Source organism: Pinus tabuliformis, chromosome 2_1 (genome assembly GCF_031772625.1).
Source record: "Pinus tabuliformis cultivar Carrire ecotype Pingquan chromosome 2_1, CPIR1, whole genome shotgun sequence".
Taxonomy (NCBI): Eukaryota; Viridiplantae; Streptophyta; class Pinopsida; order Pinales; family Pinaceae; genus Pinus; species Pinus tabuliformis.
The window spans coordinates 500755220-500827308 of NC_142299.1; positions in this window are offsets into that span (position 1 = coordinate 500755220).

The following is a 72089-nucleotide window of genomic DNA, read 5'->3' on the forward strand; positions in this document are numbered from 1 at the left end:
AAGATAATGACATTCAGACTTGCTCAAATTTATGAGTATGTTTTTCTTTATCCAATAGATGTGTGCCACACTTGGCGTAGTATTAAAAAAATCAAATATCCATCGCCATGATTAGAAAAAACAAGTGTCCTATAACATATATCTAGCTGTTGATCATTCAAATATTTTTGTTCTATATATTTATGTATTTGTCCTATTTACCAACATATTCATTTATCCATCTATATTTTTATATATTATGCTATACATCTATAATATAGCACCAAAAGTAGTGAAAATACACTCACCCAATTTGGAATCTATTAATGTTTGTCACTATCCTGGAATTAGCTTATGTTTGATCTAAAATAAAATGCATCAAAGAAAAATTTAATCATTTTTTTTATCATCTAATGATTAATACATAAGAAGAAATCAACTCTAACTTGCGATAGGAAAATATGTGCTGAGTAATAACTCTCCAATGTTGTTGATGAAAATTAAAACCATAAAAAACACATAGTAATCAATTAAATTCATATCTTTGTATCTAAATGGATTCACTATTTTTATGATTGAAAAATTATGGTTATTAGATACAAATGATTTGCATCTCCAAAGATGAAATCATAATTTTTACAATCCTCATGGTATATTAAATTCTCTTCCAAAGTAGAGGCTTAGGTTCGAAGTTATATTCGAATCCTTGTGAGCCCCCATGTGTCATATGCATTTCAATGAAACTATATAACAAAGAAGACAATGTTGGGTGTGCAGCCTTATTATCTTCCCAATTGTTGAGAGGCTTTTTGTTTCAACCGTGGTTGGATTCGAGTCCTTGATAGTTGGGTGTGGGGGGGCTTGCCCCCCCACCATTGTTGGTATGGGGGCCCACAATTATTTGCTCTCGAAGTGAAAATTAGATGAAAAATTTCCTTGTAAAATATTCTAATTTGGTAGTCAATCTAGGTCGTTCATTAGGTGAAATAGCTAACCGTAGCAGTTATGTTAATTTACAGTTTTTTCCCTAGAAGGAAACCATCAAATTATATGAGAGAGTTATATTACGTCTATGTATTATTATTATGTGCAAGAAAGAGAGAGGAGACCATGTGAGACTGAACAGGAAATTGCAACAGATTTGTTGTAGGTTGTATCTCTTTATTTTGTTGGATAATGTAAAAGGAAGGACTACCTATTTCTCTGTGGACATAGCCCAAATTGGGCGAATCACATATATCTATGTCTCTCTTGTTTTATGAATTTTTTGTGTTTGTTTTTATTGCAATATTATATTTGTTCCATTGCTTTGTTAATTAATTTCTAACAGGCATAACAATAATGATGTTAATTACAAAGGAGATGAACTCTTGAGTTTGATGTCGCTGGGTTCATTCACCATTGAAATTAGGAACTATGTGAGGTTGTATATAGTATCTCATGAGACATGTCTATTTATACTAATTTTACTTACTAATTCCAAGAATGTACATGTTAATTATAGACAATAATGCACACATATATCACAAACTTTGAAATTAATAAGATATTATATTCATTTTAGTAGTGCATAGAGTTCCATAAATAGTTTATGGAAATGGAAATTTATATACAAGAATTTCACAAAATAAAACAATGACATAATAAAATTAAGAGAGTTACTTATTCATGGAACCCTTTTATTTCTTCACTTGGAGTCTTATTTGACTATTTTGGTTCCTCTAATATGGAGTTTGATGTATTTGGGCTAGAAGGAAAAGGTGTTTCTACTTTCAAAAAATACATACATACATACATGCATGCATGCATGCATGCATGCATGCATACATACATACATACATACATACATACATACATACATACATACATACATACATACATACATACATACATACATACATACATATATATATATATATATATATATATATTGGGTGGGTGGAGGGGGGAGGGGGTGGGTGCTCTACTCCCTTTGAAATTGGTAAATATGCTATAGAGGAATTCTGAGAGGAGAGAATAGATGTGGGGCATGGGTGTATTTTGAAACCTAAATGAAAAAGTACATGTCATATTGTTTTCCACCATTGTTCAAATGTAATTCATGCAGGATTCAAGGATTGTATTTTCTTCTTTTTTTCATAAAAAATATTCACTCCCTCAAATTGTTCTATGCATTAAACACCTATCATTTTAGATAAAAAGAAAAAAAACTAAAAAAACTAAGACTTCAAGAAATTTGATTCAAAGAGAAATTTCTCTTAACCGCCATGAAATAATGTAAACCCATTCATAAGGGGTTTATATTCTTGTTTTGGTATACCCTAATCAAAATGGATCTTAAAAATAAAGAGAATGATGGTGACGTCAATTACTTGTCTTTTGAAGCAAAATAAATATTTCTCAAATATGGGACCTAAACCAAATAAAATCCATGTTACTCAATGCAAGTCACTATGTCTAGGTGTGTCTATGGTATCCACTTAATGGTAATGTGTTGTTCCCAAATGGAATAATGAAATAAATGATAAACCTTGGAATCAATGAAATTAATGCAAAAAAAAGTGAAGGGATTGATTATGAAGGATAAATAATACAATACATGCATGTTTTCTGCTATGATTATAGAACATGAGAACAAAGAATGTTAATTATAAGGTTTTACTATAAAGGGAGCCATGCTAGTTCTATGTTTAGCAAGAACCTGATCGTTCAATTTTCTCATCCTTTGAGTGTTGGACTACGTACAGAGTGCTCATCTAAACTTTCCTATATCCACCAGCACATCTTTGAATGTCAAAACCTCTAGTATCTTTCGCCCTTTGCCCCACCAATGATGGTAGAAACCATGCTCGACCTACATGGCAGTGAGGTTCTAAAAATTCTTACCTTCTATACTAGATGGTAATCGATAAAAGCTATCAATTTTGGGCACATTGTATTAACCATTTTAATTATGGCCATGAATTTCTTTCCATATTGGTGTAGTTTTGCAAGAACATGGCTATGGCTTGACCTTGTACCTCTCTACTAATGAAATTTGTTTTCCATAAGGAAATTAAATATCTTTCTCCAGCTTCAAATGGTGGTAAGGATCAAGGGAGATTATCTATGAAACATAGACCTTCGGTTTCATCTTCAATAGAGGAGTCAAGATAGGTAGAATCACAACTATGGTTGGTCGAGGATTATCATGATCGTCATTAAGAACCTCTTCAATCTGTAAAATTCAATCCCTATGAAACATCATATGTGTTTCCATTAGTATACTAATATACTCACCTCGAAAGATTAAGAAGTCCACTTCTTCCAATAGAGAGCAACAATATATGTTTGTGGGTGTTATAATATTTGTTTCGTTGTGTAGAATATGGGGCAATGTTGACACTTTTGTAGTTGCTGGAGGAGAATGACTATATATAGAATAGAGTTGGATCTACGAGAGGAAGGGAATTTATTAATGATCCTTATGTCTCTAAATGGTACATCTCCATTGAATTGCAATAATGTAGAGGGCCTAATATGAAACTGGGGCTTTCCTAATAAGATCACTGATAAACAAAGTACAACCAGTGGCTCAATGATTACTATGTTAGCATAATTTATCTAAACAGTGGAGGTAGCTTGAATCCTTGTTTCATGCCATCCTAACTTGCACTTGTTTCTCTTCATTGTTCATTACTTCTCCACTTTTGCAAATTTGAAAGTCAGAACCATGATAGAGTCACAACCAATATCTCTTCTACTCAGGTAACAACCCAAACTCATTGAGACAATGATGTAGAGATTTGTCTTGAGTGAGAGGCAGGAGGCATGTGGGCCTCACAAAAGGCCCTAGCCCACATGAGGTCTATGTGTGTACCCTCAATTGTTATTTTTATTATTTTTACTTTTTATTTTTAATTTAATTTTGTAATTCCTTTTTTATATAATTAGGTGTTCCTTTATGCATGTAAAACATTTTTATTTATTTAAAATTTTCTTACAATTAATGTTATATTACAATTTGAAGTGTGGGTGTGTATGTTAATTAATGTCTTATTTAATAAAATGATAATTAAATAAATTTATAAAAGTGGGGGGTTAATTAATTAATCAATCAAAAGAACTAATAAGGGTTAAGAATAATATTGTAGAGATCCTTAATTAATTAAATCTAGTAAGTAATTATATAATAATCAATTAAACGTTAATGATGGCTAAAAATGGTTAATGATCTATTTAATTAATTAAGGTGGTTAGAGGGGAGATATTTGATTCTAGGAATATGCTTGAGGGAGGATGGCAACATGTCATAATGCTTTCTTATTTAGAAATGGGAGAGAATTTAGTATATCCATGAGGATCTTCCCAGTATCAATAACAATTTTTTACAAGCATAATTAAAGGAAAATGTACACCTATCATTATGTATGCATGTGAGTCACAAAAGATTCATAATTTACCCAAGTTATGCTAATGAACCATGTGTTCCATGTAGTTATTTGAACCATTCATAATGGTAAGGACACAAGGAAATCAAGGTCAGGGAGGGTAATCAAAAGGACCACATCCACTATAACAACCATTTCAATCACCAAAGATAATGCTCATATTTTTCTCCCTAGAGGCAACTAATGAAAATTTAAGAGGGTGCTGAATAACTGAGGTGAGCTAGAGAACCTTACATAAGGGCTAGGAAACCCCAAAGGATTAAGAGACTTTGATAGAGGACATCCAATTAGGGACATTACTAGGGAACTCTAGAAGATTAAGATCCCTGAATTTCCTAGAGGTCATGCCAACGAATGAGAAGAAGATTGATTGGAAGGAATGACAAGATGTTCTTCATTAAGAGTATACATCCACATTGAAGGCTAATATAGTGATATTTCAGCTCAAATATAGTCACTTGAATTGGTGGGGTAACATAGATTGAGAAATTCACCTCACTCGTAACACGATCACCTGTGATTTATTTAAGGAAAGGTTTAGGAAGAAGTACCTTCCAAGTTATTGCAAAGAAAAACATGTAGGATCCCTCGATGCTTTAGTATAGGAAAACTGCACAATACAAGAATATGACATAAGATTCACGGAATTGGTTAATTATTTTTTCTACGTGGACACTAATCAATACCAGGAAAATAGTTACATCTATGTATTAAACCCTAATATTAGGAAATTGGTTTAAACACGGAAAACATCCTGATTTGTAGAAGATGTTGAAGATGATCACTATGTGGAAGAACTTGGACTTGAAAGGGGCAAATAGAGTTGTATTTCCATGACAACCAAGGTTTTTGGGAAGGCCCCTATGACCTTCTCTAGGGGAGGAAGTACGAGGCCACCACCATATGGAAACAAGTTTGTACGTAGAAAAGTGGCGACAAGGATTTCATTATCTGTAACTAAAACTTTAACAACAGCTTTAGGTACTTGTGGAAGTCGAGGATAGATGCATGGAGTTGAAAGAAAAGGCGGGGGCCCTAGGGAGAGGAGCTCATTTTAGAAGGCCCCACAACATCTGATTTAGAGTCAACCTCTCATCACTTGTTAGGGATGTAAGGAACCTCATTACTAACATCACTGCCATGATGTACAACTTGGTAACACTTGTAGAGAAAGAAAAACAGTAATGGGAGGAGAAATAAGCCACCATCATATTTATGTAGTGGTTTATAACCACCAAGTTGAACACCAATCTACCATGGTAGAAACCTCAATTATGATAAATCATGTAAATGTTAAATATTTGCTTCAATATTGGGCAATAGATAATTTCATTTCACTATTTGCATTGGAAAAATGAGGATTGGTAGCCTATGAGCATGATGAGTTTAAACAATTCAAAATGGCTTCTAGGGTAAAAATAAATAGTAGGACCCAACGTTGACCAATTTTGAGTAAACTTTGGGATATGTGCAACTAAGTTGAAGGCATATGTGACGTAATCATCAGAATGGACCAGATAGAATCTCATCAAGATTTTGTAGACTATTTGAAAAAGGTGATCTCTGTAGATGATGAAGGTAGATCAATTGATATTTGTGGTATCAATAGAGGAGTGTCTATTAGAAACGAGGACAATGCTGAGAGGGGGTGTGAATCAATATTGTAGGAATTAAATAAAAACTTCTTCTCACTTGTAACAATATTAGGACACCATAAAAATATTTAGTATATAATTCATATGAGAATGACATCAACCAACATGAACAACAAAAATAGCACACAAACATTCTTCAAACTTTACCTCAATTTCTTCACAAGGCAAACTAAAACTTGCTTTTACAAATTTCTCTCACTACAACTAGCAGGAAGCTACAACTCCCTCATTTATTAGCTACAACTAAATGGAGTTAGAACCCCAAAATTTACTAGCACCTATTGGAAGGAGCCATAATCCCTGATATGCAAGCTATAACTTGCTTGACACCAATGATTCATTTTTCATCCATTTTCACAATAGAACCATGAATGCCAAATCCTTTTACAAACTAAAACAATTTGTGTCTTCAAACACTCACCAAGGCATCAATTTGTGTCTTCAAACACTCACCAAGACATCAATTTGTGTCTTCAAACACTCACCAAGACATATTTGATTATTGAACACACTAGTAGCATCAATTCCCCTCTTCTCACACCCTGCTACAATGCATCCATACTCATTGGATTCCTCAATTAATTATGCCTATAAAGAAAAATGACTGATATTTTGAGCTTCTTTGCATTTTAGTTATCTTCACTTTAATACTTGCATAAATCTCTTATTTCTCGTTTTATCCTATTAAAAATATGTCTTCTGAATTTATCTTCAAGTCATAAAACTTCGTTTTATTGTTGTAAACTCAATCTCTAAGTTTTTCTGTTAATTTTTTCTATTCTAGAACTTTATAGGGTTTAACAAGAGTTTTAATTGCAAATCCAACTCTAACTATCTAGTAAATATAGAAAAGTTGTCGAATTTACTACTAATATCATCCATGCTTCCATATTTAGCCTTTAGTCCCTAGAGATTTATATTTTTTTCCCTATTTTCCTATAGAACCATGTGCTATGACCTCATCTTAGTCCCTATGTGCTTAAATATAATTTTCATGCGTTTTCTCATTAAGCTTTGTGCCCTCAGTCACTATGCTACCTAAAACCCTGCGTAGGCACTTGAACTTGGCCCCTGGCACCTTTTTCATGGTGCTATTAACATATACATCTAAATAATCCTCTGGGGTCTGCCTTATAGGATGACATGTTCTGTGGGGCCACCTTGCACCTCTTCCCATTGGACACTTGTTTCCTGACTATTCATGACAACATTTCCCGACGCTATCACCCTGATCGTTCTCCTTTGCACCTTAATAATTATTACTGGGTATTTGAGTCAAGATTGGGTGTCTCAGTGGGTCCTCCCACTCCATCTAAGAACCAATGAGGAATTGCCACGATTTCCACTGACATGTTAGCCTGACGCCCAGTCAGCCCGCTGGCTCCTCACATGCATTGCTTAGTCCTTCTAGGATCCTACCTATTGGATGTCATCACACCGTCATCATCAGTGCCACATGGAGCCTTTGGAGTGGTGACATATGTCACCCAAAAATGGCCCACTAGGGTACCTGAAAACCCCAAAAAAGCATGACACACGTCCCTTTCTCATTTTCCCCATGCCACCAAAGTTGACGTCATCTGTGACGAATAATATTTTACCACACAGCTTGTCTATTTTATCCCAACCCTTAACTTCTTTATGCGCCTTGGAATCTCTGGGGTTGGTTTTGTGGGATGAGTTGTCTTGTGAGCCAATAAATTACTGCCATGTGTCCATAGAGGATAGAGAAAGGTGTCTCGAGGCTTTTTTTCATTGTTTTCGTTTATAAAGATCTACAAGGGTCCTCACCATCTCTATAACATTGTTTTTCCTCGCCACGTTGCTCGACCTTACTCTAAAAACCATTTTTTATTTGTGTTTACAAAACCACTCATTTTGACACACGTGTTGGATGGTTTTTGGTATAGATAGGGGGTTTCAGAATGAACCTCCACCATTGATCTGATGATGGTTAGTATGGGAAAAAATTTCCATTTTCACACCCTCTTGCATGTCAATTCTTCTGCTAGATGACCCATTAGAACTACTCTCGATGTTCCTGTGGGACATGTGGTGCACGATTCGCCATTGGACATGCCCATCATTTAATTCTGGCCACCCATTGGGATTTCTTCAATCCATTCCCTCTTCTGTGTTCACTCTTTATAAACCTCCAAGGTACTCCTGTTGGGATGAGTTGTAAGGGGGCATTCACCAATGGAAAATATAACTCTTCCATTGCACTTTGTTATTTGCTCCACACCTACCTAGAAGTCTATTTGGTTGCTTCGTTATGTGCCCTACTAGATTTTGGTACACCACCAAACATAGTATGCTCCAATGAGTCCTCCAACAACACTTAGATCTACAAATTTTGAATTTTGGGGTTCTTGTCTTTGACTTTCCATATTTGTTGATCCAGGAGGTAATTTTCGATCTTCCACATACCACTCTAAAGTTCTTTCATATCTCTATTCATATACTTGGTTCCATCCGCTCTTGAAGTGGTATGTTGCACTAGAAATGCCTTCAAAGTATCTAGACCATTTCACCATGCTCTTCTCATATGTTATCACCTTGTGTAATCCTTTTCCGGCCTTTTCCATATTTTCCAGCCTTGCCATCTTTGCCATTAATGACAACATAGTTAAGTCATTCTCCCACTTTGGCATTGATGGAAACACCTTGATCAAACAAATAAAAAATCATCATGAAGACAAACCAAATATGATTGAGATCATAACTCTCATTTTATATGTTTCTCCCCCTATCAGGCACTTCTCTTGTGCTATGATGTTGTTGTGTATTTCTTATGCATCATGACTTCTCAATTTTTTCTCACTTTTGTTTGATCTCCAAGACATCTCCCCCTTTGACATCAATGGAAAATATACTATGGAATCCCCATGCAAGTTTACTCCCCTCGTCAATAATCCTCCCATATCTTGTTGATCCTATGAACCTAGTACTTCATCTTGATCTATAGAAGGTATACCAATTGGATTTATTGCTCTTGAAGGAAGATCTAGTGGAGGAAAGCAAGAGGAACAACTCTTATTCTCTACCTCAAATACTCAAATTGATCTCTAGGGAGTGGTTTGATGAAAATATCAGAAACATCTTCTCTTGTACGAACATACTCTAGCTTCACAATTTTATTTGCAACTTTCTCTTTCAAGATATGATACTTGATTGGAATATGATTTATCCTGTAGTGGAAAGCATGATTCTTTGACATGATGATGGCACTTATATTGTCACAAATAATAGGAAAAGACTTATCATAAAACACATGTACATATTGCAAGGTATTCTTCATCCACATTATTTGAGTGCAACAGGAAGCTATTGCAATATATTTTGCTTCAGTTGTAGATAAAGAAATTGAAGCTTGCTTCTTGCTCAACCATGAAACTAGACATTCTCCAAAAACAAAATGCACCACCACTAGTGCTCTTTTGATCATCTACATCACCTTCCCAATCGACATCAGTATAAATAGTCAAAGATTTTTTTTTTTACTGCTTAGGCACCACAGTTCATAATCCAATTTGGCTCTGAGATGTTTGATAATCCTCTTCGTTGCTAGAAGATGGCTCTATCTAGAGGCTTCTTGAAATATTCCAACAATAACAACAACCTGCATAATGTCTGATCTTGAATCTATCAAATATAATAGGATTCCAATAATGGATTTATATAAAGTCTGGTCCACTCCTAGGGATTCATCAGTCTTGCTAAGTTTGCAACCTGTAATCATTGGTGTGCTCACTAAAGAGCATTCCTCCATGCCAGATTTCTCAATACATTCTTAATATATTTACCTTGTGAGATGAAAATCCCTTTAGGATTTTGGGTAATCTATAATCCAAGGAAATAAGAAATCTCTTCAAGCAAAGATATATCAAACTCGACCTTCATCAAAATAAAAAACCACCACTATGAGTTTTCCATCTTTAGATTTAACATATAAATTTCTATCCTTTGTGCCTCTTTTGAATCCACACTTGAGCAGGTCGATGTCCAACTTGGATACCAAGACTAAGGTGCTTACTTGAGACCATGCAAGGCCTTATTAAGCTTGCAAACATAATCTAGTTTAATTTTTAATTGAGACCATCTGGTTGTTTTATGTAAACTTATTCATGTAACTCTCCATTTAGAAAGGCAAGTTTGAAATCCATTTGATATATTTTAAACTTCTTGAAATAGGAAAGTGCCAGAAACATTCAAATTTCCTCTAATCTAGCGACAGGAGCAAAAGTTTCATCAAAATCCAGACCTTCAATTTGAGCATAACCTTTGCACACCAATATTTCTTGATTTATCACTACTTCACCATGGTCATTCAACTTATTTCTGAAGACTGACTTTGTGCTAATAACATTGTTCTTTGATGGTTCTGGTAAAAGCTCCCGTGTTTGATTTTTCTCAAATTTTCCCAATTCTTCATGCATATATTTTAACCAATTTTCATCTTAACGGGCTTGTGCGACATCCTCTAGTTCCTCCATGGACAACAGTTCTACATGTGCTTAGATGTGGGGATTGAGCAACTTCCTTCTCGTCTGCACACATGTTTTTAAATCACCAACAATTTTTTCATCTAGGTGGTGATTTTTCACATGCCTTGAGGGATCTTTGGCTTGAGGAAAGGAAGGATATTCATTGTCTTCTGCTGAAGGTGGATCATGGTCCTCCTTATCATTGTTCACTGATTCAATAGAGCTGATATTTGCAGTTTGTTTGCCTTTAGATTCAACATATTCATCCACTTTGACATTAATACAATCAACAATCCTCTTGGTATTCTTATTATAACATCTATAGCCTTTGCTATTATGTGAATATCCCCGAAAAATTCCTTCATTTTCCCTTGCATCAAACTTACCAAGCCTTTCATCATTTCTCTTGATGTAACACTCGATATGTTTGAATTTTGCAGGTCTTATACACCAAATCTCATAGGGATTTTTGTCACTGTTGAGTCTAAAATTAGCTTTTTTGAGCATCACCATTGTTGTGTGAATGGCTTCATCCCAAAATCTTTGTTGAATGGTCCTTTCATCCATCATAACTCTGGAGAATTGTTGTACATATGAGTTTTCTCTCTCCCGTACACCATTATATTGTAGAGTTTTTACTATGGTGAACTGCCTCTAATGCCATGTTTCTTGCAAAATTCATCAAATTATTTTGAAGTAAATTCACCTCCATTATCAAATCTTATGCCCTTGATTTTGCAATCAGTTTCAATTTTAGCCATAGCTTTAAAATCTTTAAATTCTCAAAAGCTTCATATTTCTCTCTAAGAAAAGAAGCCCACATTATCCTGTTGAAATCATCAAGTATAAGCATGAAATACAATTTACTTGTGGGTGATTAGGTTCTTGTCAGTCCACATAAGACCATGTGTACTAGTTGAAGTGACTTTGGTGATGGTCTCTCCTTAGAATTGAATGGAACTCAAGTTTGATTACCCAACTAACAAGATTTGCAAATCATATTATTTGGTTTTGATAGTCTAGGTAAATCGTTGACAACGTTCTTCTTGCACAATTTAATTATCTGATCAAAATTTAGATGTTCAAGCCTCCTATGCCACAACCAACTCTCGTCAATATTTGATGAGAAACACCTATCTATTTTCTCTTTTAGAACATAAACATTATTTTATGTTCTCACAGCTTCAACCACTATTTCGCTTGTTCCTGTAGACTTGATTTGATAATTTTTAGCCTTCAAAATCACATTGTAGCCTTGACCACACATCTGAGACACACTAAGTAGATTGTGCTTCAACCCATCAACAAATAAAACATTCTTGGCATTACCTTTCCATTTAATAGACTGGCAACTGTTTTACCAACAATATTACCAGGTTTATTATTACCAAAGGTTAAATTTCCCTTTTCAACTAGTTTCCATGTCAATAATTTTCGTTTGTCTCCTGACATCTGCTTGACACAACCATTATCCACATAGTAGTGACTTCCTTCATTCTGAGCATACAAAATAATATCATATTGCCTTGTGTTCTTCTTATCTTTCCAAAAATTGGGCTCTTCATTAATCTACTAAATCACTCATTTAGGCCTATTTTCCTTAAGTTAACAATAAACTTCTCTATGCCCAAAACTTTGACATTTATAACATTGAATCAAAATTTTCAAAGGAGAAAAAGAATTATTGTACCTAGGTCTGCTATTTCTCTATCCAATCTATTGATGTCTTCTTGTTCTAAACTACTTGTAGGATAAATTAACTCTTAAATTCGCTGCTTTATGACCATAATTGGTATAGATAAAATAATAATTTGGAAAATATTAGCATACCTGGAGAATTGTATTCTATTTAATGGCTGGACTAATTTCTGAATTTTTCGATTTTCCTTTCCAATGTTTTTATTTGTAAAATTTCTCTCTTTAATTTATTGTTGTTGATCATTCTTTAACTGGTCATTGGGCTATGTGGTATCTTTTCCTTTTTCCTACTTCATAGTCTATCCTTTTGTTGCTAGTACAAAAGTGATTGATTTCTTACCCTTTGATTCTATTGTTGAGATAGATTTAGCCTCAAATCCATAACCAGTTCGATATTTGGAAATTATTGATGCTTTCAAAATTTCTTTTAAATTACCAGTCCCTATTCCAAATTTTTTATTAAAGATAAGTTGGGTTTTTTCCTTTTCTAATTATTTTCTCAGCAAATTAATTTCACCCTATTGGTTTTCAAAAGATTGATTCTTGTCATTCAATTGTTGATTTTAATATTCTTGAATATTCTTGCCTTCTTCAATTTGCAGGAGCAATGGTTCAACAACTTTAGCTTTTTCTTTAATTAGTGACTCCTTTTGAGATTTATTTTTCTTTCTTAGCCTTTCTATTTCTTCAAGTGCACTTACAAACTCTCCTTCTAGATCTACTTCAACATCTTTTTCATAAAAAATAATGGCTTCATCTTGCAGATTGTTTATAGCCATAAGCATGAATTCTCTTGGAATTTCATCCTCTCTATCCTCATCTGAGGATTGGCTGACTTCACTTTTAGAGGAGCTGGCTTCTTGGATATAGAGACTCCTCTTCTTAACCTTCTTTCCCTTTTTTGTACTTTCCTGAATTTTTCTCTTAGATCATAGTCCTTCTTCTTCTTTTTAGGACATTTTGAAGCACAGTGACCAACTATGCCATAATTAAAATACTTAAAAGGTAATTTACCTTTATATTTACCTAAGCCTCTCTTAAGCTTCCTCATAAACTTTGCTTCTTCTTCATCTGATTCATAACATGAATCATCATGCTCTTCCTTGGGATTCTTATTTTCTTTGAAGGCTGAATCTTTTATTACGGGCTTGCAATTTGATACTCTCATATCATAGGTAGTAAGGATGCCAAGTAATTGGTCTAGAGTGAGAGTGTTCAAAATGGTTATTTCTTCAATCGCCAAAACCTTGGGCTTAAATATTTCAGGAAGATATCTCAACACATTTTGAACTACTACACATTCTTCTAATTTCTCATCAAGTCATCTAATGGTATTCACAATCTCATCAACTCTTAAAAAATATTTTGCAATATCGTCATCATCATGCATCCTCAAAGACTCGAATTGCATTATAAAATTTTAAAGTTTAGCTTTATTTACCTTGTTGTCACCTTCATAGAAACTACTCATCTTGTCTCACAGAGCTTTGGTAGTTGTGTAGTCCATTACTTTGATAAGTTATGATTCAGGTTGGCCAGCAAGTAGTGAATTCACGACTTTAGCATTTCATGGGAACTCCATCATTTTATATTTAGTAATCACTATTGGATTCTTTTGATATTCTTCCTCCAAGTGATTGAATGTACATCTTCATCCTTACTTTCCAAAACATAGTTTGTTCCATTCAACATAGGTTCCCTATTGGTAAATCCTTCTTCCTAGTTTCTCATCATCCTTTATCATTCCTCCAGTTCTTAAACTAATATGAAGTAACCACAATTTGATACCTTGTTAGAAACTAGGACAATGCTGAGAAGGGGCGTGAATCAGTATTGTAGGAATTAAAAAATAACTCTCACTTGTAAAAATATTAGGAAACCATAAAAAGCTTCAACAATTAAGTCATATGAGAATGAAATGAACCAACGTGAACAAAACAAATATCACACAAAGATTCTTGAAACTTTACTTCAATTTCTTCACAAGGCAAGCTACAACTTCCTTTTCCAAATTTCTCTAGCTACAGCTAGCATGAAGCTACAACTTCTTGATTTAACAACTACAACTAAATGGTGCTACAACTCCAAATATTTACCAGCACCTACTCGAAGGAGATACAACCTCTGATATGCAAGCTACAACTTTCTTGACATCAATGATTCATTTTTCATCCATTTTCACACTAGAACCATGAATGAGAAATCTTTTTATAAAATAAAACAATTTCTCTCTTCATACAATCATGAATACACCTTCAACAATCTCTTATTACAGCAAACACCAGCAAAATACATTCACCTTTTCTCTCACCCTGCTATAATGCATCCATACTCATTGAATTTCTCAATCAATTATGCTTATAAAGAAAATTGACTCATATTTTAGCTTCTTTGCATTTTAGTTATCTTCACTTTAATTCTTGCATGAACCAATTATTTATTTTTTCTATTTTTCAAAATATATCTTCTGAACTGATCTTCAATTCATCAACCTCTGTTCTATTTTTCTGAGCTCAAACTCTGAGTTTTTCTGTTAATTTTTTATTTTATTTTGGAACTTTATAGGTTTAGCATGAGTTTTAGCGACAATTATGACTCTAGTTTTCTTCTAAATATAGAAAACCTATAGAATTTACTGCCAATATCATCCATGCCACAATATTTAGCCTCTATCCCATGGTGCTTATATTTTTGCCCTATTTTCCATATAGAACCATGTGTTTCTATCTCGTGTTAGTCCTGTGTGCTTAAATATAACATTTTTCCATTTTCGCCTTAATCTTGATGCCCTCGGTCACTGTGTTGCATAAAACCCTATGGAGGCAGTTGAACTTGTCCCATGGAGCCTTTATCCCAATACTATTAGCCTATGCCTCTTTATAATCCTCTGGGGTCTACCTTATGAGATGATGTGTCTTATGGGTCCACCTTGTACCTCTTCCCATTCGTCGCTTACTGCTTGACTATTCATGCCGACATGTACCGGTGTTATCACCCAAGTCGTTCTCCTCTACACCTTAAAAAATATTTTGGGATATTAGAGTTGGGATGAGGTGTCTCGACGGGTCCTCCTGCTCCACCTATGAACTAATGAGTAATTTCCACGATTTCCACTATCAAGTCAGCCTAACGCCCAGTCCAGTTGATAGTTCTTCGAATACACAGATTAGTGTTTCTAGGATCCTACCTACGGGATGTCATCATGTTGTCATCATTAGTGCTACATGGAACCTCCGGAGTGGTGACACATGTCACCAAGAAATGGCCCATTATGGTACCTAAAAATCCCAAAACTGCATGACATATGTCCCCTTCTCAATTTCCATACATAACTAGTGCCGACATCATCTATGATGAATAATATGTGGCCATGTAGCTCACCTATTTTATCTTGGCATTTAACTTATCATGGTGCCTTAGAACCTCTAGGGTTGGTCCTTTGGGATGAGCTAACATGTGAGCCAATAAATTGCTACCATGTGCCCTCTAGAGAGGGAGATAAAGGGGTCCTGAGGCCTTTTTTTTCACCGTTTTAATTTATAAAAAATATAAGGGTACCGACCATCTCTCTAACATTGTGTTGCCTCACCCATCTTCCAGCCTTGCTCTGGAAAACCATTTGTGGTTTTCACTGGCCAAACCAATCATTATAATACCCTTGTTGCATGGTTTGTGGTATAGGGAGGGGGATGTTGGAATGAACCTTCATCATTTATCTAAAAATCAGTGGTATAGGCAATATTTCACATCTTTAGATCCTCTTGCATGTTAATTCTTCCACTAGTTGACTCGTCAGAACTACTCTCGATGTGCTAGTGGGATGTGTGGGGCATAATCCACCACTAGACATGCCTTTCATTTAATTTTTGCCACCTCCTGAGATTGCGTGATACCAATTGCTTAATCCCTACCCTCTTATATTTGCACTCTTTGTAAACCTTTGGGGTACTCATGTAAGAATGAGTTGAAGAGGAGGCTCCAACAACAACCAATAGAACTCTTCCTACTACAATTTTCTATCTTCTCCACATTTGCCTAGAGGCCTATTTAGGCGCTACAGTATGTGTTCTTATAACTTTGGGTACACCACCAAACATAGTGTGCTCTAATGAGTCCTCCAATAATACTTAGTTCTGCAAGTTTTGAATTTTTGGGTCCCTGACTATAACTAACCATATTTGTTGATCCAGGAGGTTGTTTTCGATATTCCACATACAACTTGAAAGATCTTTTAGAGCTTTATCCATATTCTTGGGTTCCATTTTCTCTTTAAGTGATCAATTGCACTAGAAATTCTATCAAAATTGTTGAACGGTTTCACCATGCTTTGCTCATCTGTTGTCACCTTATTTCATCATTTCCCAACCTTTGCCATTTTTTCCAAATTTTCCAAATTTTCTAGCTTTTCCATATTTTCCATCAATGAAAACGTAGTTCTGATAGTGTCCATATGATTCATCTAAACCATGAAGGTAAAATGTTTCCTTAGGAAAGTTTGTAGAAATGGATCCTCCCTAGATCAACACCTAGTTTTGTCAAAGTTTGCAGATGTTTTCCCCACTGATTTTCCAAGATTATCCCTTGAGAGGAAGGTCAACTTCATAATCAAACTAAAACCTAGATCAAATTCAATATCCAAGGTACCCTATAGGATGACGACTCCATAAATTTGTGAGTTGTAGATGATGTTAAAAGAGATGTTACATTTGGGACTTATAAGACCTAATATTTCGCCTTGGGGTGTGCTAGTGATTTTGTCAAGAATAAATGTGGATCCTTAGTATTTTGAATATATTACATGGACTTGAATCAATTCATAGTAAAGAATAAGTACTTGATACCCAAAACAGATGATCCCCTCGACCAAATGAAGGGAGAAATGGTTTTATCGAAAATTGATTTGTGATTTGAATAACACTAGTTAATGATTAAGGAAGGTGACATCCTGAAAAATGTTGGAAATAATACTGATGGGGGGTGGGTGAATTAGTATTAGCAAGTTAACAATATTTCATTTCCATAAACAATTTATATATGCTACTTCTATTAATGCAACTTCTATATATACGCAACTATGTTTAGAGCAACCGGCGTATACCTTGTAAACTTATTATTTAGTCAGTTGATCTCTAATCTGTGTATCAGAACCATATAAGTAGTAACAGGTACAATAAAAATAGAGTAGACAATCACACACAAGAACACAAGATATAAGGTGGAAACCCAATGTGGGTGAAAACCACCTGCTGCAATTCATCTCTATCTTCTTTTTACAACATTTATGTATTGGTGCAGTATTATACCAGTACGCAAGCTTCTACTGACATAAGGCTACAACCTTCTCTCGTTCTCCAGCTTCTCCTGAAAGGGAGCTACAACCCCCTTAGCTCTTGTACTAGTTGATGTACTAGTACATAGGTGTTGACCTACAGAAGGCTACAACCTTCTCTTTTCTTCCAGGGACCACGTTTCATAAATTTTCAGACTCGATCCATCAATAGCATCAATCAAACATCAAAATATATATGCATCAATCAATCTCCCTTGCACTAACCAAAACCGAATCAAACAATTACTTCTCTGAATGCTGTAACCAGAATACAGTAACAGTACCAGAACCTAAACTAGAACCCAGAATACTATAATCAATAAATAGAAGTAGCTAAAACATATTTTATGAGACGTATGCTACTTCGATGTGTCAAACCTGTGTGCATACGCTGCTATATGAAGGCAAACCTACGTATACGCTGTTTTGACTTGCCGATCCAGCGTGTATATGCGTCTTTGCTATACTAAACTTGCATACATATCTGTAAAGGATGCTTTACCCTTTTTAATTATTCAGACATTAGTTATACCCAGATCATCAGATTTACAGATCAATACATGCGCCAATTATAAGAGATCAAAACCACACAAAGATACTTCTCTTTAATCCTTAAGATCTTGATCCATCAATAGAACTTATCCTTCTTCAAGTGCTCAGGTTCCCCCTTGATTCATATCCAGCTATGCTCCATAACCCAATGACCAGTATTCTAGATCTAGCTCTTCATAAGATATTCAATACTTGAGTGCTTTTGCCGAATGATCTCCTCCTCCTTTTATAGTCTTAGGCCTTACTCAATACCATGGTACAAAACCACTTAGAAGCAATACCTTGGACCAAATACATGGGGTCAATACTTCGGTCAAAATACCTTGGATCAATACCACAGGTCAAAATACCAGGGACCAAATACCATTGACCAAAACCAAGTTTTCAACATGTACGCGCCCTTCCTTGCGTGAAAGTGTGTGTATATGCATACGCGCCTTTTGGCCGGTGAACCTGCGTGTATATGCGGCTTGGTCAAGGGGAACCTGCATATATCTCTTTTTCATCCATTCTAAGAGCCTAAACTGTGATCTATCATCTGAGTGAGTTGCCATCAAGGACAACACCTGTGTCATAATGCCAAAAATCTCCCCCTTTGGACTTGATGGCAACCCTAAGTCACTCTCCCCCTTTGTCATCAAGGGCAACGAGTTATGCTCCCCTTGAGTACATGTTGAATTCTCTAATATGCTGAAGTGTTTTGTTCATGCTCCCCCTGACTGTAAGCAAGGTCTGAAAAAAGAGTTTCTACAAGAAGAACATCATCATAAATGACCTTCCTATCACCGATGACTCATACATACATCCATCTCCCAACCAAGTGGGGATATACCAAGATTGACTCATCTGCCCAACCAAGTGGGGATACATGATAGGAAAAGAAAATTACATCATCCATCCCAGGCATAGTAGGGAAACAAAATAGGTCATTACATGAAATTGATAATAAAATATATACATGACATAGAGACAAAATATCTAAAGCAAGATAGTTATCAACAACTATCATCAGCAACATCTGTTAATCACCATTAGCAACCATGATCTCCCTCTGCACCTGTTCCACCTGAAACAAAAACAACTGTGAAATTGTACCAAGATCTTCTAAGATAATGCCAACAATGCATTAGTAGAAGTATATGCTCCCCCTGAACCTGTTCTAGATGATCATTTTCAGACCCATATCAGACTCTTTTCATCCTGAGTCTGTCCCAATGATATTCTTTAAACCAACATATACGCGACTGTATCCACAACCACCGACGTATGTGCACAGATACGTTTCATTAAATTCACGTACAACCACTTTCCCCTGAAACAGATAAGTATCAATGGCAGGAAGATGCATCAACTACTCCCAGCTTCTATCTGAGGTATTTAAATGTCTCTCTAGGCAGTGGTTTGGTGAATATATTAGCAACCTATTCCTTGGAGGGAACATACTCCAATTTGACCTTTTGTCTAAGCACTTGTTCCTGGAGAAAATGATATTTGATAGGTATGTGCTTGGTCTTGGAATGCATGACAGGATTCTTTGAAATACTAATTGCACTTGTATTATCACATAGAATGGAGATGGGTGGAGTGCATGTGATTTGAAAGTCTTGCAATGTTTGCATCACCCAAAGAAGTTGTGTGTAGCAAGATGTAGCAGCCACATATTCTTCTTTAGCTGTAGATAATGCAATTGAACTTTGTTTCTTGTTGAACCAAGAAACCAATCTGGAACCCATAAAGAATGCACCACCACTAGTGCTTTCTTTGTCATCCATGCTTCCTGCCCAATCTGCATCTGTATATGCATCAAGTGTAATATCTGTATCTCTAGGATACCATAAACCAAAGTTTTGTGTTCCTTGAAGATATTTGAAAATCATTTTGACTACCTAGAGGTGTGCTTCCTTCGGATTTGCTTGGAATCTTCCAACTATTCCCACTGCATGCATGATGTCTCGTTGGGTACCTGTAAGATAGAGCAGACTAGAAATCATGGATCTGTAGGTTGGTTGATGCATTGATGTTGTTTCATCATTTGCATTGAGGCTGCATCCTGTTACCATAGGGGTACATACTGGTTTAGCATCTTCCATTCCATATTTATTCAAGATCTACTTGAGGTACTTGCTTTGTGATAGAAAAATACCATCTTTATTTTGTTGAACTTGTAAACCAAGAAAATATGTGAGTTCACCAAGGAGGGACATTTCAAATTCTTTCTGCATTACCAAAGCAAATTTTTGACTCATGGCTTCTTCATTACTACCAAAAATGATATCATCAACATACACAACAAGTATTAGCAATTTATCATTGTCAATTTATATATAAAGATTGCTATCAGCTGATCCTTTTGAAAAACCTTGTTGATGAAGGTATTTGTCAAGACGATAATACAAGGCCCTTGGAGCTTGTTTTAGACCATAGAGAGCCTTTCTGAGTCAGCATACAAGTTTTGGATCATTTCTAAGGATGAATATGGCTAGTTGCTCAATATATACTTCTTCTTCTAGATCTCCATTAAGAAAGGCAGATTTCACATCCATTTGATATACTTTGAACTTCTGAAAGCTAGAAAGAGCAAGGAACATTCTTATGGCTTCAATTCTAGCAACAGGCACAAAATTTTCTTCAAAGTCTATACCTTCTTGTTGAGAATATCCTTTACAAACAAGTCTAGCATTGTTTCTAACAACTTCCCCATTTTCATTCAACTTCTTTTTGAATATCCATTTGGTTCCAATGATATTCTTATCATGAGGTCTAGGAACTAATTCCCAAGTATTATTCTTTTCAATTTGCTCAAGCTCTTCATTTATGGCCTTGAACTAGCATTCATCTCTGCATGCTTCATGTACATTTTGCAGTTTGATTGAGGAAAGCAATGCTAGATAGCTTGAAGCTTCTATAATAGTTCGTCTTGTCTGTACACCTACCTCTTTCTGTCCCAAAATTTGAGTCTCTTGATAATTTTTTTGAACATATCTGGATGGAATATTTTCTTCTATCGTTATCTGCTCTTCTGGTGCATCATTGGTTTCTTCTTCTTCAGCATTAGTCTGATTTGATGTGGAAGGGTAATCCTCATCTTCTTCCCACTCTTTAGTTTTTACTTACTTTGAATTTTTGCTTGCTTTATCAACCACAACATCAATACTTTCAACAATTTTCCCTAGTCTTTTATTATAACACTTGTATCCTTTACTCTAGGAAGAGTAACCAAGGAGAATGCCTTCATCTGCTCTAGGTTCAAACTTTCCAAGTTTTTCATCAGTCCTTTTGATGTAACATTTACTTCCAAAAACTTTGAAGTATTTTACAGTAGGAGTCTTACCATACCAATTTTCATGGGGAGTTTGAGTGTTGTTTATCCGAACATTTGTTTTGTTGAGAATAGTGATGACAACAAATGCAGCTTCACCCCATAAGGTTGCAGTTGTTCCATACTCATCTAGCATGGAACGAGCCATTTGTTGAACAGTTCTGTTCATCCTTTCTACTACTCCATTTTACTGAGGAGTCCTTGCGGAAGATAATTCCCTTCTTATTCCATGTTATTCACAAAAATCGAAAAATTCATCCGTGGTAAATTCCCCTCCTCAATCAGACCTAACGCATTTGATTTTGCAATATGATTCATTCTCAACCAAAGCTTTGAAGGTTTTGAACTTTTCAAATGCTTCGTCTTTATGCTTTAGAAGTCTTATCCAACACATTCTTGAAAAGTCGTCAATGAACAATATAAAATATTCTTCTCCATGAGGTGACTTTTTCCTTGATGGACCAGTTCAAGCGGCTTGCTAGCTGATCTTTCCTTCTCAGGGAAATGTGTTATGGCTTGCTTACCAAATTGACATGATTTTCGTATTGTATTTTCTGGAATTCTGATGTCAGGAAGATCGCGAACAACCTGTAATTTGCATGACTTCCTTATCTGAGGGAAACTTAGATGCCAAAATCTTCTGTGCCGTCACCAGTGTTCATCATTTTTTCTTAGATAGCACTGTTGTTGTCCTCCTTTGAGTATGTATAAATTATTTGGAGTTCTTATGCCTTTGATCACTGTTTCTCCTGTATCAAGCTCACGAACAATACATCCATTTGATCGAAATACTACCTCATTTCCTTGATCACACATTTGACTAACACTCAATAGATTATGCTTTAAACCATCAACATAAATAACATTCCCAGCTTTGACCTTTTCTTTTAAGAGAACAGAGCCTTTACCTTTTATGACTGCAGGGGTGTCATTTCCAAATGAGACCTTCCATTCCTTTTCTAAGGCACTATATGGCTGAAGTTTTTCTATATCACCTGTCATGTGTTTTGAGCATCCACTATTAATGTACCATTGATTTTCTTGTCCTTCTCCATATAAGGCTATACCACATCTTTTGGTTTGTAGTTCTTTCTTTTTCCATGTTTTGGGAACCAATGAGGCTTGCTCCTTCTGAGGTGTTTGCCAAAATTTACTCCTGCATTCAGAGTCTTCATGACCAAAGTTGTTACAGATAGAGCATTCTATTTCATTTTCAAGAGCAGAAAAGTTATTGTAGGTCCTCTTTATGATCCCAGTCACATTCCTTTGATTTCATGCTTCTCTAGTCATGATGGTCTTGTAAGCAACACATTGAGCAACTTTGTGTCCAAAGTTATGACATGAAAAACATTGGCCATTAAAAAAATTATTGCGATTATCGAATCTATTGACTTGATGATTGTAGTTTCCATTGACATTCATTCTTGAAGCAAATTGAGAATGATTTACCTGAGGTTGGTTATGGCTTATGTTCATCCTTGAAGTAGATTGAACTCGATTTACCTAGTGATCTACATTAAACCTCTGCTGATGATTGTCAACCTATTCACTTCTCCTTGCTGCATCAAGATAGCTTTTGGAGGTTGATGGCTTCTGTGCTTGAAATGGTTCTTCAGTAAATCCAAAACCTGTCTTTATCAGAGGAGAATGCTGCACTTTGATAATTTCATCTAAATTTTCTGATCCTTTAGCAAGCCTAAGATTGAGAGCTTTTTTTTTCTCAATTTCATTTATCAGACCCACAATTTCACATTCTAACTTTTAATTGTGTTTTTCCCTTTCAGCAAGTTGGAATGTCAGAGTATCTATAATCATACTCTTTTCTTCTAGACAGATTTTATGTTTAGAAATTTCTTCATAGAGACCATATTCATCTAAAGCATTCAAGAAATCATCATTTTCAAAAGCCATCAGAAGTCTATAATCATTCTTATTTTCATCTTCATCACTATTTGATAAACCATCACTATCTTCATGCGTATAGTAGCTCTTCTTATTTACACTTTGTTTTCTATTCCATTTTGCTGATTCCTTACCTTTATCAAGCTTATCTTTATGAGGACATTTGGCAGCATAGTGACCTACTCTTCCACAAGAAAAACATTTCAAAGGTAGTTTACCTTTGAATCTTCCAGAACCCCATTGAAGGTTCTTGACAAAGTTTGATTCTTCCTCTCCTTCTGACATATGTCCTCACTCGTTGAGTTTTCCTCTTCCTGAAGCTTTGAATGCGGCTTCTCTCATATCTGATGGACCCCGTTTTCTCATTTCGAAAGCAGTTAGGATTCCGTGTAGCTGTGACATAGTAATACTCTGAAGATCCTGCTTCTCTTCTATGGCATAAAATTTTGATTCAAACTTAGAAGACAAGGATCTTAGAACCATTTCAACTAAAGTAACTTCTTTTATCTCTTCACCCAAGTTTTTCATGCGATTAACAATCTCATCTATATGTAAGAAATAATTAGCTGCACTTTCATCATTATGCATTCTGAGAGTTTCATATTGAATTCTAAGATATTGTAGTTTTGCATGTTTTACCTGATCATCTCCTTCATAGCTTAGAATGATCTTGTCCCATATTTCTTTGGCAGTTTTGAGTTGCATAACCTTGACGAATTCTGATTGTGATAGACTCCCCGATAGAGTATTGACAACCTTTGCATTTGTTTCATACTGCTTTTTACCTGTCGTATCTGTAGGAGTTGCTGATGGAAATGTGTATCCTCCTTCCACGATATCCCAAACTTCTGTTCCAAGAGATTGAAGATAGGCTGTGGTTCTTACCCTCCAATAGATGAAGTTGATCCCATCAAAGATTGGTGGCCTGATGGATGCCTCTCTTTTGTAGTTGCTCATGATGATAGTTCTTCCTTCAAGCGATCAAGCTTCTTCTGAAGGACCTGGCTCTGATACCAATTGTTGGAAATAATACTGAGAGAGGGGGGGTGAATCAGTATTAGCAAGTTAACAATATTTCATTTCCATAAACATATTTATATACGCTACTTCTGTTAATGCAACTTGCGTATATACGCAACTATGTTTAGAGCAACCAGCGTATACCTTTTACACTTATTATTTAGTCATTTGATCTTTAATTTGTGTATCAGAACCATATAAGCGGTAACAGGTACAATAAAAATAGAACAGACAATCACACACAAGAACACAAGATATAAGGTGGAAACCCAATGTGGGTGAAAACCACCTGCTGCAATTTGTCTCTATCTTCTTTTAATAAGAAAATTCTTTTTACAATATTTTTGTAGTAGTGCAGTCTTATACCGGTACGCAAGCTTATACCTACAGAAGGCTACAACCTTCTCTTGTTCTCCAGCTTCTCTTGTCTTAATGCCAACAAAAACCACCTTTCAAACTTGATTATGACACTAAGATTTCATAGTAGTGCTATTTTTTTTTACCAATGCATTGACAGTGTTCATCATCTTCATACATGGCAGATTCTTAAAATATTGAGACCACTTCATGTAAATCTTTCTGGATGATATTCGTGTGTATTCCAAGAATGAAAAAAAGGATGAAGAGAACTTAAGTGTTGTGTTGAAATGATTAAGGGAAAATAAGTTGTATAGAATTTGGTTAAAATTCTTCTTATTTCATAATCAAATTCATTGCCTCATGCACATCATTTCATAGGAAGGGATTTTAGTTGACCCAAAAAATGTGAAGGCCATAATGGGTTGGCCTCTAAAAATAAATTCTTATGAGGTGCATAGCTTCTTAGGGTTAACAAGTTATTATTGATGATTCTTGGAAAGGTTTTAAAATATTATGAAACCTGTAACCAAGTTACAATGCAAGGGAGTTAGTTAAAAATGGAGAAATGAATGTGACATTTCATTTGTTGAACTGAAGATATTACTAATCAATGGATTGATCCTTCGAGTGCCTCACATGGAAAAGGACATCAAAAGTTGCATGGATGATTTTAAACAAGGATTAGGATTTGTGTTGATGCAAGAAGGGGGAGTAATAGATTATGCATCTAGGAAGTTGAAGAACCATGAAGATTTATATGCTACCGATGGCTTAGAATTAATAACGGTGATGCTAGATCTGACATTTTAGAGGCACTACCTCATCAGAAGAAGCTTTGAGTTGAAGACTAATCATGAGATCTTTAACCATCTCTTCACTAGAGGGATATTAATGCTATATGAAGGAAAATGAGTAAATTAATGAGTGATTGTGATTTTGGGATTTTGTGCATCATGGTAAAAGAGAATGTGGTATCATATGAACTAAGCAGAAGACAATGGATATCCTCCCTAGTACCCTTGGGGTTTTATTTGAGGCAGAACATGTTAGAGAAGCTATTTTAATATAGGTGGTATATGAAGGTTAAGTCAATGATCTAGAGTGGGAATTGGATAGAAACAAAGTTTAAGGGCTATGCATTTGAACCAGATGGAGTGTTGAGATTTCAGGGAAGAATATACATCCCTAAGGAAGGGATTACATGAATTTTCATCCTCGAGGAGTCACATAGAGCACTTTACTGTGTGCATATTGGAATAAAGAAGATGTATGTAGACATGAAGAAACCTTTTTTTTGGATAGGCATGAAGTGTCGTGGTTTAGTTTATCACCTATTATCTTGAATGTTAATGAGTGGAGGCTTATCATTGCCACCCAATAAGATTTCTACAAGCGCATGCCATGCCTATCTCTATATAGGAGGCTATTTAAATGGATTTCATTATGGGTTTTCCAATTATGTCATAATGGCACAAACCATCTTATTTGTAGTTTATAAGTTGACCAAAAGTGCCCAGTTCATCCTACTGAGAGAAACTTACAATGTTACTGACGTGGCATGAGTGTTTATAAGTGAAGTTATCTACCTACAAATATCATTTCTGAGTGAGACTCTAGATTTACATCTAGGATTTGAATAAGTTTGAAGTTATCATTAGGGACTCATTTGAGCTTAAACATTGCCTATCATCCAGAAATAGATGGGAAAGCAGAAAGAGTAAATCAATTTATGGAAGATATTATTAGAATGTATGTTATGGATAACCAAAGTCAATGGGAGAAGTGCCTACCATTGGTAGAGTTCACCTATAATAAATGTTACCACAGTTCGATTAGGATGGATCCTTATCAAGTTTTTTATGGGAGACCATGGAGGATGTCGCTAAGTTCAAAAATATGGGAAGACAGAATAACTGTAGGGCTAGAGTTCATTCAAGAAATGGAGGAGTAGGTAAATTATATATGACAAAGGATAAAGGAAGAACATGATAGATTAAGATTTATTTCTGTGCACATAGGACTGATCAAAGTTATGAAGTGGGAGACCAAGCTTTTCTTCATACCTAACCCATAAAGAACACCATTAAGTTTGGAAAAGGGTTGAAGTTGTCATCTCAATTTATAGGACCTTTTATCAAAGAGAAAATTAGACCAAATTCCTATTGTCTTGTATTGACACCCCACTTAAATACAACTCATGATTTTTTTCATGTATTTTTTCTACGAAATAATGTTTTTGGTGAATCTCACAAAATTGATTAAAGGGAATTGCAGGTATTGGACATGGGAATTGTTATGCTTGAAATGTTACACATATTGGAGCATAGCGTTTGACAACTCTGGCTTTGTTTGTTGGGCTAGGTTAAGGTCTAGTGGGATAAGTATAGGCAAATTCATCTACCTAGGAGGATACAAAGAATATACATCACGAATATGCCTCACTTTTTGACCATATGTGATGCCAATTTTTACCAAGATAACTACTTACATTGATTTCCTATTTGTATTTTCATGATCTTTTGTTTATTAATGCTATGTAATATTGATATGTTTCAACTGGATAGATGAACTTACATATATAAAATGCTTTATGGATTATTTTTTTGTTAATAAAAGTAACTAATGTATGACTTATTTGGTTATGATTGATCTAAATTATGATTTACTTCTAGCATGTTGATGTTAATTGAGAAAATATGGTATGTGGATAATGGGTTTAATAACTTGATCATTAGAATCACCTATGTGTGTGTGTGTGTGTGTGTGTATTAGAGAGGGAGAGAGAGAGAGAATTGTTGTTGTTATGTATATGTTTGGATGAGAACTAACCTATAGATTGGGAAGGACTATTTGATAGTTACATATCCATGCTAGTAACTGGTGTTTGCTAAGACATCCAAGGAGAAATGGTATGACTTAAATTATTCTATTGTATTTTTTATTTTTTTCTATATGCACTATTATGACATGGGGTAGTGTGCAAATTGTAGATGACATGACTACCTGACTGTATTATTAAATTAAGAGCATTCAAACCGTTGTAGTCTAGTCCATGTTAGGGTGTTAACCATATTTCTTTAAGTAGGGATTGAGGAATTTCCCATCATATAACATCCAAACCTAGAGTTGTGGGAGGTATGTGATGGACATGTTTATCTATACATGTGATGATGATTTCTAGCTATTGTTAAGCCAATATAGTTGATGTTTCTGCCATTCTGATTCTATCGATGATTATATAAATATAGCCAATGCCATAATATATTGTAGGAGAGGATGAATATGATGGGAGAAGAAGTAGGTTAGGGAATATAGGAGGTTATATGTTAGTTGGGCATTCTATATAACAAGTGATATCCTTGTTTGATATGCCTAAATTTGGTTACTACATATTTCTCCCCTTTTTTTACACCTTATTTTCATACCTCTTCCTAAATTCTTGTCTCCTCTTGACTATCGCTTTGAGACAAAGTTACCTAAGGAGGGGTGTATGTAGTTCCCACTTCATGATCCTATTATCTCATATTAGGTTATTAAACGACCTACTAAATGATTGACTTTTTTTATTAATTCTTTGAAGAATTATTAGTATACGTATGAGGCATGTGTATCGTAGCTACATATCCACACCTCACTACACTAGTATTTTATGCCCTATTATGCTAGATGATTAATTAATGGCTAAGATTGATTAATGACTAAGATAGGATTAACCTTAAGCTTGATTAATAATTAATCTTGGTTAGTGATTGATAAACCCTTGATATTGACCTATAATTAATAAGTTATATTTTAACATGATAATTTATTGTTTAAATTAATAGAATTCTTATGAATCCATAGGGTTGACTCACATTAAAAGGATATATTATTATTATTGTTGTTGTTGTTGTTGTTGCTTATAATTTCTATTCTTTGACATGATTTTCTTCCTCAAATTTAATATTGGATAAGAGGACAGGTGGGAGTGGCTCAAGGGAAAGAACAGAGGTTGGCGACATTAATGGTGGGGTTGGTATCATCAAGGGGTTGGAGGGTGAGGAGATAAGTGTGGGACATTTTAGGTTAATTTTGAGATTTTTGGCTGTGATTGAGAGGTGAACATTGTGTTGGAAACTGGAGAGGTGTTGGTACAATGATCTCAGACACACCATGGCTACGATTTCAAATTTGGATTCGAAGGCTAGGGAACTTGTGGAGGTTCCTTTTGCTATGAAGTCAAATAGAGTTTCCCAGTTGGAAAGGTAGCCTATTCAGTCAGGTGGTCCTAGCAAAAGCACCGAAACTAAGCCACTGCTACTAGGTATTCTTATTGTTGTTTAAGTTATGTAAATTTCCATAAATCAAATTTATTTCACATGAGTTTATATTACATGAAAAATATGATATTTTATTTTGATATTTTGTGAAATTTATTAAAGGAACCTTATTCAAATTCAAGGACCTTGGAATAGGTCTTTACAACAAGATGATTTTTATTGGTGGATCCGATTTTGGTGAATTTCGGTTTGAAATGTTTTAGAAGAAGTTTGAGGAAATAAATCACATTTATGGGGTGAAAAACATTGTCCCTTAAGCATTGCACCTCATAGTTCTATTATACACATAGATACCTTTCCAAAAATGAAAAAATCATCTTAATCTGGATCCATATGCAAAAGTTATGCCACTTAGAAATTGAGCTTCCTAATTTGGTCAACATGATTCGAGAAGATGCCGCGTTAACCTCCATTTTTCATGGAAAATGGGATAGCCACATGATAATAATGAAGAAGACTCTAAAAAATGCGGTATTGTAACCCTAGATAAGATTTGAAGGAGTTCAACTTAACCACTAGTAGGCTATCAGGTTGTTAAAACTAGGCCATTAGAAGGAAAAGGGGTCATATTCTATTCAAGTTAATTTGGTTTCATAAATGAGTAGAGTAGCTGAGAGTTGATAAAGAGAGAGAAAACAAAGAGGGTTTATGTTTTGTAGCTAGCTACATGCCACATGTCTCACTTATTTCTAATTGTATCCATTTCCATTTAGAGAAAGAGAAAGGAGAGGAACCTCACCTTTCAACTAGATATTCTCCAAAAAGAGTTTCTTAGGTCATATCTTGTATTATTATGGCTGTGAGTGATATTTTTACTATTTTTTTTCATTTTCTATATTGCATACATAAAACAATACCATAATAAATCCAAAAGCCTCAAAGAAATAACCCTCATAGTATAGATTTATGATTTTTTGGTATAAAATTATTAGATCTATTGTTACAAATTATGTAGTGAAATATCCACGACAATTTACAAATCAATCCATGAATTTCCATCACATTATTTAGTAATATGTGGCAAAAGAAATTTGACAATCCATGAATATGTGTCACACAGTTTAGTAAAATTTCACAATGAAATTTTGAAATTTTACATATCTTTTTAAATTGAATACTTTGAAACTCATATACACTTTATGAATTTTTGCATGTCACAATTAAAAAATATTGATGTCATTTCATATGTCAAATATGTATTTAATTAAATTATTGCCCTCATAAATTTAAGAAAAGAGTAACAATAAAGTTTTGTTTCCAACATTTAATTCAATGTCTAATGTGTAATTTATGTAAAAAAATTCTACAACCATAATATACATAGAAGGTCATAATACACCAATTTTTTTTTTCATATCTATATATATATAACATTAATATTTAATCACATTTGATACACCGTGTTCCCAACAAATTATTTTTGTGTTTACTTAAAACGAGAAAAGAACACCTTTTTGAAGAGGAAAGATCCTTGGTTTATGTACATTTTTTCATAATTTTTTGCTTACATAAAACATTTATGTTACTAGTTTTTCTTGGATCACCTTTAGCATTATGAAAAAAAATCAAGTTTAAGAAAAGAAATATAAAATATAATGTAATGTCAATTAAGGAAATCCTATGGAATTATATAGAGGATTCAATGATGGATCCCATGACATCAAATATATCACCTAACATGATATAGATGAAGAGGTTTTATCCCATTAAAATAATATGATATAGATGAAGAGGTTTTATCCCATTAAAATAATAGAGAAAGAGGTTAGGTTTTTTGGTTTTTAAATTATTAATTAAGTGATACAGATTGATTGATAGTTATTTTAAAGCTTAGTTGAATTTCCAAAATATCTCAGTTAATGTTTTTGGAAATTTTTGATCGAAGTTATGTTTGTTTAAATTTAAATGATTGGTCTAGGAAATACCCATACAAATTTTATTGGGGAGAAATAACATACTACATGTGTTTATATTGGAGGATATATATTGAGGAAAAAATGACATAATATATTGAGCATATAATAGGGGGTAAAGGGTTTTCATATTGGCAAGTATAAAAAATGGAGCTCAAAGTTAATAAAAAAAAATATAGAGCGAAATAAAAAATGTTAATGAAAAAATGGATATCTATAATATCTGGTGAATGTAGGAGTTTATATAAATTGGGAAGGTTTATTGGGTTTGTATTGGCAGGGGGTTAAATAATGTGATTTTTACACGTATTTTCCAATATATAGTCAAATTAAGGGCATTGTTTAGTATGCCACAAAATGACATAATATGTTAGAGGTTCATTGAATAAAACTCCCATAAAAATATTTTAATTATATTTTTGTAACAATAAAAATGAAAAAAAATTAAATCGAAGTATTCCTATATCTTAAAAACAACAAAAAAATAATAATATGCCAATTTAATATTAATCCATAGTTTAATCAACCATACAAATGTGGAATTTTATAAAAATAAAAATAAATATGGTTTCCAACCAGTTTATGAAGATGAAGGGTGAGATAAGACTAGAGAGAGAATGAGACATAAATGAGCAAAACCGTGAGGACATTGCCAAGAAAATTTTGTTCAATTCTTCTTGAAACCTTTAGCACATCTATTCGAGTGCCTTCAAGGAATCCAATTGAAGACCATATTTATCATTTTTAATCACAATACTTTAATACAATTAAACCTATAATTTTTCTTTATACTAGCTTATTATTTCTATATTATATTTTCTATGTAACACATGTTCACACCAAATTCATTGGACTATGAAGGGATAGAAATTTAATTAGCCACCATAGGACCTTGTCACCTCTTAGTCTTTAAGAATAAAGGTGTACTAGTTTTGGAAGGGGTGGGATCTTTTTAGAAAATTAAGATGCAAATACGTGAAAAGAATATGGGGACTAGATCACTAATTGGACATTTACAAAACACGTTAATAACATAATGAACCTAGTTTTTGAGTAAAATTTAGAGATTACACAAGCTCAAATAGTGCATGATAAATCATAAACTATTAAGTAGGTAACAAAGTTGCTAAAAAACAAAAGCACATAAGATTACATTCGAAAATTTATTGAAGTTCTTTTTCGGTGGACAATCAATAAAAAATATATTCTAAGAGTAATTTATTAAAGTTATCTTTCTTTGGACAATCAATAAAAATATATATTCAACCTACTCGTAGGGAAACTACAACTATTTTCGTAGGGAAACTACAATTATTTTTGTTGAACTAGGGACTTCAGTAAGTGAAATTATCATAACAATGCTAAAATTACTCCATCATTTAAGAAGAAGATTTCAAAGGAATACTAAAGGTAGGGTTTGTATTTGGGTTGAGGAAAATCGAACATAATAGACTCCCAAAAAGAATGAGAGAGAGTGCAATAGAGTTTTTGGAAACCCATTCTTGTGTTATACTATATAAGAATATTTTTTTTTGCTTTAGAGGCATGCATGATGAGCATGTTATGGAGATGATAAGTTGAAATATTTTATGAATTTTATGATGGAAATCTTGATTTTAGGATTTCCATTAGAAGGTTTAGTAAATTGAAACCATGGTATATTAATCTTGATATAGTTCATGGTACTTGTTTTTTTTGATACTATATTGAATTCTAACTCTATTATGATACATTTGTATAATTTTCTGAAAATTTCTAGCAAAGTGACCCTTTTCCTCTCACCATACACAATTTTGCTGCCATGATATTATCTATAAGGAAACCCAAATATGTGTATTTGAGTCAAATATGTATAGGTGGAATAATATGACTTGAATGTGGTGGTTTAATGTTGTTCCATAGGAATTTTCCAATGGATCCCCCACACACTAAATTGTCAAATATCATGGTGACATGTAGGATATATGAGTATCCTACCATAAATTCATATTTTTCTTGTGTGGTTGTTTAGAGGATTGACTTGCTTTACAATAATATCTTTATTTCAGAATTCATGGGAAAGTTTGAAAGTAGATTTATAAATATTTCAAACACTCTCACAAGTCTAGGTGGCAAGCTACCCAATTGAAATAGTCTAGTAAGGTATCCAAAATGAGAATAGTGGTAAGTCATTCACTAAGAATTACACATTAACTCTTAAGAGAGATACATTGGGAATAATATAAAAATGACACTCCTTACTTGCATTGATTTATGATTCATTTAGAAATAATATAGTAGCATTCATAGATAATTGTATTTGGTTTGATTTGTATGTGATACAATTCGAATAAAAACATTATTTTTATTGGCAGAGTTGGCTTCAAAAGGAAACAAGAGTACAACATACCTAGAGTTTTTTCAAATAGGACACGAAGATGTTAAACATGATGGCGTGGGTGCTAGCATGAAATAAACACTCATGACATATCAAATGAGGCATGATGTAGTTTGACTCAAAACATATACTAAAGTATTTGATTGGTGTAGAATGCATTTATTCCATTAAGGTCTTAAACAAGAGAGGCAACTACATAGGCAGGAGACGATATGTAAAAATTGAAGGTTAATTCTTTAACATACTTTGAAATAAATGCTCAATAGAAAAATTGTATTTAATATTGAACATCATAAAGGTTCTTTTACAATGTTGTACTTGGAAATGTGAATAGATTCATGCCTTGGTCTTGTGAAACTATACCTATCATGAGATATTTACACTATGTTTGGAGTAAAGACATGGGCCATGAAAACCTTTTGCCATTAACGTGAAAAAGTATGCTTACTTTTTGGATTTTTGTTATTGTTGTGTATGAGAGGGATATGTGCTTGATCAATGTGAAAATGGTGCTATGCGAAATAATAAAAAATTGTACATCTTAATCTAAAGGGGGCCACATCCTGTTTTGACACGAAAAGGGATTTGCATTGAAGAGTCCATGGTATTATTATATCCCACTTTCCAATGCTTTCAAGAAAGGTATGTGAGTTCATTAATGGGATCATTATAGTTTGATTGTGTTTTTATTAGTCTTCTCAATTCAATGTTAAACATTTTAAACTTTAACAAATGCATATTGATTAATATTTTAAATTGTGGCTGCAAGTGATGTATTTCTTAACATTGCGCCTGAGGGAAATGAAGAGAATGTGGCATACTATTTGATGTGATTCCTATAAATAAAAATAAAGTTGGTGTGACTATATCAAGATGAATATTACCTATACTAGAGTGGAGATAGGGTTGTGATGGATCACTTTTTTGAACAAGTGAAAAATATGGTGATTGTATTATGTATAAACTTTTTTTTCCTAAATATATACCTTTACCAATATAGTCATTTGGGGATAGTAGCTCAGGTACAACCCATGGAATTTGAAGTGAAAATATGCGAACCAAAGAGATGGTAAATAGCAAAAGCTAACCATAAATATATAACTTATGGAAAAATCATTCTTATAACCCATTTTCTAAATAAGTACAATATAAGCCACTTTTATTGTTAACTTGATTAGTGCACTAACCTATAATATAATAACTTAAAGCAATATTTTATTAGAATTTCTTCGCATATTAATATTAATATTATTATTAAAAAAAATCTACATAATTAGATTACATTTTTATATTTTCATTTCATTTACATTATATTATTTAAATCATTTATATTTTTCCAACATTTCTTTTAAAATAATATTAAATATAAGTGAATGCTCACTAGAATAGCATTTTGGAAGCATAATGTCCCTATATCCATATAATTGAAATCTCACTAGAGTAGCATCGTGTAAGCATATAGTCCCTATAACCCATTGGCCTAGGTTTGAATCATAACTTTAATAATTGATACCATTATAACTTTTCATCTCTCTTAATAAATATTCTTTCTTCTACTTAATTGTAATCATAATGGTCTTCCTCTTTGACTTTTATATAATAAAGAACATATTACATTACAATGGTCTTCCTCTTTGACTTTTATATAATAAAGAACATATCACAATTATCCAAAGAGTCAAAATTATAAATTAGCAAAATCATCACTATTGTTGTATTTCAAAGAGGGACGACATTTCTTTTCCACCTAAGAAAACAAAGCATTACACATTAAACACTCTTGACACTTACGAGACATGCGTTGTTATTTCAAATTTACAAGCAAATTGGATGCAAATTGTATGTTGCCATTAATGAATGCAATCTCTTTGTACCGTGATTAATTTAATGACATGTTATAGATGATTTTATTACAAATCAATCAATTATGCATTCCTGCCCAATCATGAACTCGTTATTTAATGATGATTTTATTACAAATCAATCAATCATCAATATCCAAAGTGATAGTAAAAGAAACTATTTAAATAGGATGATAAATAATATTTCAGAAAAGAGGAGGAAGAATACAAATAAAAATGGAATATACGAAAAATATAATGAATTCGAAGATACTATTAAATTAAATTGGGTGATGGATCACTGATAACAAGACCAACTTGGAGATGATGAAAATCATGAATAGATTGGTTGTCGACATGATGAAAATCATTATTTAAATAATGCGAAGGGAAATTTGTTACTTTCTGAGGAAAATTTGTTACCATCAATTTGTTATCATTTATTAATATTGTGATTACAGATCTACCAAAATTTCAAACTTCAACAAAGATTTATACGTGAAGAGATTTATTCTCTTTTAGTACTTGCCAAAAATCTCTTTTAGTACTTGCCAATTATGTGATTAAGATAGATTTATGATGGTAGGTTTTCATTGTTTAAATTGTATTTTTAAGTATTTTATCATTATCAATATTCTATATTAATCTCTTTTAGTGTTGGTAAAAATTGTGATTAAGATAGATCTATAATGGTAAGTTTTCATTGTTTAAATTGTATTTTTAAATATTTTCCCATTATCAATATTCTATATTAAAAAAATTGAACGCGTTACACATTTTCCTCTTATTAAGAAATAAATATATTATTTTACCTTTAATTACTTTTTCCTTCCGAGCATTGAAATATTTTACTAAGGTAAACATTAATACACACACACACACATATAAAGAGAGATATTAGCTAATATGGCTATTCAAATATTTCAAGGCAAACATTAATACACACATTATTATATATAGAGAGAAAGAAAGTGTGTGTATACTGAAATATATTAGTTAATATGGATATCCAAACAATTTATTTAACGTCTATATTGAGATATTTATAAGAGAAATAGATTTTTTTAATTACTTTATATGTAAAGTTATATAAAATTATATTATTTAAGATAGACATTCAAATATTTTATTTATTACTTGAAGAGTAAAAGTGTAATATCAAAGAACCAAGTAGAATGAAAGTCAAATATCAACAATTCAGTTAATTGTTGTGTTAATGGATTTTTAATTGTTTATTTATATGGTTATTTAATTTATTTATTTTGCAAAAAAAATTTAATAGTTTTTAAGGATGCGACATATATACACACGTCCCTGATATTGGATTGTAGAATGATCTGCTTCACCATTTTTGATTGGTTATTTAATTTTTTTCTTTTGTTTTGGCTGACATTAGCGAAAATTATTTTTATTAGTTTTTGAGCATGTGACATACTTACACATGTCCCTCATACTAGATTGTAGAATGAGCCTCTCATCTCAATGAGTCTCTTGACCATTTTTTATTGTTTATTTATATTGTTATTTAATTTTTGTTCTTTCGTTTTGGGTGACATTAGCCAAAATTATTTTTATTACTTTTTGAGGACATGACATACTTACACGTGTCCCTCATACACGATTGTAAAATGAGCCTCTCCACTCAACAAGGTAAATATGTTAAAGAGTATAACGACATTTTGAATGATTGGATTTATGTCATAGAATTAGATTCCATTATTTATAGAATCCATTGTTGTAGAATATTGATTCTATGTTCAGAGCATTTACATTTGTGTAACAAATATTGGGATCTTTAATAGATTCTCATTAATATGGTGTATGACGGGGAAGAAGTAATGTGTTCCATGCTGAAAATGTAACAAGAAAATTCTAATTTCATTTTGTCGTTGAATTAAATTGTAATTCCACACATCATGACAACTTGTAATAGTTAACTTTCGATTTGAGGGTCTAAGTAGAGTCATATAGAGTGTCCCAACTTTTTAGGAGCCCTGGTTGACTTTATTTTGAGTTGTAATTATTTAATTAAGTCTAACTAAGTTAAAGTCAATTAAACTAGTTCCAACTAATGGAGGAATTAGTGGGAGATCGAGTAGTGGAGTGTAACAAACAGTGATCAACCTGTAAACTGAAGATTCACTCATAATTAGCTCATGCATGTCAGCTCAGAGAAAGACCCAGATGAGATTGGAGTTTGGGGATAGTGTACCATCAGTTGTATAATCATCTAAATTGTACATGTGGTGCATGCAATCAGAGGAAGGGATATGAGGATTGTGCAATTCACATTCATGGAATTTCTCAATTAAATGTGGGTTAATTCCCGAGGAAACTGCACAAGGAAATAGGAGCTTGGTAGGTAGTAAAATTGGCTAAGTATTGGCTTGAGCTTGTATGGGAAGCAATGAGACAGATAGAGATAGTGCAAAGGTTTCTCAGGCTTGAGAAAATAATTGTAATCTTCTCATATTTTATGATTAATGCAGTATACAAATAGCAGGGGTTTTATCCATGGCTTTCCCCATAAAATCATTGTGTTATGTTTGATTGAATTCTTTCTCTTTTATTGATGGTTTATTGTTTCCATTGACAAGTAGAGTAGATTCAAGTCAAGTGTTTTAGAATATTACAATTTGTAGTTTGAATCTACAAGGAATTTATACATGGTATCATAGCTTAAATACTATAAAAGAGGAGAATACGAGTTTGTATTTTGGAGGAGGAACATAATTTGGAGTATCATACTTCAGAGCCAACAGGATGTCGTTCTATGGATTGAGACTCGAATATGCCCTTGAGGGTAGTTTGACCTATATTTCTTAGAAGAACAAGATGGAGGTAGTGTTGGAAGATATCGGGGTTAAGAAATTCATAGAAAAATATATTCCTAAGCCAGTTGACGCTCAAGATCTGGCAGAGTGGAGAAAGTGTGTGGAAAAGGCAAGAAGGATTATCCTAGAAGGAGTTCGAGATCATATTGTCTCAAACCTCTACAATAAGGAAACTCCATTTTCAATGTGGAAGGCCTTGACAAACATGTTTCAAAATAGCAATGACCACATGAAGTTGGCACTGAAGGACAAGCTCAGAAAGATCAAAAGGGAGAAGGGTGAGATAATACTGAACTACTTGACCAAGTTCACCCAATGTCCGGATGAGCTTCGAAGTGTGAGTGTTATATTTGCTGAAGACGATCTAGTGAGCCTAGCAGTTCTAGGCCCTCCTAAGAGATGACATAGCTAGCAGGACTCAGTTAATGGGAGGGAGAAGCTACCAGAGTGGGAGTGATTGTGGTTTGACTTGGTACAAGAAGAGATTTGGAGGAACACTAGAGATGGATCCTCATCCAAGCATGATGATGAGGAGAATTGTGCCTTAGATGGAAAGGAAAAGAAGGGGAATGGAAATTAATCCCATCCTAGATTAGATTCCAGTCAGGGTAGCAAGAAGAAAGACATGTCGAAAATTAAAAAATTTCATTGTCACGAGCTAGGAAACTTTGTCATAAAGTTTCCACACAAGAAGGCCAGTAAGAATTCCTCAGGAGGAGCGACAAGTGAAGCTCTTGCTTAAAAATTTGAAATGGATTCCAGCCTCATCGCTTACACGGTGACACTAGTGATGGGTAGTGTGTGGTATCTAGATAGTGGAGCCTCATTCCATATGACTGGCAACAAAGAGTTGTTCAGTGACTTGGAGGAGAAGGACCTCTAGATGCACATCGAGATGGGAGATGATGGGAGGTATAGCACGACCAAAATCAATACTATTACCTTTCAGAGGGAATCTGATACTCCTCTTACATTAAAAGATGTCATCTATGTTCTAGGTTTGAAGAAGAATTTGGTTTCAGTTTCCATGTTGGAAAATCGTGGTTACAATGTAATATTTAGCAAGGGAAAGGCTTTCCTTCGTCACATAGCCTTAGGACAGGTGAAGTGGATCAATGCTCGGGTGAAGAACCTATACAAATTGGATGTAGAAGATTGTGATCCTTTGACCATAAAAGCATAGAAGGTGCAAAGCTGAGACATCAGTGAGTTTTGGCATAGAAGATTGGGTCACTTGCAACACAGAGCTGTGAAGATCATGCAACAAATTTCTACAGGACTTCCCAAGGGTACACTAGAGTAGAGAGACACATACAAAGTGTGTAAGTGGGTGAACTACACCAATTATTCCTTTCATGATAAATATAGTCGCGCACAAGGGATCCTTGATAGAGTTAACTCAGATGTGTGTGGACCATTCTTGATAGCATCCATGACTAGGCATAGGTATTATGTAATATTCATTGATGATTATTCTTGTAGGTTTTGGATTTTCTTCACGCAGAAGAAAGATCATACATTCACTAACTTTTGTGAATTTAAAAAACTTGTCCAGAAAGATACTAGCAAGAAAGTTAAAGCTCTCGGAAATGATAATGGTGGAGAATATGTGTCGAATGAACTTAATAAATTCTATGCATCAAAAGGAATTCGACGGGAGTTAATAGCACCTCATAACCCGCAGAAGAATGGGGTGGATGAAAGGAAGAATGGAAGTATTGTGGGAGCTGCATGGGCAATGTTACATGATCAGGGCCTATTGTTTCACTTATGGGTTGAAGCATGTAACGCAGTTGTTTATTTGTAGAACAGAAGCCCTCATCAAATTCTCAGTATGAGTACACCAGAAGAAGTTTTTTCATGTAAGAAAGTATATGTGGTACACTCCAGGATATTTGGTTCATTAGTCTGCTATCATGTTACCAAGGATGCAAGGAAAAATCTAGAGGCAATAGCCAAGTTGGGTACATTTGTGGGGTACACCGATACACCTCACAACTATCGGGTGTACCTGCCATCCAACAGGATGAAAATGGTTCGTAGAGATGTGAAGTTCTATGAAAAGAAGGCCATGAGATGTTCCCTTGAGAGGGAGTTTTAGTTACATGAGATGAGGAGATTTTAGCTCCAAAGGAGGAACCTTAGGATGATGTGGAGTAGTCACATGCAGAGGAGAAGACAGTGGAAGCACCCGCTCATGCAGATACTTCTAGATATGGAAGGAAGCACACTAGAGATGCTGACACATTGATGCATGATGCTAGATAGAATGTGGGAGCACCCACATCATAATGTAGGTAGAGGAGGTGACAAGACTGGTACAATGGCTACATGGCTCTAATGAGCGAGAGTGTAGAGGTTGAGCCATCCTCATTCGAGGAAGCAGTGCAGAAACTAGTATGGTTTGATGCCATGTTTGATGAGTATAAATCCATTATCAGAAATAGTGTTTGGGAAGTGGTCCCAGGACCAATAGAGAAGTCAGTGGTGAGTTCCATATGGCTTTACAAGGTAAAGCAAGCAACAGATGGGAGTGTGGACAAACGTAAGGCCATATTTTTGGCCAGAGGATTCTCTTAGGTGGAGGGACTTTATTATGATGATACCTTTGATCGAATAGCAAGGTACTCTTTGATTAGATCTTTTCTAGCACTGTCAGCATAGATGGGATGGAAGATACATTAGATGGATGTGAAGACAATATTCCTCAACAATGTGATTGAGGAAGAGGTGTATATTGAGCATTCGAAAGGATTTGAGACCTTCAACAGAGAGTCACATGTGTGCATATTCAAGCGAGTGTGTATGGACTAAAAAAAGAACCTCGTGTTTGGTACGCTGGGATTGACAACTATTTCATCCAGTTAGGTTTCATCAAAAGTGAAGCAGATGCGAACCTTTACCATATTGTGGTTGAAGTTAAATTTTTTATTATTGTATTATATGTTGACGATTTAATTATAATAGGTGATGAGAAGGTGGTAAAATATTGCAAAGAGGATCTTACAAGAGAATTCGAGATGAAGTACCTGGGGCTCTTGCATTACTTTCTTGGTATCAAAGTATGGAAAGGGGATGAGGAATTGTTTATCTCTCATGACAAGTATTCCAACGAGATATTGAAGAAGTTCTACATGGAGAAAAACAAACCCATGGAGACTCCTCTAGCAGGTAATTGGAGGAAGGAAGATGCTATTTCAGATGAAGTAGTGGAGGTTGTTATTTATAGAGAGCTTGTGGGTTCACTTATGTATTTGGTGAACACACGACCAGACATGTGTTTTGCATTTAACCCACTTATTCAAGCCATGTTTAAGCCAACCAAAATTTATTGGAAGGAAGCTAAACATGTGTTGAGATACCTCAAAGGCACCACTCAGTTTGGTTTTTGGTACAAACAGACATAGGGAGTGAACCTTCAAGGCTTCACAGATGTAGATTAGGCAGGGAGTCCATCTAACAAGAAGAGCACATCAGGGGGAATCCCCAGTATGGGGTCAACAACATTTTCTTGGTACAACAGGAAGCAGAGATCAATTGCACTCAGTTCAACAATAGCAAAAGTACATGGCTACAAGTCAAGAAACTTGTGAGGCTATCTGGATGAAGAATATCCTTGTTGGGTTATCTGGTCAGTAGATATATCCTATAGTGATTTACTGTGGCAATTAGAGTTGTATCAAACTCTCTGAGAATCCATTTTTCAGGATTGGTCCAAGCATACCGACATCCAATATAACCATCTATGAGATTGTGTGTGGAGGAGAATCATGTTGCAAGAGTACATTCCTATAGAGGAGCGGTATGCAAATTTTTTGACAAAGGGATTATCAAGATGCCAATTCAATTTTGGCACAGGTAGGATTGGGGTAGCAGATAATCCCTTTTTTGTTGAGAGAGAGTGTTGAAAATGAAACAACAAAATCCTAATTTAATTTTTTCCTTAAATTAAATTAGGAATTAAATTATAGTTCCACATCTTATGACAACTTGTAATAGTTAACTAAGTTAATTTCACTTATTTGGCTCAGTTAATTGATTATTTGAGTTGAGGGTCTAACTAGAGTCATGTGGTTCCAACTAATGGAGGAATTAGTGGGAGATCTAGCAGTGGAGTGTAACCTGTAGTAGTGAGGTGTAACCAATAGTATTCAACTAGTAAACTGAATATTGGCTCATAATTAACTCATGTATGACATTGATCTGATATTCACCCTATGAGTGCCATCAGTTAAAGATTTACTAAAATAAAGGTATTACAGACTCATGTGTTGGTTTGTGTTCTATGTTATTGAAACAACGGATCGATCAGATTGCCAATACAAAGAAAATAAAATGGAAAGACAGCAGAGAAATACAGTAAGCAACACAAAGACACAAACCATTTTAATAAGGATTTCACCCTATTCTCCAGGGCTACGTCTTCGGTCCAACTTCAGTGGTGGCCTTGTTTTTATTGTGTCTTTCAGTAGAGAAATTACAATACAGGGACTCAATATGAGTTCTCTTGAAGCAGATTTTGCTTGGCACGGTGGTTCTTGGATTCCCCAAGCCACTTGGAGTACACAGACTCTTCTTCTCCTATCAGCTCTGTGACCTCTTGGTCTACAGTGGAAAGAGCCAAATGTGATGCTCAGTCCAGATAGATTCCTCTATGGGAAGGCTTGTTTCTTCAAGCTCTCTAGTGCTCGACACTGCCTGTGGTTAGCTCAACCCTCTATCTCTTCTGCTCAGCTTTACTATTCTCTGTGTTTAGTCCTCCTCTCAAGGTTCACTATTCACTGTCTCTCTTGGTCGCTTGGACTTTTCTCAATTCTAATTCCAAATCAAATCTAACTGGTTTTACTATTTCTATTCATGGCTTTAGCCATTCGATCCCTATGCCTGTTCGGTTCCTCTTTTGCCTGTGTCGATTCACCTTTTGCAGTTGTGCTTGGAGTTCCCTATGTTCGGCGTCATCATGAATGCTCAAGGAGTAGCCACTTGTCCTCCTCTAAATGGCACCAGCATGGTTCGTCGGTTCATTTCTTCAGTTATGCCACGGATGCATTCTTCCTCCACCATGGCGGTCAAATGGATTCCAAATCCCTTTAGAACGCGGCTTAATCCCCTGTCGATTCTGCTTCCTTCCATTGGGCACAATCTCAGCCGTCCGATCTGGGCCCTCCAGATCTGATGCCATACGCACGTTTCGTGCAATTGACTTGTTCGTCCGATAGAGCGCGATGAACAGCGGTTTTCTCTCACCTCAGCTTGCCACATGTTGATCAGTGTATGGAATCACTCCGCTCCTGTCCAAAACCTCTTACCATTCAAGGGTGCCTCGATCAAAACCGTCGATTTCCAAAGCATGGGTCCCGCCTTTGTACTTTAGCACTTTTACCTTTTCCCACCCACAGTCCTCCGGTTCCCCCATGTGACCGAGTGCTCGGGCTTTCCCATTTTGGCCCTATTCGCCTAGCGATGTGAGATTAGCGCTAATTGCGCATCAAAAACCTCACCCTTTTCCCATTCCGGGGTTCCCAGAGGTTACATTGGCCTCCTGCGCGGTCTCCATGGGCCTCAGTCAACGCACTTTGACCGAGGTCCTCATCGTTCCACGTCGGCTGCCATGGCCACTGGTTCAGGGTGCTTTTGATACTATTTGGATTTCATTAGAGATTTGTTCAACCTAATTCATTCATGGTTCTCGATAGTCTTTCTACGGATCCAATTCGGTTCACAACCTCCCTACTGAAAAAGCTTTTGGACCACCAAAAGTTGGTTTTCAAGCATCGACTAAGTGAGGATATTGTTTCTTCACTTTTCCAATCTTAATCCACTTTGCACTGCTCGGCTTTGAACCTTTGAGCCCAATCCTGAGGTACTCAACTTCTCCCCTGCACATTATCCTCACCTTCCTGTCTAGAACTGTGTCTTCCTGCAACTCATTGAGGTATTCAGGTAGTAGGTCATCAATAGAAGGCAATTGACTTTGCTCTTTAGGGTCCTCAATCATTGAAGGTTCAAACAATCTCAAACAATATGCATTTACGACTGAGTAGATGTGCATGTAAGCTGGTAGATCAAGGCGAAATGCATTTTCACCAATCTTCTCAAGTGTCCTAAAAGGTCCATACCTAATAGGTTTTAGCTTTTTACCTTCACCTTGCATTTGTTCTTTGCTGATATACAACCAGACTTGGTCTCCAACTTGAAAACTATGCTCCATCTGATGCTTATCATGCCTAGTCTTATACTTGGCCTGGCTCCTTTCCAGCTGTTCCTGTACTGCCTGATGGATCTCCTGGATCTATTCAATGAACTTGGTTGCCTTATCCACATCCTTGTGCCCATCAACCATGGTATCTTTACCAAAGACAAAATCCAAAGGAGACCTTGGTGTGAAACCAAAGCAGGTCTCAAAAGGAGATCTCTGTGTAGAAGAGTGTTTGGCTCTGTTGTAAGCATGTTGCACATAACACAAGTGTTCATCCAAAAGCTTAGGATGTTTACTGCAATATCCTCTCAGTAACTGGATCACAGTCCTATTTACTGCTTCTGTTTGGCCATCTGTTTGTGGATGAAAAGTTGTGATTTTCTTTAATTTGGTGTCCATCAGTTCCCACAGACTAGACCAAAACTTCCCCACAAATCAGGTGTCTCAATCAGATACAATGGAAGTGGATAATCTGAAATGAACCCATACATGTTCAAAGAACAATTTTGCAGTCTGTTCAGCTGTGACCTGTTTACTACAAGATATCAAAATGGACATTTTGCTAAACCTATCCACAACAATATATAGATAATCATGACCTTTCCTAGATTTAGGCAGTCCTCCTACAAAATCCATGGAAACGCTTTCCCAAGGGTGAGAAGGAACTGGCAATGGAGTGTAAAAGCCTAGTTTTCTATTGCTGGGCTTGCTTTTAGCACACATGGCACACCCTCTTACATATCTAGAAACTGTCTCATTCATTTTCGGCCAATAGCAGAATCTTTGCAGCTCTGCAACTGTTTTGCTTACCCCAAAGTGACCTAATATTAGAGAAGTGTGTGCTTCCCTAATTATCTTTATCCTCTCAGTTTTTGGAATGCAGAGTTTCCCACAATGGTATAAGAGTCAGTCCTTTATATGATAGTCTAATTCTTCTACTCTTTTGCCTTGACTCAAAGTTGCATATACATCTTTAAAATCCATATCCTGAGCATATTGTTCTATGTAGCTTTCATGTAGTACAGAATTATGCTTAAGTATTGTAGATGCATTTATAATGGGTCTAGATAACATGTCTGCAACCTTGTTATGTATGCCCTTTTTATATCTGATGACTAAGTGAAACTATTGTAGAAAACCCATCCACTTGTAATGTCTTGATTGTTGCAACTTAGTTGGGGAGTGTAGATATTGGAGTGGCTGGTGATCAGTATATATTATTGTCTCTTTGCCCATTAAGTAATGTTTCCACTTTTTCACACTCTAAACTAATGCATACAATTCTTTACATATGTAGGATAGTTAACTATTGCAGGATTAAAAGTTTCAGAATGATAACATATGGGTTTGCCGTGCTATGTAAACACTGCTCCCATGGCATAGTCACTGGCATCAGTTTGGATCTCAAATGGTCTTTGCAAATCTGGCAGTGCTAGTATAGGTGTTGTACTTATTTTTTCTTTCAATCTGTCGAAGGCTTTCTGGTGTTTGCCTCCCCACTAAGACACCTTATTCAATCCTGTTAAAGCATGTAAGGGAGTTGCAATCTAGAGAAGTTAGAGATGAACTTCCTCCAATATTGTGCTGCTCCTAAGAAGCTTCTCACTTCTGTAGAAAACCTGAGTTTAGGCCAGTTTACAATGACTGCCACTTTAGAGGGATCTATTTTGAATTCACCTCCCCCTACTATGTGACCCAAGTAGTTTAGAGATGTTTTGCCAAATTCACATTTTGAGAGTTTAACATAAAGTTGTTCTCTTTTCAAAACTTCTAATGTCTACTTAACATGCTTTAAATGTTCTTCCCATGTTTTACTAAAAATCAGAATGTCATCCAGATACACAATAACAAAATCATCAAGAAAAGATCTGAGTACATCATTCATTAATCTCATGAAAGTAGCAGGAGCATTAGTTAAGCCAAAAGGCATTACTAGCCATTCATACAATCCCTGCTTTGTTTTGAAAGCAGTCTTCCATGCATTTTGCTCTGTAACTCTGACTTGTTGGTATCCACTATGCGAATCCAACTTGGTGAAATAAACAACTTCTTTTAATTGATCTAAGAGATCATCTATTCGAGGAAGGGGATAATGATTCTTGATTGTTATCTTATTCAGTGATCGGTAATCAATGGACATTCTCCATGAGCCATCTTTCTTTCTCACCAAACCAATTGGTGACCCACATGGTGATGTGCTAGGCCTGATGAAGCCCTTCTTGAGAAACGCCTGCACCTTCTTCATGATTTCAGCATTCTCTAAAGCAAACAACTTGTACATCCCAATGTTAGGCAATGGAACATCTTGTTGCAAAATAATATCATGTACTATTCCCCTTTTGGGTGGTAGACCTTTAGGTTCTTGAAACAAGATATCATACTCTGAAACAACCTTTTCTATATCAGCTTGTTGTTCAACATTACAGCCCTCAAATACATTGGTTTTATCAGGTTTCTTTTCCTTCATAAACATCAGTAAGAATTGTTTGCATGAATTAATCATTCTTTTCATTTGTCCTGAATTTATGAGAGTATAATTATTCTTGAGCTTATGAGCTCTTACAAAGTATTCGATTCCATCTTTAAATAGTAGATACTTGTTCTCAGCTCTATAGAAGATAGCCTTTCTATCATACAGGTAGGGACTTTCTAAAAGAATTCCACATATATCCAAATGAATTATATCTAACTCAACCTCATCTACAAATGTTAATCCAAAAGAAAACTTGAGTTTGCACTGTCTAGTCACCTGTAGTTGTTCTTTATCATTCAACCATCGTAATGGGTATGGTTTCTTGTGAGGTGTAGCTGCTAATCCCAATTTCTTTACAATTGCTTCAGAAATCAAATTTACTTGAGAGCCACTATCAAACAAAGAATCAATCTTTTGATTTTTGGAAATAACTCGAATATGGAAAAGCTCATGTCTTTTTCTCCCATTTTCTTCATCAATAGCAGATTGAGCAGAATTACTAGTAGATGCTTCAGAATTCTTACCTTTTATACCTGTGGCTACTATGTTTGTTTCATCTCCCGAGTCTGACCCCAAATCTCTCTGAATAGCTACAGCTGTCTTCTTCTTCTTCTTGCCCTCAGACTTCTTAGGTCTCAGCTCTGGATGTAGAATCCAACAATACTCATCATCATGCCCCTCCTTTTTACAGTGAGGGCATGAAGCTTTGGCTTTCTATACAATGTTAGCCTTCATTGCTTTCAACTTCTGTTTTCTTTTCTCCTTGCTCTTGCTTACAGTGGGTTGGGATGGTCCCCCAACTTCTGGATTGCCATTCTTTCCTCTAGCCTCTAGATGAGTAGCTTGTATAGACACATCATCTATACTAGTGGGATTAAACATGAGGATGGTATGCCTCATGTAGCTATGTAGACCACCAATGTACTTCAAAAGAGTCTCTGGTGGTCTAGTTAGATAACCAACGTCAATTCTCTCTTTCTAAACTCTTGAGTATACCCTTGTACACCTTGCCCCTTCAACTGCCGAAGAGTTTTCCAACTCATCATGGCCTGCTGCATGTAGGCCAATGGATAGAACTGTTTCCTGATTGCAGAAACGAAGTCACTCTAGACAGAGATGGTCTTACCATGGCTTTTCATATCAACTTGGGTTCTAACTTCCCACCAAACCAAGGCAGTGCCTCCTAGGTGTAGGCTTGCCAACTGAATCTTACTCTTGTCGAAGTTTATGTTCTGTACCCTGCAATACACATCAATTTCTCTAATCCAATTGTCCAATTTTTAGGCATTTAGCTCTCCATCATATATAGGAAAATCAAATTTAACATCTAACTTAATCAAAGAAGCTTTCTTATTATGTATAGGGCTATTAGGAAGTGTGAGAAAGTTTTCCTCTTTCCCTTTTCCTTTGGAGTTGTCATGGAAGTGAGACTCATCTTCTTCTTTCTCTTGCTTAGAGCTTGATGCACCTTCCACCTTTTGCTTTCTAAAGTCTCAGTACATTTCTTCAACCATGGACTTTATAGCTAGGAAACTCTCTATGAATTGAGGGTTTGGCCCCATAGGACTTTCTTCTGACATGGTCTTTCGAGGGTAGACTCTCGCAATTTCAGGATTAGTTTCCACCAACTCTCCTTCTCCTAATTTGAGCTTTGATCTTGTGAGCATTCACAGCGATACCAACACAAGCTTGTATAACCTTACAACCTTAAGCTCTGATACCACTTGATCTGATATTCACCCTATGAGTGTCGTCAGTTAAATATTTATTAAACTAAAGGTATTACAGACTCATGTGCTGGTGTGTGTTCTGTGTTATTGAAACAACGGATCAATCAGATTGCCAATACACAGAAAATAAAATGGAAAGATAGCAGAGCAATACAATAAGCAACACAAAGACACAAACCATTTTAATAAGGAGTTCACCCTATTCTCCAGGGCTACGTCTCTCGTCCAGCTTTAGTGGTGGCCTTGTTTTTATTGTGTTTTCAGAAGAGAAATTACAATACAGGGAATCAATATGAGTTCTCCTGAAGTAGATTTTGTTTGGCAGGGTGGTTCTTGGATTCCCCAAGCCACTTAGAGTACACAGACTCTTCTTCTCCTACCAGCACTGTGACCTCTTGGTCTACAGTGGAAAGAGCCAAATGTGATGCTCAGTCCAGATAGATTCCTCTATGGGAAGGCTTGTTTCTTCAAGCTCTTTGGTGCTCGACACTGCCTGTGGTCAACTTAGCTCTCTATCTCTTCTGCTTAGCTTTACTGTTCTCTGTGTTCAGTCCTCCTCTCAGGGTTCACTGTTCACTGTCTCTCTTAGTCGCTTGGACTCTTCTCAATTCTGATTCCAAATCAACTCTAACTGGTTCGACTGTCTCTGTTCATGGCTTTAGCTATTCGATCCCTATGCCTGTTCGTTTCCTCTTCTTCCTGTGTTGATTCACCTTCTGCAGTTGCGCTTGGAGTTCCCTGCATTTGATGTCATCATGAACGCTCAGAGAGTGGCCACTTGTCCTCCTCTAAATGGCACCAGCATGCTTCGTCTGTTCGTTTCTTCAGTTAAGTCGTGGATACGTTCTTCCTCCACCGTGGCGATCAAACGGATTCCAAATCCTTTTAGAACATGGCTTAATCCCTTGTTGATTCCGCTTCCTTCCATCAGGCACAATCTCAACCATCCGATCTGGGCCCTCCAGATCCAATGCCATACGCACGTTTCGAGTGGTTGACTTGCTCGACTAATAGCGTGTGATCAACGGCAGTTTTCTCTCACCTCCACCTGCCACGCGTTGATCGGTGTATAGAATCACTCCGCTCCTATCCAAAACCTCTTATCATCTAAGGGCACCCCGATCAAAACCACCAGTTTCCAGAGCACGGGTCTCGCCTTTGTACTTTAGCGCTTTTACCTTTTCCCACCCGCGGTCCTCTAGTTCCCCTTGGCAACCGAGTGCTTGAGCTTTCCCATTTTGGCCATGTTCGCCTAGTGATGCGCAATTAGCACTAATCGCGCATCAAAAACCTCACCCTTTTCCCATTCCAGGGCTCCTAGGGGCTACTTTGGCCTCCTGCGTGGTCTCCATGGGCTTCAGTTAGTGCGCTTTGACCGAGGTCCTCGTCATTCCACGTCGGCTGCCATGGCCACTAGTTCAGGGTGTTTTTGATACTGTTTTGGATTTCATTAGAGATTTGTTCAACCTGATTCAGTCATGGTTCTCGACAGTGGTTCTATGGATCCAATTCGGATCAGTCATATCAGAGAAAGAACTAATTGAGATTGGAGTTCAGGGACAATGTATTATCAGTTGTATAATCATATGAATTGTACAGGTGGTGCATACAATCAGAGAAAAGCCTATGAGGATTGTGCAATTCATATTTTTAAAATTTCCCAATTAAATATGGGCTAATTACCAAGGAAAATACGCAAGGAAATAGGATCTTGACAGGTAGCAGAATTGGCTAAGCATTGGCTTGAGCTTGTTTGGGAAGGAGTGTGATAGATAGAGAGTGCAGAGGTTGCTCGGGCTTGAGAAAAACATTTTATTTTGTGACTAATGCAATATACATATAGCAAGGGTTTTTATCTATGGCTTTCCCTATAAAATCATTTTGTTATGTGTGATTTAATTATTTCTCTTTTATGCTTGGTGATTTCATCGATAGTTTATTGTTTCCAATCATGAGTAAAGTAGATTCAAGTCAATTGTTTTAGCATATTACAATTTGTAGTTTGAATCTACAAGGAATTTCTACATTCCATTTATGTTTTTACTTCATTATGATATTACATTGGGGGTATTTGATGTATAAAATATGTTTTCTAAGAGTTGATAAAACAATAGGTAAAATAGTGAGAACAAATTTATGAAATTTGAAAGGGTCAAAAGGAAAATTATTTTTTTAATTTCATTTTTTACTTATCTAAGTTTATTCAAATTTCAAGTGTATGCACTCATTAGACGCATAATTAAATTTCACAACCAACAACTACTTCCTCTTTTTGATAGATCCATGACAAGATAAGATGGAAATACATGGTTCATGCAACTTGACATTTGAGTAAATCTATAAAATATATGTGTCAGAAATACGATAAAAAATGTAGTTTTCTTCCTTTCCCTATAAAAGTATTTACCCTTATGGTTGACATCATCATCATGCATCCTATTGGATTTTTTAAAGTTAATTTTGATAATATTTTTTTGTTTCTAAGTTTATTTTTACCTCAAAATTCCCCTAATAAAATACCTTCTACTTATACCTTTCTGTGATGATATTACAGGTAAACACTTAAATTAATAAATACATACTATATCATTATTTTAAAAATTGATGTATTACTTGAATTTTATTGAACTGATTTAGAAATTATACTTTATTGGTTGGGGGTTGAACTTGAGTACCTATATTTATAATTAGAATATGAAAAAAATCAATATCGGCTAGGGGATGATGTGATGAAATTTAAGAAAAAACAACAAAAATTGTAAACATATGGAGCACATACATGAAATTTATATTAATTAAAATATCTAGAGTCATCAATACACTAACCAAACATATTGCATTTGTCATTTATGGATAAGAAATTGGATATTTACAAGAGTAAATATCATCCAACAATACTAATATTTACATGTAAAAAAATAATATTACTGAATGCGTTGATTCTACATACATTAAAAAAATGATTAATTGATAGCTGATAAAAATATCATCCAACAATACTAAATATATTTACATGTAAAAAAATAATATTACTGAATGCGTTGATTCTACATACATTAAAAAAATGATTAATTGATAGCTGATAAAAATAATTTAAGTATATACAATTAACGTTAAAGTCAAGTATAATTGTATCAGTATTAAAGAATTGCATATTTACTTTCTAGAGAGAAATATAAACTGAGTACTCTCATTCTCAGAAAGTATTATTTCTTCTAGAATTTTATGTGTATTTTCTCCCCTCACACATATAAATTGTATTTTCTCCCCTCACACATATATATTGGTATTGTCCACTTCTTCAGTGGATCTTTTTCCCAAATTCTTGCTACATATGTGAATGAATTCATCTGATTATACCTTAATGGCATTCTATTTCCTTTTACTTATTTAATATGATTAGAAATATACAAATAGGGATGTTAGTGTATGTATTATTAGGATGAGATTGAAGTTGAAATCGAGACCACTAAGTTTCTAAGCTGCTAGCACCATGTTATGATGTTACTTAATGAAAAGCAATGTCATACTAGTTTTCATTTAGTTTACTTTCCACTTAGTTTTCATTCAATTTATTTCTAATTTATTATATTGTGTTAATTCATCATTTATTATACTTGTCACAGGCAATGTATAACGAGTTGAGTTTTGTATTGGATGGTTATTAGTTTCTTTTTTTGAACAAAACAATTTAAAGTTTATCTAAAGTTTAACATTAGTAATTGATATTTATTATTTTTAAATAAAATTTAAATTCATTTATCTCAAATACTATTGGTTCAAATATTATACCTCTTATTTTGTAGTGATGATAGGAGCTGATTTCAATGTACTATATCATTAATTTGTACTGTACAACCCAACCTACAATCTCCACTTTGTGCTGCATCTGCTAAAAAAGATAAAAAATAAAATCCAGTCAATTAATATAACTTTATAATGCAATATGGCATATATAGATATAGTTGTCATTCAATCTCCATAGCCATATTTTCTTGGAAGGATTTAGTGGACATCTACCATTTTTGGTGTTGTCTTGAGGAGTATTCTTAGCTATGATTTTTAATTAACTCACAGATCTTGCATTGCCTATTGTGACACTCATAAGCCATTCAAATAATCAACTAAAGTGTAGATCTTGTCCTTCGAGGGTGGTAGAGGTTATCCTGGGGTACTAAGATGTGGCAATTGCTTATTGAAAAGTACAGGAAGAATAATTAACACATGAACCTCATACCATTGTGTATGCTCTATTGTTATATGGTTGTTTAATACAATTTAATGTTGCCTTGTGGAGAGCGCTAGTGCACCTTGAGTTCATTCAATAATCAAATAATGAATCTCGTAAATCCATGTGAATATATGTGTGCTAGTTATCTAGGATAAACATTATATATATATATATATATATATATATATATATATGTATGTATGTATATGGATGGATGTTTTATAAGGAAAAAGAGTACATGTTACAAGTGTTACATATTTTTCATTCATTTTTCATGTAATATTAAATACATTTGATATGCCCATCAAATCTAAATATTCAACCTCCTAAAATTCAACTTATAAAGTATCCCAAGAGAATTAAATGTGATGCCCAACCTACTTAACCTTTTTTCCAATCAAATGTTAAAAAAATATTTTTTTTTAATTATATTAAATAATATACTATTTATTTTTTAAGTTTAAAATAAAATTTTATATAAATCAAAATTAAATTAATAGTTTTTATATTCTTACATAATATCATTTATATACCATGTGTAAAATAAAACAAGTATTAAACAAATTAATAACATTTGAAATTTTCAATTTAAATTAGTCAAAATATAACAATTATAAGATAATTAATTAAAACATAAAGATCATAAGAATATTGGCCATAATTATTTGACTACCATTTTCACATTCATATGATACTATTTATGATAGGAAGTGCAAATAATAATTAAACAAATTAATAATAACACAAATTTTAATACAAATTAATTAAAACATAATAACCATAATTTTAATTAATCAAAAGAAATCAAAACTATGATGCAATTTTTTGCTATAGAGCCAAAATACATCAAAGTTGCAACGACCAAAAATGTAGAAAGCAGATATTTACAAATAATGTTTCCACTTTCCTTTGATTCCTTCTTTCCGAGATATATCTAAATATATATATCTAATATGTTCCAAATCAAGATCTCAAATGACAATTTTTTTTTAATTGATTATGGTTTTCATTTTACCAAATTTTTATAGTTTTCTACTTTAATTTAGCTATATTTAACTTAAATAGCAAATATAACTTAAGCAGCAAATATTCAGCAAATATTCACTGACTGTAATTTAGTGTAATTTATTGTGTAATAAAAAAAAATAAAAAATATTAGTAATTACAATTACCAATAAGATTATATTATTCATTACCATGATTGTGATTATTTAATGTAATTTCCTTAGAAAATGGCCATATCAATATTGAATTCTATAACTATCTAACATTTTTATCCTTTCTCGATGGTTGACTTTAATTTATGGATGGTTGTATGGGTGAGTATACATATCTAACATTTTTATCCTTTCTCGATTGTTGACTTTAGTTTATGGATGGTTGTATGAGTGGGTATACATATTAGTTCATGTTTTGTGTGCACATGCACAAGTGAATGTTGATGTTTTGAATAAGGACCACCATTGTTTTTATGTCCATTGTGATTGTGAGCATGGTATATTATTTTTTATTATCAATGTTTTGATATATGAATTACTAAAAAAGAATTGCGTATCTTTTACAAAACACTATACTTGCACTATACTTGGTTTGATGGGTGTGTGGGTAGTTTAAATCAACACAGTCATTTTATTATAAGAGTTGGCTTTATAAGAGTTGGCTTTATAAGGAAATAGGAGTTTAGCAACTTTACAAGGAAATGGGAGTTTAGCATATTTAAAGGATTTTCTAGATGAGAGGTTGAACCAGTATAGGTGAAATATATATTTAGGAGTTATTAAATGAGTTAGGATTTAATTTGGGTAAAATAATTTATTGAATAGTTAATTATTGTAAATTTTATTTAGTCTATGAAATTAGCAAACACGAAAGGATAATCCAATGGTAAAAGATTATGATATGAAAATTGAAGCTTAATTTTTTAACATATTTTGTGTTAAATATATTAGAGAGAAATATAAATTTACTAAGAGAGGATTAAAAAAAAAAAGCAATAAATCAAAAATCATAATAACAATGTTTATCATGAAGAAACTCCAATATGGGGAAAAATTAGCTAACAAAATTATATTATTCCCTTGGCCAAAATTAGTCCAAGCTAGCCAAGTGAGCCTCCATTGCTCACCTCCTTGACATAATGAAGCCTTCCCAAGTCTTTTAAAAGGTTCATTACAAGAAATCCACAAGCATGAAACCATGGAAAAGAAAAACCATGTGCTGGAATCAACTATTGTTTCAACGAGCACCTTTGACTCTTTCACCGAGTCAATTTTACCTAACAATCCCCTCTTAAACCTTGAATTTAGGTTTCCATTGACTAAATCCAGCCAAACTAGTCAAGTGAGCCATCATCACTCACCTCCTTGCCCTTCCCTAGTTAAATTTTATATCCAAGCATCTCGTATTCCCCCCTTTTCACCTAGTTCTATGTCTAGACTTTACCAATCATTTCCTTGGGGAAGCATGACTTACTAGGTCTTACAACCAAATGCCCATTTACATGCAATAAATTTTCAACTCCATTGTAAATTTTAATTTTAATTATCCTCTTTTTTTGTCCCATTAATATGTTTGTAGTTCTATATCTCAAAAAACACATTACTATGCTTGATTCCCTAAATGATCTCAATGATGCTCAAGATTCGTAGCGCTAAACATGGGCATGGTCACCCATTCATTGGTAACATAGAGGTGACATGGTTTCAAAAACCAATAGATCTCGACTTACAAATCTCATAGCTTTAGCACATGGAAGGCGACAATGATGGAATAGACATTATAAAAGCTATTGTTTAAGAAGAACATGTGGCTAAAGTTGCTACATATAACCCCGCAGAGCTAATCAAGTCCTACCTTCTTGTTGCGGCTTTAAGCACGCTTCACTTGGTAGTCATTTATGGTGATTCCCACAATATTGGCATGCGAGTACATTGTGACCTTTGATTCCACATTTAGTGTCAGGAACTCATTCCCTAGAATTTATGCCTAGTAGATATACGATTTTCTCTTTATCCAGGCATGTCTCCTCCTTGTGGGATTTCTGAGGCAATGTAGGAGAGAAATGAAAGCTCTACATTGAACTCAACTCTAGGAATTGCTTAGGTTATGCAGCGGGATATTGGTTTTTAGTATTATTAATAAGTAATATTTTGATAGCATTGCCATTTCTTGAGGAGCGAGGGATATATATATGGGTAGATGGCATTTTGATATTCACGAGTAATTCATGATCTTTGGCAATGACCAAACCAAATAAAACCTTTGGCTCTAATACCATGTTACAATTACCAGATAGAAATATAAATTTACTGAGATTAAAAATAACTAGCAACAAATCACAAATTATAAACACAATGTTTATCATGGAAAAACCCAAATCCAAGGAAAGGAACTAGCTAACAAAATTCTATTAATGCCTTGACCTAGGTCGACCAAGTGCACCTTCATTTCTCATCTCCCTAGCACATTACAATGAACTCTTCCCAAGCCTTCTATACAAGAAATCCATGGACATGAAACCATGAGTAAACAAACCATGTACCTGAAACCACCATTATTTGACTAGACAACTTTGACTCTTTCACTAATCGAAATTTACCTAAAATTTTAAACTACATACTTAATAAAAAAAAATATTTATATGCAATTTCTTTAGAAATATTTCACTTGTTAATGTGAATAGATCCATGTCTTGGTATAGTAAAATTATAACAAACATCAAGAAATATTATCTGTGTACTAAATATATTAGTGACATCTTTATCATTGAGAACAATAAACTAGATTTTAGGTATTTTATCCTAATGAAATGGGATGTGCACTTCTCAATGCAAATATGTCCATTCTAATCCAAATAAGCCACATCCAATTTTAACATGAAGAACATTAAAGAGGCCATGGTTTCACCCGATTGTGATGGCGTTTCTTATGTTGTTAGGGAAGTCAGGTGACTTATGGGCTTATTAGAGACGTTCAATTTAATATTCAAAGTTTTAAACTTAGAACAAATGTAAATTTAACTATTATTTTGAATTGCGGTTGTGCTATCATTGCGGTTGTGCTATCATTGCATCATGGAGCGATGAAAAAAATTTGTCCTACTATTTAATGCGATACATACAAAAAAAAAAAAAAAACTAGTCGATGTAACGATATCAAGATTGAGATTGCACATATCTTTCTGGAAACATAGTTGTGATGATTCACTTGTTTGAGAAAGTGAAAAGACATGACAATTATATTATAGAGAGAGGTTTTATGTTTAAATATATATTTTTGGTTATAAGAGCTAAAATTTAACCTAGGGAAATCAAAAAGAAAATGTGAACTAACGCTATGGAAAAAGTTGACCATAAACATTTTGCTAAATAAATTAATACCATTCTTTAAATATGTTTCCTTGTATTTTAATTTATTTATATATTTAAAATTTAATTTATACTTAATTAAATTACATTTTTTATTTTAATAAAATAATTTAATTAATTTCAAATTTATTTATTCAATATAATTAAAATCATATCATATGATTCTATTACTTATACCAATTGCATTTTATAGTATCAAACTCATCTCCAAAAAAATTATAAATAAATAGTTATAATGTTAAATTGTTAATATTACACTTTTTTTAAGTAACGTATATTTGTTTTTAATATTAAGTAATTTTGTAAAAATTAATTCAGGGTTGGTAGGAGTAGGAGGGGTTATTCTATACTTTGATGAACAAATAGAGACTCGATACATTTGGGATTGGAATTGGCATTCAACAATCAAGTTGAATACCTTGTGCTTTGGTAGGGATTGGAAATTGCAACAACAAAGAAAATAACTAAAATAGCAATGTTTGGAGACTCAATGATTATATCACATTAGATGTGGAAAGCAAGAGGATCACAAAGCATAACTTCTCTTCCTATCTTGTAGAGGACAATTTTTCAAACTATGCAATTTGAACAAATCAAATTCTTCCATGTGTATTAACATCTGGACACAATGGCAGATTCATTGGTCAATAAGGGAGTTACATTGGAACAAGGGAAATTAGAATAGGATCATGGGAGGTTTCTTAACTCACCCATTCCATGATCAACAAAATCAAACGTTATGGTATTTATAAAAAGTATAATCATCTCCATAGCCAAATATTTGAATAAGTTTTCACGGTGGATCCCATCTACATGCCTCTCTTCACAACCACATGGATGGTAGCTCGAACACCAATGCATCAATGTAAGGAATGAGAGCCCTCATTTATTTTTTGGCCACGAATCATGAATGGAATGAACTTGTATCTAAATCACATTAACATCTGATGTATTGAGGTGGGGAAGTGGGAGAACAAGTGGCACATGGTTTTGATCTAGAAGGATTGGGATTTGTTAACAAAAGCGAGAAAAGCCTTGGTCTCAGTTATGCATTCACTCCTCTGCAGATAATGTTAATATTTTTATCCCTCCATATGAAATGATTGACATCTCTCAGGGTTGATCGAGATCCAAGCATGGATTTAGCAATTCCGCATCTCAATGGCTTAGGGAGGCATGGTTATATGTGGGTTATATAAGGTTCTATGTTGTGCTCCACATGCACCGCACTACTGCTGAGCGTTCACAACTTTGGACAAAGGTAGTGTTCCCTCTTTGAAGCTCAATATGTGAAACATAACATCTTTGCAATGGAAAATTCGGAAGGCCAGTTACATGAAGATGATCAGGGTAAAACTAATAAGTTGTTGGCCATGCTACTAGAATTAGTTGAAGGGCTACTCGCTGCCCTTCAATAGAACTATACTATAGAGGAGCATGAATGAAAATCATACCAACTACTCATAAATACTAAGTATGAACTAGTGCAGGGAAAGTTAGATTAGCTTAAGGCCAAAATTCGTTATGAGCTAACAACCTTGGATGTTAGGGTGGCAAAGATCAAATAAAATGACAATAGTCAAGCTCTCGTCAACATGGATGTGGTTGGATTCAATGAACCAGAGAAGAAGAATCTTAAATGCATTCCGGAGACCTTGACAGTTGGATAAGATAGGGCCTCAGTTGCATAGCGGGATTGGCGCACAAAAAATCTACTCTATACATAGCCATGCAATAATTTAAATTTTTTGATGTCATATCAATATAAAATCGTTTTAGGAGTTTTTTGTCATGTTTATAGCCAACATCTATTTAAAGTAATAAATAAATATCATCAAAAAAATAAATTCTTCATATTTTAGACTTTTAAAATATAAAAAATATATAAAAATCCCAAACCCAAAATCTAAATTTATATTAATATAAATAAGTATCTATTTCTTTTGAAGAAAATTCTATCACAATTGAGTAACTATATACATTCTAGATGGTAGACTCCTTTACTAATAAATTGTTATTTCTCATTTTGTGAACTAAACTCCTAAATTTGAAACATTTATTTGTCACCTCAAAGGTTATATTTGAGGTCGCTAACACATTTACATAAACATAGAACACTAAAAGGGTTTATGTATTTACATGAAGCTATAACAGTGATTGCTTACGTAGAATTTGGGAGATCTTTCGTTTTATTATGTTTTAGTTATCTGACTTTCCTTTTTATGGGAAAGGGAACTGATCTTGAATTATTTTGGATACAGGAATAGTGCACGGTAGCGATATATTTTCATATTAAATTTTATTCTATGTATGATGTCTCTAGATGGTGTAATATTGATTACGCTGCCATTTAAGTAGTTAAAGTTTCGTTTATTATTAAAATTTTGTTGGAAATTTAATATACATTTTTATTCTGAATAATAATTTTATTTCAAAAAAATACTTTTAAATGATAAACTTTGATTCATTCAATCAAAGTTTTTTTTTTCAATCAAATTGCAAACAAATCATATATCTTTACTAATTCTTTCTAAGCCCTTTATGTAACTTTATAGACTTTTGAATCTATAATTATAACGATTTTAAAGTTCATCAAATTAAATTAAACAAGGAGCCACTGTTGTGGCGCTAGTCCCTGCCGGTTAACAGAGCAGTTTGGTCAGTTATTATTATGAGATTTAATTTGCGTTATCATGAGCGTTGGTTTCCATTAGTAGTGTGTTGTAGGCATGCTTACATGTATTAAGATTTAATGAATTGGATGGCCAATTGTTGTATGAACTTTTTGACTTTATGCGAAGAGTGAAATATAATGAACTTTGCCTTTGTTAAGTAAGAATTGTCATAAATGTCAATGAACTGATAAATGCTTGTAATGTTGAGTTTGTATTTCTTAAAATAAGATTAGTTTTAGATATAATTTTCCAATGTCTCATGATTTAAAAACGCTTAGATTAATAATTAAAATATAATAAAATTTAACAGTGAATCATAGAAAACTTGAGGGAAAAAAACTATAAAAGGTAATAATAATGCATTATAATGTATGAAGAATTAGAGAGTGTTGAAGTAAGTTATGTATTTTAATAAGCACGGGGTATAAAATATGTTGAAATGCATAATAATGAATTATAATGTACGAAGAATTGGAAAGTGTTAAAGTGAGTTATGTATTGTAATAACCATGGTGCACAAAACATATTAAAATAATAGGAAGGTGTTAAAGTAAGTTATGTATTTTAATAACCATGGTGCACAAAACATAGAATTTTCTTTTTTTTTTACATTTGAATATTATGGAAATATTGATAAAATGATAATGACCAAATAAACATTATTATGAATATAAATTTGTTAATTAAAGTCGTGGTGGAGAGTGTTCAATATTTACATAGATCATTCTCGAAGGTCAAAGAAGAACTTAAGCATTTAAAAATTATAGTTATGGAGTCTTGAACCCATGATTGAAAGATTACATATCTAGTAACATGTTTGGACATAAATGATACCATTCAGGTTAATCTCAATGCAATCTCAATGCAATGCAATTCTCAAATAGCAATCTCTATGCTTCAGCACCTTATCAACAACTCGCCGCCAAACAAGGTAATTAAAAGTTGGCGCTTGGAATTGATAGGGGAACACATCCAATCCCACCTCTCATTTTTTGATTATGTGATCACGAAGCATGTTGATAAAAGAGGTAACAAAGCAACAAACCTGCTAGCAAAACGGGGAGGTGAGTTATAGGGACAAGAAATGCAGCAAGATTGGCCTCCCTCCTGTAGAGATTACCACCTAGAAGGATGCGGAGAATAGTGGAGGAGGAAGCCACTTCCCCAACGGGGGTGAGACCCGAGACTGGAATGGTTGTCGAGCCCCATGAGGCGTGACAAATGGGTTGAAAACTCACTTGAGCCTTCAATTGAGATGCAAAGAGAAAATATCCAAATCCATGTCATGTTCTCATTTCTCCTCCTCCTTTTAAAGCTTGATTGCTCTTGAGAAACCATGGGCAATTACCCTTAGTGGATAATGTCAATTGGTTGGGGATATTACACTATATAAAGGAACCATTTGTACAATAGAAAGAAATGGATAGGAATGATGATGAATTAATATAATTTTCTCGTCAAGGGTTTATGGAGCATATACTCCTAGTGCCCATTGTTTTTTATAGAGTTGTGTTCATTTGCAACTAGCATCTATATCAAAGAGTGAGAATTGGAGACATATAATTCCACTAGATAGAGGATGAGGCTATGTGTGTCATCTTTGTATTCATTAACAACATTGTGAAGCCATTGGTGAGGGCTCCCCCAATGGAATTGAGATTATCAAGATAAGATTAATTGTTTAGGATAGGCACCACGTGACTCCTTGCTCATGGTGCAATGAACACTTTCCTTATGAAAAATTTAGCAATGGTATTGGGTGTTACATGTGCACATAGATATTTTAAACTTGAACAACATTTTCAAGTATAAGTTCACATAAATAAATGAGTTTTCGTACCATGAGAAGCTTCCAATTGTCAAAGCATGATTAAATATAACAATTGTTTTCTTACAAATTAAAAAGGTCATTTGCACTTTAATTAATCATGATGCTACTCAAAATTCCACAACCCAAATGAGACCATGACCTAAGAGTAGAGTTGCTTTCTAGGTAATGGAGGTGTGATAGAAAGGACAACAAAGGTAGAGATCTAATCCTAGCAATGGGACATATTCAGAATAGTTTTTTTCCCAACTTTATCATGAAGATGATATTCAAGTTAAGGAATATCTAAAGTGAGAACATATTTCTCATAGCCAAATTCTATAAAATGGAGGGGAAAGGAAAAATGTGTTTTAGTTCTCGTAAAGCCTCTCATAAAGTGCCAAGTTGAAAGAACTATAATCATTCTCATAAAGTGCAAAGTTGAAAGAACTATAATCATTCTTTCAACTTAACTTTCCATAATTTTTATAAGCAACAATTTGAAATGGTGTTTATCATAGCCACTTATCAATAGACATATAAGGAAGATATTTTGCATGGCACAGACCCTTTTTAAATTCATCTTAGCTTCCTTTCTATTAAGCGAAACAAACAAACAAAAAATCAAAGTGCAATTTTCTCATTGCTTAAAAAGAGTAAACATTAAGATATATATACTACCAACTTCATGGTTCTCCATTATAAATAATTCTTCCAATATACCCCTTTCATATCAATACATAACCAAATTATATTACAACCTTGTAATAATTCTTCCAATATACTCCTTTCATATTAATACATAACCAAATTATATTACAATCAAGGGTCTACTAAAAACTCATATTTCCTTTCTTTGCAATTGAAAAAATCATGTTTGAAGCAAACTCTAAGGCATACATAGTCTTGCCCAAGATTTGACCACAAGGCCTGTGAGACCAAACCTCCCCACCTAACCATTGGGACAACATCCTTGGACTTGAAAACTCATATTTCTTATATATATAAAAAATAGTTAAGAATACCCAAAACCCAGAAAGATCTAGCAAGAGAGAATATCTACACTTTATAAACCCTAACAAGTTACTTCTTCGAATTGTCAAGTTTTATTTACATACCTATATTAAAAATAAACTAACCATGTAGTAAATTTTTCTGGTTTAAACACTAAAAAAATTGTAGGGCCAACCATGTCGCAAGAAATGCCACAAGAATATTTCAACCAATATTCTCCGTCACTTTTTATGAACTTTAATCTCCTTTGAACTATAACATGAGCAGATTTCACTACTTTCTTTGATCAAATCTAGATAAGTGGCACATACAATTCTCCACATTATAGCATATATGATCCATTGCCTAGTGAACAGAAGGAACAGCACTAATGACTCTGGTCTGCTTTCGGCATCTTTGAAAAATGCTATCGTACAATATATCGAATTGTACCCCTGCTCTTTCTCGGTTGATAACAAAGAGAATGTGATCAGCTTCCAAAATTGTATAGTACCTGTAAATCTCACAAATTAGAAATCTTAATTAGGTCTTTCTCAAAGCTTGAGACAAGTTATTTTCTGGTTCTTACCAAACACCTGGTTGCAACGAGTGACAATCCGTTAATTCTGGACTTAGCAAGCAGTGGGGATGGGGCTCAAGAAAGCGGGGATAAAGCATCGAGATTGTGTTTAATGCTCCATCATTGTCTTGCCAATCCTCGTCACTGTTAAGAAATTTAGGGTTAATAGTAGTAACAACATAACCAATTGCTCAAGCAAGCAGGAAAGAAATCTGTCTGTTCAATAATCACTCACTTGTAACCTTTGTAAGTAAGTGGCACATTGCTGGGATAGCACCACTGGCTCATCTGCAGCGTCCTAATAAAGAGAAGAGGATGAATTCCAGACAGACTTCAAGGCATGGTGACTCCAAACAATTTTCGTGTCTTTCTCGTGGCATAGCTGTTTCAAGCAAAAGTGGTTTGAAACATCAATGTTTAGTCAATCCTTCAATTCAGAATTTTTAACCACCACTAATGCATATTACATGCATTCTACATAAAACTATAATTGCTTCCAATGAAATAGGAGGACTTGAATGTAACAAGTACTATGGGCTTTGAACATCTCTATCTTATTTTCAAGGATAGACTTGTCTCTATCAAATGTGGGCCAAAAATGCAGCAGTCCCCACCTGAAATAGTAGGTATTTGGAAAAGTCTGGAGTTTGGAATTGATTTCAACTGAGACCTGTAGACTTAAATCTACAAGAGTCCAATCATCTGAAGCAAAAGGTCCAACATTTCCTAGAAGACTCTGTATAAGCCCGGAAATCCCAACCTTTCGCCAAGTCATGTTAAAATGATCAAACCCAAAGTTGTAGTAGCTTTTCAGCCAAGCAATGTCCAACCAATCATATATAATAACTCCCACACGACACAGCTGTAACAGAGAGAAGGGTTTGATTTTCTTTCCATCTTCTGGCCTACAATCCCCCAGAAGAGAAGGATGTTTAAGCACAGGTATCAAAATAGGTGACATGGAAACAATTATGTTAGTGGAAACAAGATATATTCCCAATAGACAATCAATATGAACCCAACAAAAGAGTAATAAATGCTTCATAGAAGGCTGAGATATACAGCATTTGTTACTCTAATCCTATCTGATGCTCCAAATTCATAATTGTATATCCCAGCCTGTACAGCATTTATTACTCTACCACTAGGTATATATTCATTGCCCAATACTAATACCTAGTTCGGGAGTCTGAAATTCCAAAGCAAGAACAGGGGAACTCTGAAAACAAATCATAAAACAAACAAGCAAACAATTTCTGAGAAACTCACTGCACTCCGTCCAAGTAGACACGAGTTGTTCCATTGAGAGCACCAGATAAAGAGGTAACACTCAACACCCAACCTTGGGAAGTGCTATCATGTCCCTGGAATGTCTGCATAAAGATAATTCTAGCACCGTAAAGGCACAATTTTTCAACTTTCCAGCATTGCTACCAACGGAAAAGCAAATTTAGCCTGAACTAATGAGTGACTGGATTACCTTTTCAGCAAGCATATTGTGCAAGACCCTGACAACTTGAACCCCAGAAGAGTGCCCAACAAAGTGTACTGGATGTTTCTCATCCCATTCAGAATAATAGCCTGTAAAAATTCATATCAAAGCAATGAATGCTTCTAGTTTCAACCAAGATATTTTGTGGAAGACATTTCATAGTTAAAGCCTGAACTCTTATATTCATTTACCTTGCTCATAATTCTTGCCAAAGCGGGCATGGCCATATTGGGCACTGTGTTCTTCGCCATAATCTACTGTTCCACCTTTTAAGTAGTAGAAAAGCTCTACTACTATCTGATGCTCCAAATTCATAATTGTATATCCCACCCTGTACAACATTTATTACTCTACCACTAGGTATATATTCATTTCCCAATACTAATACCTAGTTCGGGAGTCTGAAATTCCAAAGCAAGAACAGGGGAACTCTGAAAACAAATCATAAAACAAACAAGCAAACAATTTCTCAGAAACTCACTGCACTCTGTCCAGGTAGACACGAGTTGTTCCATTGAGAGCACCAGATAAAGAGGTAACACTCAGCACCCAACCTTCGGAAGTGCTATCATGTCCCTGGAATGTCTGCATAAAGATAATTCTAGCACCGTAAAGGAACAATTTTTCAACTTTCCAGCATTGCTACCAACGGAAAAGCAAATTTAGGCTGAACTAATGAGTGACTGGATTACCTTTTCAGCAAGCATATTGTGCAGGACCCTGACAACTTGAACCCCAGAAGAGTGCCCAACAAAGTGTACTAGATGTTTCTCATCCCATTCAGAATAATAGCCTGTAAAAATTCATATCAAAGCAATGAATGCTTCTAGTTTCAACCAAGATATTTTGTGGAAAACATTTCATAGTTAAAGGCTGAACTCTTATATTCATTTACCTTGCTCATAATTCTTGCCAAAGCGGGCATGGCCATATTGGGCACTGTGTTCTTCGCCATAATCTACTGTTTCACCTTTTAAGTAGTAGAAAATCTCTCGATCCCTAAGAAAACACAAGCAAAGAAAGTTGCTACTGCCAGTATTAAAGCAGTGCATAGATTTTATCACACCATAGATCGTAACGGAGCTCAGATGTCCGCTTGGGAGTCGCGGGACCTCTGTACCAAGAATCACATTTACGGAAATTTCCATAAAACCCATGCAGGTAAGAGAAATGCTCAGTATTTAACCAGAATGCCAATATTGTGACAAACATCAACGCCACTGGAAAACGCCAAACGACAGAGGAACAAACATCTAAACAATACAGTAGTCGAACTTACCAAAGCGACACCAGACACTCGAGGCATACAAGCCGGACCTGGAACAACAGAACCGCAACCAAACGTTTGCTACATCGTTAACCGCATTCTGTTTTCACCGCAGACAACACAACAAACACAAAGGAAAAATCGCAGAGACTGCAGAGATAAACAACCAAGTAACAATAACAACCCAAACGCTGCGAACAGGGTAAAACCCAAGCCCACAGTACATGCCGTCCGCGTACCTGGGACAGCTGTCCGCACATAACACCACCACAGCACATGCCATCCGCGTGGGAGCCGCGGGACCACGTGGCCTCCACCTCGAACCATCCGAATCCCGCAATAAGACCCCAAAATCTTTCCTGCCCAAAACCTTAGTTCGACTTAGGAAATTGCCTTAACGCAATAAGACCCCAAAATCTTTCCTGCCCAAAACCTTAGTTCGACGTAGGAAATTGCCTTCAATTTTTCCGAATATCGGCTAGGTCAACGCGTGGTTAGCGATCTATCGATCGCATATAGTCCCCGGCAGGGACTAATAACGAAAACATTGAATTTAGAATAATATTATATGTGTGATTGGTTTATTAATTAATTATAACTATTATTAAATTAAATTAAATTAAATTTTATAATTTTATAATTAATTAAATATGGTATATATTTTGAATGTATTTAATTAATAAAAAGAGATTTTTTCATTAAAAATTATAAATTTAAATCAGTAAAGTAAATTTATGTAGAATTTTGTATATGATAAATTTAAAAAGTTTTATACACTAATTTAATGTAGTTAATCATTAAAATGAAATAGGTTAATACATCATAATTTTAATATATATTATAATATATTTATATTTGTAATATAAATATACAATATATTTATAATTTTCATATATATTAGTTTATATTTATTTTAACTGGAGATCAGATTAAATCTCTTTTCACTTTAAACAAGGTTTGCATTTCTAAAAGTTGTACCCTATTTAGACACTTTGTAAATCTAGAGTTAAGATGGATTTGGTTGGTTTAACTATTAATTATAATTAATTATGATTATAACTTTATCTCAGGAATATTTGTACCACACACAAGAAGCCTAACCCCAAAGATATCAAGAAAAATGAACTAGTAAATTCTCAATAATAAAGGTGCTTTAACCGTAAAGACTTGACCAATTAAAGTAACTCTTAAAACTAATTATGTTTATGATTATATATTATATATAATTTCACCTAATTAAATGTTTTAATAATTAATAATTCTTTTATTCTAACTTTTTTCATTTTAAGGTCACGACCAAGCCAACCACCAAATTGGTGTATAAGGCCCCTTGTTTGTGGGACAATGGACTGACCTTTGCTAAATCTAGGAAGGCATACATACTCTACCCTGGTTTTGAACGTGTGACTTTTTAAGAGGAAACACATACTCTTAACCATTAGACCCACTCAAACTGTATTTATATTTATACTTGTAATATAAATATACAATATATTTATAAACTTTTTATACACACTTTTAATTGAAATTAATGTAATTAGAAATTTTACAACAATCCATAACAAACTTGTAATGAAATAATGAATTTCTAATTTTCATATTCATTACCTTTATAAATAATACATTAATTAAATTATATTACACTTTTTGATTTATTTGTTTTTTTTAATATATAATGTGTAACTTTTTTACACATTTTAAGAGTCTTTTTCTTACACACATAATTTGTTTTTAAAGAAACATTTATTAATATTATAACTAAAAAAGTAGGGTTTTGTTTTTGATAACAAGAGTTGTCATGATTTTTTGAAATTTGTGATAGAACATGTAGGATCATTCCAAAACATAGAACCTCATCATACAAAAATAGTGTTCCTATTCTGTTAAAACTATCCAGAAGATCCCCAAATCTATATATATTTGCATCTTATTTTCATCATAGAGTTATTTTTTATTGGATTGACTTCTCATCATCCTGGGAGAGTTATTTTTTATCTTTTCTTCCTTGGGTCCATCCCAAGTTTTATGGAGGGACTCTCTTATCAACAAGCTTTGATTGGTCTCTACCAACATCTTCTTTCGTTGAGACTAGAGAAATCTCATCTACATCCACTTGGTCTACCCAAAGAGGAGTATGTTCAAATTTCAAAATTATTTTCTGAAGGGGCATCCGAAATGGTAGTGTGCAAAGAATGATCCGAGTCTAAAGATGGATGCACACTATTAAGATCCCTTTCTTCAAGGGAATTCATGTGTGAAGCACTTGGGGATGAAATCAATTTACTATCTTTTAAAAAAAGGTCGAAAGCCTCTACCTTATTGTTTATCGAACTTGGCTTATTGTCGGGGTTTCTGCCTCACTTTGTAATTTGATTGAATTGCTAGAAGCTGGAGGAAGATCCTCTTTATAGATTTTGTAATGATATTGATTGACGTCCTCTCACCAACAAGGTTTATGGTTATAACTCTTGGCTTTATTCTTCCCATCTTTGGGACAAGATTTGAGAGAATGGCCAATTGAAAGGAGATATTTTCATAATCTAGTTTTTAAATCCATATATATCTAGGGCCTATAAACTTGATTTCAACTGGGAAACCTTTATTAAGATCTATTTCCAAACATATGCAAGCATTGTGAGCTTCAGGTAGAGTTTAGTTTCATCACTTCGGCAGCAGAATTTTCCTAAAGTGTTGCATGATTCCACAAATGTAAAGGATGATTAGGGAGCCTTATCCAAACTAGAGCAGTCGAGATTGAAGCAGTGAGGGGGTCAAAAGGGGGAGACCATGGTTGCATAGAAAGCCCAACACTACCAGAGAATCACAAACTAGAGGAAATTATAGATCTTTTCTTAAATTTTTCAAAGACAATGATAAATGCTCAAAAATCCAAGTGTGAAGATCAACGAGCCTTATCCATAATCCATTGAACCTGCAAACCAATCCATCTTTTGAAAAAAAAATCGTCACTGAGAGCCTTTGCCACAACTAGAACCTCAATCACGGGAGTTTCAAAAACTAGAATAACAGAAGAGAGGGATCGAGAAGTAGGCTTCATGATATCTCTGGCAAGAGAAGGAGCTGACCCTGGAGGAGGGAAGCAAGAGGTGGCCCTCACAATGTCAATGAAAGATAAAGGGGCAGAAAGAGTTACCCTGATGGAAACATATGACGAGTCCATAGAGCCCTCAATAGGTGAATCCATAACTGGAGATTAGAACCAGTCGATAGAGCAGAGGAAATAGGAGACACCAAGGTTTCACTAAGGGAGCAATACCATACCATGTGCATTCATATTGGGGGATATAAATTGAGGAAAAATGGCATAATATATTTAGCATATATTAGGGGGTAAAGGGTTTTTATTTTGGCAAGTATAAAAATTGGAGCTCAAAGTTAATGAAAAGTATAAAGGGGTATAAAAAATGTTAATGAAAAAATGGATACCTACAATATCTCGTGAAAATAAGATTTTTTAAATTGGGAAGGTGTATTGGGTTTGTATTGGTAGGTGGTTAAATAATGTGATTTTTAGAGGCATTTTCCAATATGTAGTCAAATTATGGGTATTGTTTAGTATGCCATGAACGCATGTAATATGTTAGAGGTTCATTGAGTGATGACCCCATGATAGGAGAACTCTTCACCATATTTGCAGGCATCGACTTAACTGGAGGAAAAGACATCACAGTAGTCACTATAGCTGAAAAATTTGAAGAGCCAAATGCCATAGGACCACAAAATTGCGGGGAGAATCAGAAATGCAGTCGGCTAAGGCCTAACTCTATCTGCCACAGTGCAAGAGGAACTCTTCCCCCAAGGTTAAAAACTTATAAATGTTAATAATTATTATACATGTTGCACTCATGGTATAATGCATTCAATTTTACTTTAACTATGTATTAGTTTGTCTTTGACCAAAAATTTATGATGCTTATCCATAGTTTAACATTAGGAATTCAATTTTTTTAAATTTATTTATTTATAAGGTGATTGGTTGTGGTCTTATTATGGGTTTTTTAGTAACCTTCATTTATATTAGTTACTAATTTTTTGTTTTTAGTTTTATTTAACTTTCAGATTTTTATTTATTTATTTATTTATTTATTTTTTGATCTATTTTCATGAATTATGATTTTTTCACAATATTTTCAATTTAAAGTGACTTATTATTATATTAAAACCATATTTTAATAAATTTAATTATAAATGATTATATATATTAATAAAAGTAAAACACAAACACTTATAGATATGTGTATATTAATATAAACAATATGAGTTAATCACATTTCTTAATTTTTGGTAATGACATTCAATAAAACAATATTTTATTAGTTGTTTTATTTTTTTATGAAATCTTTGTCTTTCTTATTTTTATGTTTAGTTAAGCCATACTTAAACTAAGCGAGATGTACTAGCTACTATGTAGCCCTTATTTTGTTATTTTGTATAATTAAAATGTAAAATAAAAAAATAAATTATATAAAAAATATTTAAGCAATATTAAAAACTGTTATTTTAGTTAATTAAATTTGGATTTATATATTTTAAAGTAAATCAATCTTTACACACATCAGATCTACCTCTCTTCCTCATGGTAAACTAGTACACCATTTTTCATTACCTCTTTACAAGTTATATTATCATGTCCAACCATGTGAAAAACTTCGTAGTTTGAAACAATACAAGCATCTAAATTTCACTCGTCTACATCTAAATTTTTCCCATTTCTAACGGTATTATCATTACATTTCACTTGTATTTCCACCTCACAACATATCTATACCACTTTGATTATTTTACATTACTTTCATAATAATAATAAACTATATTTAAGAACATATTTAATAATAATGATGATGATGATGATGATGATGATGGTTAACGTCCGTTGAGACCAAACATTGGTCTATTGGACCTAAAGAAACAAATTATTTATTTTGATTTAAGATTTTATTCCTATGCTCAAAAAGCTTGGAGAGAAGCCTCTCGAGCTCATTATAATTTTGACATTGTAAAAGGCTAGGAAGGTCAGTATTGTAACAAAGATTGTGAAACTGAGACCTAATGTGGTTGTACGCGGGGCACTCTAAGAGGAAGTGGTTTTCATCCTCGATGTTCCTATTCTCACATATATGGCAGATCCTTTCCATCCATGGAAATTTAGCAAATGCCCAATGACCTGTTTCAGTATGGAGCTCATGAGAATTCGTTCTAATCTTTGCTATATTAATTTTCTTCTTTGAGCTAGTTAAAATAAAGAGATACTTTTGATCTTCTAGGGTGGGGTTGATAACCTTCTTATAATAACTTAATTTTCTTTTAGCCGCTAAATCTTTCTCACACCACATTTTTTCTTCGAACTTAGAAGTAACAATATCTTTAATGTTATTTATGTTTTGCAATGCATCATTCTCATTGATCTCCCAATAGTTTAACCAGGCCCTTGTGTCTTTATACCACCCCCGATTGAGCCTTAGGTGGTTTTGGCTGGAATTTAAAGCTAGCTTAGGAAGTCTACGATCATCTATGTTATTGTGTTTGTGCTTGTACAACAGAAACCTAATCATAGCTAGGCTCTCAATAGGGGAAAGACTTGCTTCTATAAGGAGAATAGGATAGGGTGTATTACTTTTAATTTTCAGGTTATAAGTTATAAAGCGCTTATGGATTTGCTCAATCTTTCTCCATGATTCTCTGGAGATGCTACAACCCCAAACCTCACAGCCATATAAGATAACAGGAGTGACTAAAGTTTCAAAGGGGAACTTCTTTTTATCCCACATTACAAGGTTTTCTGTTTTACAATTATTTTCAAGACCAAAATAAGCTTTCCACCCCCCATTAATCCTTTTCTCAATGTTATGGTTCCAATTGAGCTTGTGATGAATATCAATTCCTCGGTACTTGTAAGAATACACTTACTCCAAGTTATTATTGTCATACACAAAATTAGCGTAAGTTTCCTTCTTTGATTTGATAATCATAACTTTTGTTTTGTCAGTGTTAACAATCATACCCATGGTAGAGAAAAAATCCTTAAGAAGCCTGAGTTGCTTATCAAGATTAGATGGGCACTTTGCCAAAAGAACAATATTGTCAACATAGAGAAGAAGGATGATGACTATCCCAACTAAGATCATGCCATCACATCCTGCTTCCTCTAAATAGCCTTCAAGCTTATCGATGTAAATGCCAAATAGGGTAGGGGAGAGGGGGCAACCTTGTTTAACTCCGATGTTACACTTAATATCTTT